This window comes from Apodemus sylvaticus, chromosome 1 (genome assembly GCF_947179515.1).
Source record: "Apodemus sylvaticus chromosome 1, mApoSyl1.1, whole genome shotgun sequence".
NCBI classification, from domain to species: domain Eukaryota; kingdom Metazoa; phylum Chordata; class Mammalia; order Rodentia; family Muridae; genus Apodemus; species Apodemus sylvaticus.
In genome coordinates, this window is record NC_067472.1 from 137,741,257 (window position 1) to 137,813,345 (window position 72,089).

Genomic DNA, 72,089 nt, shown 5'->3' on the forward strand with positions numbered 1-72,089 from the left:
CAGCCCCAGGAAAGATGGTTGCACACATGCATATATGTTTGCATAGTCTATGTAATAAATGATATGTGTATAGAATGTGAACATTGCATATAAATCATACAGTTTACACAGACCTCCCAATAGCATATGGCCTTAGGTAAATATTAATGAGGGCATTAGGAGATCTAGCCTACACTAGGAACAATAATAAGTATTCTTCAGATTTCCTTGGACTTCGGTTGTTGTTTGGTATTTTCGTGTCTGTTTTTGGTTTTGTTCTTGATACTCAGAGAACCTGTGAGGGATGTTCAACCTTTAGTCCTGAAATCCTCCTCTTGAAATCCCATCAGGACTGACAGAGATTAGACCGTATTTAATACTGTTACGGTGTTGGTTTTGTTCCAATCACAGCATGGACCAGCTTGAGCATCGTGCTTGATTATCACAGTTGCTAGTCAAGTTTCTGATTAACCCATGCAGGGCCTCGGTGGGCAAGCACTAGCTTCTTTACCTGCAAGTGAGCTGGGTGATCTGTCATTACCTTGAGTTCTGAAGAAAAGTGAAGCATTAGAGAGAGGCTCCTCTCACTGCTACCTATACGCTGTTGGAGGAAGGGCCAAGGGACAGCTACAAGACTGAGTACCAACAAGAAGTGTGTTTTGGAGTTCTCAAGCTTTTACTCACATTTACACATGGGGACCACATGTTCTTGTGCTTATGGGGTCCAGAGGACAAGCTCAATTGTCATTTCCCAGGCGTCATCCACCTCCTTTGTTTTAAACAGGGTCTCTGATTGAACCTCGAGCTTCCTGAGTAGGCTGTGTCCCACAATTCTCTGGGATCCTCTGTAGTGCTGAGATTACAGGCACATACCACGCTTACCTTTCTCTCTCATGAATTTTTCAAATGGAACTCAGGTTTCTGTGCTCATACTTGACTAGCTGGGATATGAGCAACTTGGTTGATAAGAAACTGAGAACAGGAACGCAATGCTGGGAGATAAGCACTTGTCAGATGAGGGAGGAGAGGTCTAGAAAAAGTGATATTTGGGAGCTGGGCAGTGGGGGTGCATGCCATTAATCCCAGGACTCGGGAGGCAGAGGCAGGCAGATTTCTGAGTTCGAGGCCAGAAAGTGAGTTCCAGAACAGCCAGGGCAACATAGAGAAACCCTGTCTCTTGAAAAACCGATATTTGACCTCTTTACATGTTCTAAGTGGTCAGGAGGAGTTTTCCAAGGAGAGGAAAGAGATGACACTGAGAGTTAAGAAAAGGGGATCAGTAAATTTCAGCAGCAGAGAACATGCCAGGTGTTAAAGAAACTACAAGATGCCTTTGTACCTAGAAGTTTACCTCTATTATTTCTCCAGGCAGTAGTACATGAACTGAGATCCACTGTGGTTGGCATTATCTGTCACACACACACACACACACACACACACACACACACACCTAGCCATAATTTGTCATTTGAACTGCTACTATGGTCAAGATTGCTTCTCTTCTGAACTCATGGTAAGAGTTAACCAAGGAGCTAGTGCTTGCCCACTGAGGCCCTGCATGGGTTAATCAGAAACTTGACCAGCAAGTAAGAGAAAAACAAAAATACACAAAGTAGATTGAAAAAGACAAAGGTAATAAGTGAACCTATGTGATCATGGTCCAAGCTCCAGCACTTAGCTGCCAATCATTAATTTCTGTTACTGTAAACCCGGTGCCATCCTGAAACTCCCATTGAGGCAGTGTTTGGTTCTTTTTAATGGGAGAGGACACCGAGAAAGCACATAATTTAGATATCTGGCTGTCTATCCAGCTCACAGTTCTTTATTCATTGGGAATATTTTCTATGGAAATTTCTATTTCATTTGAAGTTACAAACTTGCTAATGTGTGCTGAAAACATGCTGTCCTCTAAGCCTTGTTAAGAGCTGAACATAATGTCAACCTGACACAAATTCGAATCACCAAAATATGTAGCCTCACCTGAAGAATGATCTTGATAGTGGTGTTTGAGGTTGAGAAGACATTTGGCAAGCGTGGGTGGATTTTCTGGTATAGTCCAGATAAAATGGACGTGTCGTGAGGGAGGCCCTCTTCGTTTACTTACTTGGCCTTTCTTCTTGCTGCTGAGTGAACTTGCTGTTGTTCTTATTGCGGCTGTTGCTGTTGCTGTTCTCTCTGTTGTTGCTATTGATGATGATGCCAATGATGCCGATGATGATGATGATGGCGCTGATGATGATGATGAGGAGGACGGTGCCAATGATGATGATGATGATGGTGATAGTGATGATGATGATTCCTTGACTGATAGCACACCCACCCTTTTAAAGATTTTATTGTATTCTAGTGACCAGTGGCTCTCCAGGAAATATCGTGGCTTTTACAACCTATTGGGACTACTGTAGCACTTACCCTTGAGACTGAACAACTATCGGGTTCTCAGTTTTCCTGTGTGATTCTGCTCTTCTAGTTTAAAGCTGACTTGATAAATTTCACATGCATGTGTGCGTGTGCGTGTGTGTGTGTGTGTGTGCGCGCGCGTGTGCATGTGCATGCGTGTGCGTGTGCGTGTGCGTGCGTGCGTGCGTGCGTGTGTGTGTGTGTGTGTGTGTGTGCATATTTTCCCTCTCTGGCCAGTGATTCTGTTCCTCTAGAAAAGAATACAAAGATACTTAAACCCAGTACTACATATAAGGATATTTAAACCCAGTACTGCACTAAGGAACTTTGCTGAATAAGTCTATAGGCCAGAGGTCAGCTAAGTATTAAGGCTGACAAGGAGGCTCAGGGAAGTTGTGGGAAGGTATTTGTATGGATTGTCTGACTGGAAATGTCTCTGGAAAGTTAGATATTGAGTCCTGAGTTTAAGAGGTTTCAGTCCAAACTCAGCATCATCAAATGACTGCTGTGTAGGAACTGGCAGTTATACCAGATACTTTGAGGTTTTAAGGAAGTGGTAAATCTATACCTTATGAAAGATTTTTAACTATTTCCTGCTGGCTCAGCTTGTTATCCTTTCTTCTTAGCTGTGTCCTGGCCACAATGATCTACAGCTGTCCATCACTTCCATTTGATTCTGTTAGGTTAGTGTTGAATGGAACCAGGAAGCTTATCAAGTCAAGAAAAATGTATTTATTCCTCATCAATGGGCCCATGAAGAAGGCCAACCAGTGGCCATGTGTGATTTATTACCTTAGCCATGACTGGCAGCGCAGTCACATTCTTTTCTCTCTTTTATGGTGGGGGATTTTAATTTATTTTACTTTATTTTAGTCTGAAGTCTTGTGTTAATTAAAAGAACACAAATGTGAGTAACCTTTATATCAAGAAACAAAGCTCAACATTCTTTTCTACATGGACTTCTTCACTTTAGAAGAAAGCTCTGGTATATCTCAAGAGGAAAGACACAGAACCAAATGTTCTTTGAGATCCTAGGATTCACATTTCCACCCTGTCTAAAGCCATATGAGTCAGTCCCTCCAGCACAGACTCAACATCTTTCCAATGAATCGCCTTTTTTTTTTTTTTTTTTTTTTTTTTGGCTAAGTTGCTCAAGTTATTTTCTACTGCCTGCATATCAAAGAACACCAATGTAGTTCATTTTATTTTTATATTTTATTATTCTGAATTACTATAAATCTTCTTGGTGATTTTTCTCCTTGATAGATAATGACAGTTTCCCAAGGGAAGTGTTCTATTTATTTACAGAGTAATAGTACAAGAGACTAGCAACTGTCAGTTCAAAAGTTTGGTCTTAAATTCCCCAAGAAAGAATCACATCTTGTATGGTTTGGGAGTACTGCCCTTGTATAGTCCTCAGAATAGTAACTAACTTAAAGAGCTATTTCCATCATCCAAAGAGCTGTGTGTGTGTGTGTGTGTGTGTGTGTGTGTGTGTGTGTCCTCATGTGAGCATGGCTGTGTGCATGTGTGCATGTGTGTGCTTCTTCTTTCTTTATTATGTTGGTCTTTAGTCTCTATTACTTTAGGTGAACCAGCCTGAGCCCACAGGAACATGAGAGGTCTGGCTCTTCCTCTTTCCTCTCTGGTTCTACCTATGATACCAACTTGTGTCTCAGTTTCAGGAAAGATTGCTTCTCAGCTTCTAGAATTTCCCTGTGATTGTCTTTTGCGCAGCTTCCATAATCCAGGATAGCCTTGTTAGCAATAGTGGGATAGTAGGATTCAAAAAAAAGAGGAAGTCCTCAGTGTCTCCAACTTCTTGAACTATGCTCATATCAACAGAAGACACCCACAGCCTTTACAACAAGACACTCTGCCACCCTTCTAAAGGTAAGGCCTGACAATATCTCACATGTGTCTTCCAGTATCAGTCATGGGGTATTTGGCTTCTTTTCTGGCACTGAAAAGTCACCAGCATCATAATCTGACCATAAACATCAGATGTAGCTGGAGATGAGCTCCAAACATTTAATCAATCAGGCCTCAACTAAAGTTTTAATGATAGACACCAAGTACCTTGGGGTGATCAGGGATCAGTATGTTATATCCAATCTCACACTTAGGGTTGAGCCATCTGCTGTATTGGTGAGCATCAAAGTGTCCACACATAGGCACCAGAAATTCCTCACTGAGACTGTCACCCACATTGGATACTCTTCATACCCGTTGAACCTGCTTTGCATTGTTATATAGGCGCTAGTACTCAGGAAGCCAAATGTTAGGCAGTATAAGATGACATGCAGTGTTCTGGGTGATGTTTATATGTGAATCTGTACTCCACTGTCACACCTGTGTTCTCACAGTGGCCTGGCCCTTCCTTAGGAGTTGCTAGGCTAAGTTGTGCAATGCTTTCTGGGTCAGGTCCATATAATTAAAATGACCAAGTTAAGTTAGATTCTTTTTGTTTGTTTGTTGCTTGCTTTCTTGTTTGCTTACTTAAGAGTCTATTACTTAGTAAACTATCATAAGAAAAATCCTAATAAGAACATCTTTTATAATTAGAGATGTTGGCCTGAAGACGTGGTTCAAAGATTTAAAACATTTTTTTTAAAAAGGAAGGAAAAAAAGAAGGGAGGAAAGAAAAGAAAAATGAGGTAGGGAAGGGAAAAGAGGAAGAAAAGAAATAAAGGAAAACAGAGCTGCGGAGAGGGATAAAAAATTCCTAGCAGCTATTCCAACCATTACCAATGTCTCTACAAATTAGTCTTACTATTAAAGCCAAAGTGTGTATTGAGAATAGCACAGTACTGGAGCTCTCAGAGTTTCAGATGATATGGTTTGCCTGTCACCATGCTTCTACAGCTCTCCAGCCTTCCCCCTTTCTGCGCCACAGTCAGATCTTATAACAAAATTTCCCCATCAAGCAATAGGTGTCACTAACTGACAGCATCCATATGGTAAGCTGTTTTTCTATGGAGATACCAACCCCAAATCCAGGTACCCACAGACAGTCATACATTCAGCAGAGATGGAGAAATGGTGCTGGAGCTAGGAATGCTGATGTTCCAGCCATACACGTGGACCCATGCCCTAACCTCTGTTTTCCAAGGAGGTCCTGTCCTATGAAGTAGAGTGCTATGAATACCTTGTTGGTGACCAGGAGCCTGAGAAACAAGCTCTGGGAAGCTTTTTTCTCTCACAGGCAGATGTAAAGGCCTGCAAGTTAAATTGTAAGCTTTGACTCTATGCTCTTGTAAGGGAATGACGTATTCCCGTATTAACAGAAAATCTTATCATCTCATCCTTGAAATGAAAATGAAAGGGTTTTGGTTCTGCAACCACTTCCCCAATCAGGCTGAGCATGTGGCATGTTGAAAAGGCGATGGTTAAAGCCGCAACTGTAGAATTTCATCTAGCCATCTGAGTCCCTCAGACAGCCCCAAGCACTGTCCTTGTTGGAGTATTATAATAAAACAAATTATTCTGGTGTCACAGACCTTGAATACCTTCTAACCTTGATAAGCACTTCCATCTAAACAAAAGGAGAATCAATTTGCATTTTCCTTTCTACTGGCTAACATAATGCTTCATTTTACAGTCACCATTAAGGGTTACTGCTGGGTGCAGGTAGCACATTAGGCAGTTTGTGTCCATTGTTCGGGAATAGCTCCTTCAGGATGTGTCAGGTCGAAGGCATTTTCTCAGTGACTCTGCTTTTGTCTTTCTTACCCACATGCTATTATCTCGAATGTGTTTGTCCCAACAGGTCCTTTCAAGTCCTAACCCACATTCTGTGTGAAAACATGTCAGTCATCCTTGTCACTCCAACTGAAGGGAACAATGCTCAGGGTCTCGGGAGCTGTGTGCACACACCTTCACACACACACTCATGTGCAACACTCACCTGGGTGGCCAGGTAAGTAAAGTTACAAGGCTTCTCGAATTGTCCTTAATGGATTGCAAGCTGCATAAACTGAAGAAAAAACATCCTCTAGATGCTAAGCTGACAGTTGGTTCAAGCCATGCCACGTCGCTATGCCTGGTCTTCCTCTAAAATGATTTTGTTCTGCTCTGATCTACGGCCTCTGAATTTTCAAGCAGAGGAAATAAACCACAGACATTTCTGAAGCAAACATCTTTCCCTGGGCAGAACTAGAAAGCATGTTCCTTCCCACAGGAAAGCACAAATGTAGGAGTTAGGATCACTGAGCCAAGCCTCATGGCAGGTAGGGTAACATGATTGTTGTAGACATGACCTCTGAGATAGGAAAATCAGAATGCCTTAATCTAGACAGATACATGCACTCAAAAGAAGGACTTGAATTCAAGACTAAGAGTATCAAAGATGCCAAATGTTACTCCAACAACTGAAAAATAGCTTGGTCAGAGGACAAACATTAAAATGCAAACTATTGATATTTTAAAATGAGGTTTTCCGAATTAAAAAATTTAAAGAAAAAAACAGAAAAGAAGTGTTTTGTTTCCGTATATTTGGCAATCCCATTTATAGCTATTCCTCATTCTTTATCAGTCCTGTGTGACTTGTGTCTTGATTCCACTCTAAAACAATTGAGAATGTGTCTTGAATGGCTTTTCATGTTGTAAAAAGACAGAATTTTGAAGGCCAAATGCTTAATGTCCTCATCCTTGATCAATCACATTGTTTCTGGGAAGCATGCTGTCTGAGATCTTAAGGGAGTGTCTTTAAATTTTGTATAGGGTCTTGTATGATGTAGGCAAGGCGAGCAGAGAGGCTGGTAAATAAAAAGAACATAGCCGCTGGCAGAATTGCTCATCTTCACAATACTCCAAAGACTTCAACCAGTGGTTCTCAACCTGTGGGTCATGACCTTTTTGAGAATGGGATGGTCCTTTCCAGGGGTTGCCTAAGACTGTCAGAAAACACAGATATTTCAAAATTCATAAGAGTAGTTAGTTATAGGTATGAAGTAGCAACAAAAACAATTTTATGATTAGGGGTCACCACAACATTGTATTAAAGGGTCACTGCCATTAGGGAAGTTGAGAACCTTTGAGGGACACTGAGGCATAGCCTAGTAAAGGATAAAACTCATGCTTAGAGACAACATTTGGAGTCTTATCCAGAGGCTGGATATCCTCTTATGCAGAGGAAGGGTAAACATGATCTAAAGAAGTTAATCACACAGAATGGAATTGACAGAAAGCAATGAAAATCCATGCTAAACTGGCCCAGCCCCTTACCTGGGCAAAGCAGGAGATCTGGAGGGCTGACAAACTCAGCCACCACTCAGGACAGATCCAGGGCTCTGAGTTTGCCAACCTCAATATCTAAGCTATCTCTGAACTGCTGGAGCCAGTGAAAGGGTCAGTCTTGTAGATCCAAAGCTGCAGGATCTCCACGGCACAGGACAGTCACAGGACATCTGAGAGGAGTTCCAGACAGGATCCACTATTGATGGTATACAAAAAAAACCAGAGGCTTTGAACCAGAGCAATGACTCACAGCAATGAATATTTGCAAGTAGAGATGCATGGACAGAGAGGCATCCTGTGAGACGCACTGTGACACACAGCATCTTCCATGGTGAAATGTCTTGTTGTTTGTTTGGTTTGGTTTTTTCTTTCTTTCTTTTGTTTTCTTTTAGGAGAAGGTTGCAAGGGTAGAGTGTAGTTATGGAGGGGCAGGGAGGTGAGTGGGATTGGGGTCCAAGAAGTGAAATTTTCAAATAATTAGTAAAACATTTAAATATAAATATAAATATATATGTGTGTGTGTGTGTGTGTGTGTGTGTGTGTGCTACAGTAAGTGCTCCCTTTCCCACACAACATCAAAGAACATCTCAACATTAGCCGTCTTCCAGATCCTCATGGCTTTTCTATGAACTGGTGTTATTTATATACTTAACTCCTCACCAGGACATTCAGGGACACTGGAAAATTACAGAGGAGTGAGGCGGGAGGTCTTAGCATGGTAACCCATTCCCGTATTCCTAGCTTTCAGACACCAGAGAGAGAGAGAGAGAGCTGTGATTTTTCCACAACAATTCCACAGGAGAACAGAACCTGCAAGCTTTCTAATTTATTCCCCAGGACATGCAAGCATGCTTCACTTAACCATAATTGTGCTTCACCCACAAGCTCCAAGGAAGGCCTGTGATGTTCATGAACCACTCAGAGGAGGATGGGATTCCATGGAAAACTACACAAGAAACCTGAAGACCAAGTCTGACATTCGGAATCCCTGATTCACATCACTACCCTCTTCCAGTGCCGAGAAAAATCCAATCAGTAGTGACTGAGACATCCTTTTCCTTCAGAAATAAAAGTTCTCTGTGATAACTGGTAGCATTACTGTGATTACATAATAGTAACCCTAAGAACTTTATAGTGAAATTAAAGGCAAATAAAAGAATGTTTCAGGGTGAGTATTTGTGTTAACCAAAGACTTTTCCTTTTTACGATAAAGTTCCCTATAGAATTCTTCTAAACGGTAAGGTCCCCTGGTGCTTTTAAACTGTTGTTTACAGATCATTAACTACTCACAAAAAGGCTAGCGTAGAAAACCTGCCAAAGTATGGGAATCTTTCATTGATTAACCAAATTTAAAAGGATGTTGAAGAGAGAGAATTCAGTTTAGTAGAAATAAATTATTCAGAGTCAATTTTGGAAGAAAATTTGTATGTATCTCACCCCAACATAAGATTTATTTCTTGTGGGCAGAAAGAGCCTAAGTCATAATAGTAACACTGAAATATTATGGTATTGCATGATGCTATTGAAATTTGACACTATATTATCCAAGTATTACTATGGTTTCCAGGTTTCATAATACTCCAGCACATAGCATGTAGTCAACACTGCTGTATGACGTGTAAGAACAATTGTAAAAGAATTGCCAGATTAAATGCACCTGAGTTTTTGGATACACAAACTCTTCAGAAAAGTTGATTCCAACACACATTCATTTTATTACAAAGCTCCCATAGCAGCTATTCACTAATGTAGCCATAAATAGTAACATATAATTCCTAAAGCTTTAACTGAAAAAACAGTGTTAGTTATATTAAAATAACTTGCATGCGCACATTATTTTGATAATTCGGTCTTTCTCCCTATACACCAGGCACCTTGCCTGCCTATTATTGGTCTTGATCCTTCTTGAATTTCCCAGGATTTGAAGACAACTTAGGAAAGACATCCCTGAGTAAAGGTGAGAAAGCTTTCTTTCCCTTTTCTTTTCCCGGGTGTTGATATTTTAATTTTGCTTATGGAATGTTAACAATGCTGAGTTTATTATGGTTCATCAGTTTGGGCTTGCAAAATCTGTTCCCCAGAAATTGAACCAAAAAAAAAAATCCATTTATGTTTTCTCCTCTGACTTTCTGTAGTTTGAGTAAGGACCTCAAACGAGTCCAGCAAATGAAGCCACTTTCACAAACTCCAGATTTATTTTGCAGAGTTCTGGGAAGCCGTGAAATGTTTGCAAGTTCTTAATCCCCAGAAGTGATTAAAATGGAAGTTGAGTGATATTTATGATTATAGCAGACAGGATCTCATACGATAAAAACAACAACAACAATCTGGGATATCTTGACCGAGCGAAGCAAAACAAAATGGGCCTTTAATGGCTTTGAACAACACACAAGTTAATATGCCTCAGCCAAATGGAAAATAGCTAAGTTTGAAGCTGTGCTCTGAACAAACTTTACGATGAACTTTTGCCCTTTTGTATTTGTTGCTTTTGTTTTTGTTTTTCTCGAAAACCTCCTGGAAGTAACATGTAATAAGAAGATAATGTGTCCCAGAGATGAACTAAATCTTCTGAATTCTTTGCAGTTATGATCTTGGGAAAAAAATTCTCCCCCAGAGCCCCTGGCCCCAAACCTATCTCACTGCCCAGTTTAATATGGCTGAGACAGACTTCCCAGATCCCTAGCGCCTAAATGAATCATTTTCAGTATTGAGTTCTGATCATTATATACAAGGTCACTTTTTAATTAGAACAATATAGTAAAACATATGCTGGGAAGATGAATGAGGTACAGAGCTAGCTGTGCTACACTGAACCCTTTTATTGGAAAGCCCTTAAAAATAATAAGCACCATGTATAGTCCAGGGGCCTTAGCAACATATTTCAGTGCAGCAAAGTGCCTGCCATGGAGAAATGTACGCCCTGTTACGGTGAGCAATCATTTGGCTGCATAGGTTATTTTAATGGACACATCACTTTAAACGAAGCCTTCGCCATCTGTTCTGCCCTCTAATTACAGATGCAAAAGGAACATAATTCACAATTGCATCATAAAAAAGTAAGATATAAGTGATTTAAATGCATGTGTATCTTCTTTATTCAACCCAGCACGCAGCTGTTATGTTGTTTTCATGTTTCAAACACAAATGAGCATAGAAATCGCTCTCATATCCTATGGAGTGAAATCTCTGTAACAGGACGTTTTGGGGTGTGAATGAATGCAAAAGTGTGGTGTCCTCTGACAGAGATGCCCCCATGGCTGATGGAGGATATGTTTGTCCCAAATCCTAATTTTCAGTGGGTTGCTGAGCAGGCTCTGGCATTGCAGTGACTACACAGGTAACTCCTGTTTTTCTCATAACCAGACAGTGTAGCTAAATCTTCCTTCAGTATAAGGTTAATACACCAATTATCCCTGGGTCTTGGCTTGAGCCTGCATATGTTTAAATGATCTTTTTATCATGAGACTCAGGCTAGTAGGGACCTTTCTTCTGTCTCCCTTTTGTCTCAAAACTGCACTTCACAATTCTTTGGTATATTTAACATGAACAATTATTAATTTAGGGGAAGGATGTCTTGCTAGGAGAGCTTCAAGGTGAACTTACCTCCTCAGGGATGCTCTGGAAGTCAGTCCCTTTTACTCAGTCCAGACACAGCCACAGCGTCTCTGGAACACACAGCTACTTCTTAAAGGAAAGTTTATCAGATTCACTGCGCATGTGCTCAATCTGCTTTCCAACGAGGAAGTTGTATAGCTTAACAATATTTTAATAGAATAAAAGACTGACTTCTTAGCGTTCATCGTTGGGTGCTTAAAATTGGTGCTTAAAATGAATTAGCTAGTGAGAGGTGTAAATACATAGTTTTAAAAGCCAGGCCGAATGTTTAAAAGTCCAGGCTGTAACCCTGTCGGTAATAAGAATATAATATCCAACGGAAGGGTTTCCTCACGCTAAGTTTTGTTAAGAAGGGTGTGTGCTTTGCGTAGTTGGAAATGAATGGGTACTTTGAAAGTGTAGGTTAAGTAATCTACAACGGCAGCCTTTCTGCCAGCCTAATTGGTGTTAGCAACTATGTTCTTTTCACAGAATAACTGGAAATAACAGTTGATAAAGTCTTAATACCAAAATTAGAGTTATTGCATCCAAAGGTGCATAATTTATAAGATTGTATGCTACATGTCCATATGTTATGATTACCATAAATTGTATGCATACAACATATACAGAACTATGTGTACATGGATGAGACAGGATATTCAGTAGAATGTAATCATACATATGTTTATAGGTGAAAGTGTTTCCAATTGATTAATGCCGCTATGGGCAGTGTTCAGTCTTTTTCATATTGCCTCTACATACCATTTACAGAGTACAGCATGAGGGTAGCCAGAATTGCTTTGATTAATTACATCACACACAAACAGTCTTTGCATGCTCGTCCCAAATTGCAACATTTTGTAATGAATACTAGTTATTTTATCATTGTTTTAAATTTTCCTTTGTTTTGTTGTTATTGCTGTTGTTGTTCTCCCATACAACATATCCCAGTCACAGTTTTCCTTCCTCCCACTCCTCTCAGTCTCTCCACATCCATCCCACTCCTGGCAACCTCTCCTCCTCCTGCAGATCTACAGTTCTCCCTTTTCCCTTTAGAAAAGAGTAGGCCTTGCAGGGTTTTCAACTTAAGAAGGCATAACAAGGTATAACAAGAGGGTCAAACCCTCATATCAAGGCTGAATGAGGCAACCAAATAGGAGGGAAAGTATCCCGAAGGGAGGAAAAGAGGCACCCCGCTCACACTGTTAGCAGTCCCACAAGAATACCAACCTAACTCACATAACATACTAGCAGAGGACAAGCACAGACTCACGAGGGTCTGTGACTGCCACTTGAGTCTCTGGGAGCCCCTCTGAGTCCTGCTTAGTTGATTCTGTGGGCCATGTTCCTCTGGTTTTCTCACCCCCTCTGGTTCCTTCATCCCTATCTTCCACAGAGTTCCTTGAGCTCTGAGGGAAAGGACCCAATGAAGATCTCCAATTTGGGCTCTCTGCGCCTAATGTTTGGCTTTGCATATGATACCACCAGCTTCCAGATCTATGAGTATAACAGAATATTGTTGGAAATTGTTTAATTGGTTTTTTTCTATCCTAGTTCTCTGGGCTGTGTAGCCTCTGTTTCTGGTCATCGAAGTAGTATTGAATATGCTCTTCCTTTTGTGGTATAGATATCACATTACTCCCGTCATTGGTTAGCCATTTCTGCAAGGTCTGTGCCTCCGTTGCTCCCATACAACTTCCAGTCAAGATAGATTAAAGATTGAAGGTGTTGTGGCTGGGTTGGTGTCCCATCCATGCCTGTTTACAGAAAATGGTCAATTTAGGTTTCATATCCAACATTACTAGGGGTCCTCACTAGAGTCACCTTTGAAGAATCTTGAGTTTCTACTGCACTAGGTTTTAACCTCATCCCCAAAATTCCTGACATCACTCCCAGTTCTCCCCGATCACACACCTGATCTCTCCCGTTCCTATTCTACCCACCCCCAATCTACCCATGAAATCTATTCTATTTCCCTTTCCTAGGGAGATCCTTGTGTAAACCCTCCTTGTGACTTAGCCTTTATAGGTCTATGGGTTGTATCATGATCATGACTTACTTAACAGCTAATATCTACTTATACGTGTGTATACACTATGTGTGTCTCTCTGGATCTGAGTTCCATCACTCAGGATGATCTTTTCTAATTTCATCCATTTGCCTGTGAATTTTACGGTGTCATTGTTTTTAACAGCTAAGTAAAACTCCATTGTGAAAATGTATCATACTTTCTTTATCTATTCTTTGTTGGGGGACACCTAGGTTGTTATGAAGATAGTTGAAAAAGTATCCTCTTGATAGGTATATTCCCAGGAGTGGTATAGCTGGGTCTTGAGGTAGATCTTTTTCTAGTATTCTTCAGAACTGCCATATCGATTTCTATAGTGGTTGTAAACATTTGCACTCCCACCAGCAATGGAGAAGTGTTCCTCTTGTTGCACATCCTTACCAGAGTGAACTGACACTTGTGTTATTGCTCTTAGCCATTCTGCTGGTTATTCTTTTAAATGAAGCAAATATTGTACACAAAAAGAAATCAGAAACAAATTTGAGTGTTACTTTAATCTCTTTGCTTTTTCATTATTAACTATTTTATTTATTTACATTTCAAATGCTGTCTCCTTCCCTATCTCCCCTCCACAACCTCCCCACCACATCCCCTTTTCCCTTTGCCTTTAAAAGGGTGCTTTCCCACCCACCTACTCTTGCTTCATCCCTCTAGCATTCCCCTTCACTGGCCAAACAAGCCTTCAAAGAACCAAGCGCCTCCCCTCCCATTGATGCCAGACAAGGCAGTTCTTTGCTACTTATGTAGCAGGAGCCATGGACTAACTCATGTATACTCTTTGGTTGTTGGTTTAGTCACTAGGATCTGGGGATGGGAGGGGGGATCAGGTTAGTTGATATTGTTGTTCTTCCTATGGAGTTACAGTTTCAGCCCCTTCAGTCCTTCCCCGAATTCTTCCACTGAAGTCCCTGAGATCAGGACAATTTGTATCTTCATCTGTTTTGGGTGTTGGCAGAGCCTCTCAGAGAACAGTATACCAGGCTTCTGTCTGCAAGCACTTCTTGGTACCAGCAGTGGTGTTGGGGTATGATGTCTGCAGGTGGGATAGATTCCAAGGTGGGGCAGTCTCTGGATGGCCTTTCCTTCTGTCTCTGCTACATTTTTTGTCCCTGGGCTTCCTTTAGAACAATTCTGGGTTAAAGATTGAGATGGGAGCATGGCCCCTTCCTTGAACTGTGAACCATGTCTATCTCCTGGAAGTGGTCTCTATGGGAAGTATCTCCCCACTGTTGGGTTAATTTGGCTAATGGCATCCTCATTGAGTCCTGGACACCTTTAATATCACTGGCATCCAGGACTTTCTAGTGGTTCCCCTCCCATACCCCTACACATTTCTATTCATTCTCCTGACCCACTGGACTCCCCCCCCACCCCCACCCCATCTCTTTCCGTACCTGATCCGGGGCCCCTCTTTCCCTCCCCCTCCTTTCCCCTACTCAGGTCCCTCCATCCATCTGCCTTCCATGATTATTTTGTTACCCCCTTTAAGTGCAATTGAAGCATCCACACGTTGGTTTTCCTTCTTCTTGAGCTTCTTGTGGTCTGTTAATTTGATCTTGGGTATCTGAGCTTTTGAGCTAATATACACTTATCAGTGAGTACATACCATGTATGTTCTTTTGAATCTAGTTTACCTCACTCAGGATGATATTTTCTAGTTGCATCCATTTGCCTGTAAAATTTGTAAAGTTGTCGTCTTTTAATAGCTGAGTAGTATTCCATTGTGTAAATGTACCACGTGTTCCATTCCTCTATTGAGGGACATCTGAGATGTTCCCAGCTCCTGGTTATTATAAATAAAGCTGCTATGAACATTAATGGAGCATGTATCCTTGTTATTATATGTTAGAACATCTTTTGGGTATATGCTCCATAGTAGTATAGCTGAGTCTTCAGGTAAAACTATATCCAAATTTCTAAGGAACCACCAGATTGATTTCAAAAGTGGCTGTACCATCTTGTAATCCTACCAGCAATGGAGGAGTGTTCCTTTTTCTCCACATCATCACCAGCATCTGCTGTCACCTGAATTTTTGATCTTAGCCATTCTGATTGGTATAAAGGGTAATCTCAGGGTCGTTTTGATTTGCATTTCCCTGATGACTGAGGATAGTGAACATTTCTTTAGGTGCTTCTTGACCATTTGAGAATCCTCAGTTGAGGACACTATGTTTAGCTCTGTACCCTGTTTTTTAATAACTGCATTATTTGTTACTCTGGAGTCCAATTTCTTGAGTTCTTTGTATATTTTGGATATTAGCTCTTTATCAGATGTAAGGTTGGTAAAGATTTTTTGTCAATCTGTAGGTTGCTGTTTTATCCTATTGACAAAATGGTATCCTTTGTCTTACAGAAGATTTTCAGTTTCATAAGGTCCCATTTATCAATTTATCTTAGAGCCCGAGTCATTGGCGTTCTATATAGGAAATTTTCCCCTGTACCAATGTGTTCAAGGCTCTTTTCTAGTTTGTCCTCTATTAGATTCAGAGTATCTAGTTTTCTGTGGAGGTCTTTGATCCATTTGGACTTGAGTTTTGTACAAGGAAATAAAAATGAATCAATTTGCATTCTTCTACAGGTAGACCTCCAGATAGACCAGCACCATTTGTTGAAAATGCTTTCTTTTTTCCACCAAATGATTTTGTCTTCTTTGTCAATAATCAAGTGACTGTAGGTGTGTGGGCTTACTCCTAGTTCTTCAGTTCTATTCCATTGACCTACCTGTCTGACTCTGTATCAATCCCATGCTCCATAGTATAGCTTGAGGTCAGGGCTGGTAATTCTTTCAGAAGTTCTTTCATTATTGAGAATGTTTTCACTATCCTGGGATTTTTGTTATTTCAGATGATGTTGAAAATTGATCTTTCTTTGTATGTGAAGAATTGAGTTGGAATTTTGATGGGGATTACATTGAATCTGTAGACTGCTTTTGGTAAGATGGCCATTTTTACTGTTAATTCTGCAGATCCATGAGAATAGGAGATCTTTCCATCTTCTGAGATCTTCTTCAATTTCTTTCTTCAGAGACTTGAAGTTCTTGTCATACAGATCTTTCACAACAGTCATAAATATTATAAAATATCTTGGTGTAACTCTAATCTCTTCAAATGTGCTGCTGATTTGTATCATTGTGAGATTCTGAAACTCTACTTTCAAAGACATTTCTGTGGTTTCCCTTGACCACACATTGATTGAAATAAAACATAACCAGTCAATCTATGCACATCACTTAAATGATAAAATACCTTAGTAGTAACTATTTTTTACTAAAATAAGAAATTTTCATCAAAAGCATTTGGCTATTCTTTGATGTCACAGAAACTAGAGTCTCAGAAATTCCTAAAGAGATGCTACATAGGACAGAGACTTTCAAGCTTTACCTGGTTGCAGCATGAGGAAAGGAAGGGTGTATGTTTAAAATGTAATAGGTAACTGATTATTAGAAACTATTCTGAAATTATAATGTTTCTATTCATTTATGAATTAAAATAAAATTATAATAAACTGTAGGCTAGGAAAACTCATTTCTTCCCCCACACTGATTTCTGTTTTACACCTTTGAAGTATCTTTAGTCTCATTAATACTGGAGCTTGACACTGGGATATGTAAGATCTCTGAAAGGCAAAATGGAAGTTGTACTAAATTCTTTTTACTTTTTATTTTCTCTCCTATTATGGGAGATCCAACCTAGGGCTTCCTGCAGGGCAGGCAAGCTCAATACTACTGACCTATGTCATGCCCACACAAGGAATTTTACCTTTGCTTTAAAAACTGCAATTACCATTAGTGTAAGTCTATTACTTGCATGCTTATTATAACACAGTATACCCAGAGTAACTCCATGGCAGGTAAATCATTAAGGTTTAACCAATGTAAAATTGAAAACTCAATAGTGATCAACACAGAAAAGTATTTTAGGAAAAGTATCTTTTTTGTTGTTCTTGTCATTATAGACAATAACCTTATATATAAAAAGGGAGTGTAAGTTAAAGAAAAATGGAACTTCAGACCATAAGTTCTCTCAGCCGGTAAAATAATAACCTTAGCTTGATCCCTGGAACCCATAGCGAAAGGACAAAATTGACTCCACAAAGTTGTCCTCTGACCTCCAGACCTACACACACACACACACACACACACACACACACAGTCCAGTAGGTAAAATGATTTTCATTTAAAATGAAAAGTACAACTTTAAAGACTGCTTTGGCTTAATTTAATCCAATGAATTATTAATAGTAACTTATTTTGAAGAGCAGAAGGATTTGTAGAAATGTTTCTGATCTCAACAAGTTAAACATTAGCACAAACATGTCAGGGTTCCATTGGTACTTTCTTTACCCTGAAAGTGAAAGTAATAATTACTGAGCAGCATGTGGGTGGTAGCCACTTTTGGTTAAAGTGTGCTGAATAGAAGACATGGGATGGGAAGAGAGGCTTATCTGGGAGTCATGCGTACTTCTTCGAAGAGAAAAACTCAGCTATCCCATTAATGTAGAGTGCATCCTATGGTCTATGAGAAGCAAGGACACCCAGTTGTGTATTCATGAAGCACATTAGCTTTCGTCTGGAAGATTAGCTGGATCTGCTGTTATAAATCCTCTAGTAATCCTACACAACTAACTGTAGTAATGTTAGTATGAAAAGCCAGAGCCATGGGGCTAGAGATAGGGTTGAGCAGTTACAAAGGTTTATTGTGCAACCACGAGGGCAAGATTTGGGACACAAGTCCCGGCAAAACAACCTGGAATTTCCAACTTCATGTGACTCCAGGTCTAAGGAATCCATCACTCTTTTCTGGCCTCTGCACATGTGCATTGCTGTGCACTTGCACAAACAAATGTATCACCACACACACAATCTTCCCTAAGAATAGGGTCATCCTTTCAGTCACTAATTGTCAATGGTGTTTAGAGGCATATGATGGTCATGAGTGAGGATGGTGGAAAGAAGATGGTTGGAATAGAGATGACTGTAGTAGGTGGGAGTATATTCAACATGTCTACAATATGTCAATGTGTTAGACTTTTAAGCTGTTGCTTTATGTTGTTGAATTGTATGTAACATTTCCCAATAACCCTGCAAGAAAGTAAATGACAAAATATCAAAGCCATACTACCAGAATGAATACCTAGATAACAGCCACATGGTGTACCCAAGTTTTGGGAAGTTATATCAGCTTACCTCCTACTTTGATTGCAAATCAAACCCTGATTAACAAACAATTGTGATTAGGATAAATGTGCAAAAAATTAAGCACAGACTTATTTTGTACTGAGTTAAAACAAGGAGCTATTATGAACGTGCTTCTGTTGGTTATACATGCTGCATACTCTTAGCCTTGGCACCCACAGCCACAAAAGGCAATTCTTAAAACAGCAAACATTCCATATATGAAGGGATGACAGCAATACATATGGATGGACAACAAATGCATGTCCATCCTCAGAGATCTTGGTAGCATGTTAGAAACAGAACAATGGACTCACACAGAAAGTTATTGTGAAACAAAAAGTGTGGCTTCCCTAATAGACCACAGGGAAAATGGTGAGGTCACTCTTCCTTCTTCTCTTCCTTGCCCTTCTCTCATCCTCCTCCTCCTTGTCCTTTTTTTTCTTTCTTTTGGGAGGGGTTGTTTGGTTTGTTTGGTTTTTTTGTTTTATTTTTGTTTCTGCTTTTGTTTTGAGACAGGGTCTCTCTGTGTAACCCTGGCTCTTCTAGAACTCACTCCATAGAGCAGGCTGGCCTTGTACTCACAGAGATCTACTTGCCTCTGCTCCCTATGTTCTGTGATTAAAGGCATGTGCCACCAATGCCCTTCTACTCTTCCTTTACGAGCCTTTAAAACACTGTCCTCCATTGGACAGCAGTCATCTCTGTTGTGGGAGCTTCATAATGTTTTGGGGAGGGTCTAGGTAAAAGATGCATCTTATTGTACTAACTCTGTCTATATTTCAGTTAAATGCAAGCTGAGAGGTAACCTCTGAGAGAGACAGTTACAAATTGTATGGACAATACTAATATTTCAGAAAAGTTTCTAGGATATGACTAACTCTCAAAGGTAATTACAATAATTATGATGAATATTATAATTCTAAAAGCACACTACCAGACAATATTAAATGTTTTATGCCTTCTCCAATCAGAAAACTATAGTACATGGTAACAGACAATGTTAGAGATAGTACCAAAAGAGTATTTGTGGGGTATCGACAGGTCATGGTGGTGATGCTTAGGGAGGTGAGTTGGGATGTGCAAAGGAATGAGGGGACTGGTTCTTGGGTGGAAAACTCAAGACTGAAGCATGAAGCACTGAAGTCCAAGTCAAAGAGTGTTGAGTCTGAGAATTATATTACACTTGTACAAAAAAAAGTGTATGCATGCATGCATGCATGTGTTCACAAAGTTGGCAGTTATTGCAATAGTTCAGGAATCAGAATCTGAGAGTTGCCAGTAAACAGGACACCAGAAATAGAAAGTACAGAATCAGGTCATAGAAAGAAGAAATGCCACAGGTTTCAACCACTGTTACATTGAGAAAGCTAGTGGAAAATAGAAGAAGCGTGTGCAGGCAGAGCTGAGGATAATACTTTGTGCTCAGACCACAAAGACAATGGTAATATTACCAAATGGGATAACATGGAGAGCAACTGTTTTTCTGAGCATTTTTCTAAGCAGAGGTGGTAACTGGTTTTGAAAAAAGACATTTGCTATTTGCAGGGCGCCATACCATAAAACGTTGACTGATTCCATTATCATGGACAGTAGAGTCATAGAGCAATGCGAAGTGAGGGATTAGAAACAGGAAACTTCCTTCATCAGCTGAGCCTCGCCCTGCGAAGCTGGAGTGAAAGAGCTTGAGTCACAGGAGTCTCTCCACATCAGGGTTAGTGAGAAGACACAGCCAATCCCACCCATGGTTTTCCTGTTATAGGCATTGGTTCCACTTGGTTTCTTTGCACAGAAGGAATACTTTGGTCTTAGCATCTGAAAATAGCATCTTTTCCTTTTATCTGTGACAATAGTCTTGTTCTAGAAACAGAGTAAGAGGCAAAGCATTGCATTACCAGCTCAGCACCATTCCCAACAACAGACCAAAGACACCATGTGCACCCGCGTACAAGGGGGTGACCTGAAACATCCATTGGACCTAAAAATAAAAGTTTTATATTCTGCACAGAGAAGTAGGGTTTTGTCAAAAAAAAATAAGATCTTCAGCAAGCTAGAACACAAATGTTTATTTAAAACAATTTTTAAACTGATTCAGCCAATGGCTGAATCCCATGGGGACATCCACATGCTGAAGTCCTTGCCTGGAAAAAAAAAAAGATTTTTAATGGTGTGGTTTTAAAACTATGTGTCCTCAAGTAGTGCTAAGAAAACTAAAGGATGTGTCCATTCCAATTCAATGACACGGTCCTAAATATAATGTAAAGGGAATGCTTAGGCATTTAGGTACATTAAGTTTACTACCTTTTCTAAATGCAGTACTGGAATATCTACCTGAGATTGCATCTTTAAATGGCCTATTTTCTTAAATCCTGTCTAATTTTTCATAGTTACCTGTGGTATAGTTCACTACTGGAACTCAGAGAACAAGAAAAAAAGAGACATTGTTTATAGCTGTCTACTTTGCCCATTTTGCAGATTTATCCAAAAAAGTGAGGTTGGTAGATTGGTTATCTAAATTCAATAAAAAGAGCATACATTCTTCAGGGCCAGAGCCTGGATTTTCCCTCTCTGGTTGAAGGACATCAGAAGAGAACACTGAGAGACCCTCTCAGTCTTTAGGTTTGTAGAACAACCCAATGTAGGAGGTTTATCTTGGGATTTGAGTCCCAAGAGAATGGGAAATATAGACTGTGAAGTATAGTAAGAAGTGAAGCAAGTCTATCATCTGTCTGTGTATAGAGGGGTACCTGGGGCATATTCCCCATCTCCTTTTCTTCTCTCTCCATTCCCTTTCCCTCTTTCCATCTCTGTCTCATGGGTATTCTTGGTTCTGCAAGCCTGTGGAGCTATGTGCCCTCTGGAAGTGTTTGGACTCCTAGTAACATACATTCATACACAAACACACCTAGCACAACAAACTTTCTAATTACTCATATCTCATCACATAGAAATGCCTTCCACCTAATCCTTATATTTCCCCCCACAGTAAGGTTGCTATTTGCTTATCTTCAGCTACTTACAGACACACACACACACACACACACACACACCACCCCCTTTAGCACCCGTGTCCGAGAGCTGTTAATGATGACCTTTGGCAAAGAAGTCAGAGGATGGTTCAGTTTAAGGCACAGTCACTCTGGGAAAAGGAAAAGGCTATGGACCAGGCATAGGGGCATCATCAGGCTCATGGCTACTGTTTCCATAGAAACTAGACATAGGGTATAAAAATGGTAGCCAGAATTCTGCCTTGTAGGTTTCTGGAACAATTGAGTTGTTCTTAACCATAAATGAGCAAAAGCAGAGCCTACGAACAACAAATGCAGAGGTTCTAAAGGTCCAAAGAAATTACTGAAGCCCACATTTTCAAAACATGATGCATTTACCAAACCATTCAGAAGCTAACAACAGTAAGTTCAAAACGAATGCTTTAAGCTCACCAGGAGACACACCTGCATCCATTTTCTCTTACATGGAAGGAAAGCTAGTCAGTCCCTTCTCCATGTCCAAAATACATCTCTCAGCTTTCAGCTATTTTATTTTGGGGGCCAAATATATTTATTTAAAAGATTCCTAGAAAGGGGTTCAATCTTTCAGATATTTTCAGTTGAAAGACTAATGCTCTCTCCTAGAGGCTGTGACACAGGTGTCTAGAGAGAGATTTCTAAAACACCTCAAATGTATACATGACTAATGAATAAATCTTCTAAAATTCATGTTCAAGTGATATCACAAACTGTATGATTACTTTGGGTAAGTAATAGAAATTAGAAATGAAAACTCAGCCAAATCTTATAGTAGTTAATATATGGTTGACCTGGGTACCAGTAATGGTGCTAATTTTTTTTTTTTTTTGGCATGTATAACATAGCATGCATAGCTCAATTCTGACCTTTTCTTTTTGCAGGTTAGTAGCCATCAAAGCTTACAAATGTCTTTCTTTCTGCAACCATGATACTTTTGGGTAGATTTTTAGAATCTGGATAGTCCAAGGTTGGGAAATGAATACTGGCTAGAGACAAGATGAGTGCTTATTCTACGGGTGGCTCAAACCTGATCGTCCACATGGAAATTTAGGCAACTAGAAGCTGGTGATGATGGAGGAGAAATGTGACAGACTATGCAATGATACACAAGGCCATCGGCACACAATGGGCTTGAACTCTCCTCTCCTCAAAAGTCTGAAAGCCCCATTAGCAAAATGTTCTCAGGGCATCATTGTACTTCTGGCCTTCTGATAATCGGCCTGATACCATGGTGGGTTTTTCAGGGGGGGGAAATCTTTTAAATCATGTAATTGTACACAATTTTTTTTAGTCTTGCTTCCTGCATTCATTATTTTCCCCCTCTAGGGCCATTTCCAGGGATCTCAAGAAAATGAAAGAAACCACTGTGACTAAGCTGGAATGCATGAAAACCATTCCACCTCCTCCTAGAGGACAAGGCATAGATCTCATGGCTCTTGTGTTTATCCCTCATCCATACCCTCCAGCTACTTGTTCACCCTGTACCCTTAGAGGCATCCCAGGCCAGCTTCGCCCTGGCTCCCTAGCCAAAAGGATGATGGTTGTATCTCCTGGGGCCATGATGTGAGGCCTTGGAGGAAATGTTGTTGTTTGGGAAACAGCAAAACTGTGTGACTACATTAAAGTCAACACTATTTATCTTCATCTCTTGTCCTATGAGCTGAAAAAGGAGCACCACTGTTAGGCCCGACCCCCATGCACAGCTGCAATAGAAAGTAGGCAGGAACTGGTACTTTCAAGTGTCAGACCTTTTGTTCTGACTACTAGTTTATGGGGCTGATGTGAAGCATTGCAGTCAATGAAGCCTTTGTCCTAGGTGTACAGGGTAGGACAGTGGAAAAACTGCTTTCTCTTATATCCCAGGCCCATCCATCTTCCCCTCACCCTGTTTCTCAACTTTTCTGTCTCTCAAGCAGACAGAGAGAGGATCCCTCCTGGGTTAATGTACTGGAAAATTGCTCTGCATGTTTATGAGGGGGTGCCTTCCAAATGAAAGAGAAAAGAAAAGGGGAAAAAGACTGCAAGGAAGAGTCATTTTCCCAACTGAACTTATTGGCCTTAAGCTTGTGGGTCTGACCCTGACTAAGGAGATCTCCATGTCCTGCTAGGAGGGGCATTGTGAAGTTTGGCAGAACTCACTTCCGATTGAATTTCTCTTTTTATTATTTATAATCACAGAGTCACTTTAGATAGCTCCCATCACCCAATGCACCACCAATACCCAGACTCCAAAGGCACATACACTCATACACACAGGCACCCCAGCCTCACCCTGGAAAACAGCCCTTCTGCCCACATCAGTTCACCTTGAAATAATTTATTCTCCTCAGAGGAGGCTCCCCCGAGGCAAATCCCCTATAAATAGCAAACATGCTTTCATTCGGTCACATGGAACACTAGACCATGTGACCTTTGCCCATGGATGGCTGTGGAACCCAGAGGACGCTGTGATACGTGATGTCACTCACTTACTTATTTGAGCTTTTATTTGCTAGCTAAAAATAATATTCTTTAACTCTGATCTCCTTTGCCCCGTTCCTGTTTGTTTCCCTGTGGGAGATTTGGGGCCAAATGTCATGGTTAAGACATCAACTATATATGCTCATGGCATGCAGGCCTATGATGGCACTAAGAGATTAAATAAAACAGACCTGACTTCTTAGAGGTTCCATTCAGACGTCATGGCCAGCAGGACCACAGAAGTCTGGTAATTAACACCGAAGTTAAGTGTGCACTACAGAGGACCACCAAATACTTTCTTTCAGATGGTAAAGGTAAAATTAGCAGCTTGGCACATTTTCTTCTTCCTTCAACTAGTTTTAGAGAAATTAGTTGATGCTTTGGTCTCCTACCAATTATATCAGAGAAGTAGGAGGAAACGGCCATTTTCATACAAAAGGTTCATTTCTCTGGAGATCTGAAAGATACCTAGCATCTTTGAAAGGGAAATTAGAATTCAAAAGTTAAAAACAACTCAAACACACCTAGTAAAGGAGAGCACTATCCAGTCATTAGGGCCCCTGGACTATGGGTTCTGTCTTCCTTTGGAGTTTAGATTTCCAAGTCTACAAGCACAATTTTCTCGTGAAGTGATGGTTAGTTACCTGACAGATACATGAAGACATCTTTCCCGTGAGGGTGCTTATCACAGACTGTGATAACCAACTCCATCACAATCATTCTCTCTCTCTCTTACTTATAATACCAAAAGCTGAGTGATTCCTGAGAACGGAATTCTTTTTTTAGTCCATGAAGAATTTTATGACCACCCTGTCCCATGGTTTCCTTCCCATCTGTACTTTTTTGGCAAACTTTTTCACAATCGAAATCTGACTTTCTATTCTGGAGTTTAAACTCTGCCCTATTGCCAGGCAAGGGACTCCTTTAAATATGTAGCAAGATTATAAAAAGAAATGGGGTGAACCTGGCAGAAAATGCCCAGGAGAGGAGGGAGCAGCCTTCACGTCAAAAGCACACAAGTTAATAGCCACCCCCTCCCATCTCTTAGCATGTCCCCTTTGGAGGAAAAAGGTCAGAAGCATTAGGACCTGGGGCCTGCTCCCTGAAGACCCTTAATAAGCAGACGTTACAGTAACGTGCTCTGGGAATCAAGCATAAATATGACCCCTGACCCTGCTTGTCAGCTGAGCCACTGAGTCTCTTAGAAATATACTCCTCACTCTTCTAAACACCCACTCTTCCCCACCAGCCCCCTCCACTCCACTGGGTCTCTGTGCCTGTGGCTTCTGCTCCAGAGCTCACACACTTGCTGTCGCTGTGACCTTTCTCTTCACAGAGGTCAAAGGTCGAAGACCTCAGGCTGGCCTCTTTTCTTGCTGGGGCCAGCTGATGAATCATTCCCAACTTGAAGGGAACAGAGGAGAGGGGAGGCTCTGAAGGCCTTTTCAGAGAAACAACTGTGGCCTATACATCAGCATTTACACAGGTCTGACACTTTCAAAACTCAGCCTCCTCTCTGGGAACTACAGAAAGAAGGGGACAGGGGGTGTGCTGAGGCGGTCTCACAGCTCTGATGGAAGTGATAGAATCATTCATGGTTGGGTGATGGACAGTGCCCAGAAGAGAGCCAGGGATATGGAGTTATAGAGAAATGCAGACTCCGTTCAACACGTTTCAGATTTTCTCCTGCATTCTCTGAAATCAGTGTGGCTCTTCTGAAAGAGCTTTTCTCCCTATTCACTGAATGTCTGATCAAGAGGACTTTGATGAACTATTCAGAACTCCGTTGCTTCTCATTTAGGAAAATATGTGATTATGTTTTTGGTTTTTTTTTTTTTAAGAAATTCTGACGTGTGTCCTAGAAGACAGACCACATGGGTAGGATGAGTTGGGAGAGGTAGAACTGGGTGCATGGCAGCTGCCGACACTATACATACACTATACAGAACATTTTTAATTTGATGTAACTCTGCTCTTTCTACACTATTCTAGTTTTGACTTTTAATCTGTAACTAGTACACATTTAACCAGACATCATTTCTGAGTGTCTTCTGTGGTCTTACAGGAAAGATTTCCAAATACCACTGACAAGCATTGTAATGCTGTTGCTGTTGGCACCCTATGTTCAGATACCCCAAAAGAAAAGGAAAAAAAGTTTTAAAAACTAGGGGGGGGCGAGTGTTGCTTATTTTGCTTTTGTTTTTCTCTATAGTATTTATTTGTTTACTTGCTGATTTAAATCTACTTTTACAGTTTTCCCTCTCTCTTTCCTCCCATTCTCATCCACACCTCTCCTACATCTCCACCCCCAACCATTCCTCCTGTTTCTCTTGAGAAAAGGGCAGCCCTCCACTGGATGTCAACCACCATGGCATATGGAGTTGCAGTAAGACTAGGCACTTCCTGTCCTATTAAGGCAACCCACTAGGAGGAAAGGGTCCCAAAAGCAGGCAACAGAGAGAAACCCTGGTGCCTCTGCTAGGAGTTCCACAAGAAGACCAAGCTACACAACTATAACATACGTGCAAAGGGCCTAGGTCAGTCTCAGGAAGGCTCCCTGGTTGGCGGTTCAGTCTCTGTGAGCCCCAATAGGCCCAGGTTAGTTGGTTCTTTATTTACAATTTTAAGAAATAGCCTCATAATTATTTTGGCTTATTTCCTACTTCTTTTATTAAATCTTTTTTTTTTAAGGTAAAAAGTTGGAATGTTATTTATTTTGATGTTTTCAAAGAAAATATGTCAATGTTCACAAATGCTTGTTGGTGGTAATGGTCTCTTTTCTTCTTATTTCTATTTGGTTATCTTTTGGGGGGTTGTGGGGAGAGGGAAATGTAGTTTAGAGGGCAATGACAAGGTATTTAGGATATCGTTTCTTTTTTCAGTCCTCTGAGAACATTTTCCTGTGTACATACCCATCCCAGCTCCTGTTTCCACCACTATCTGTGACCTCCTGAACATTCTCTCCTCAAAATCTACTGTCTGTTGTTGTTGTTGTTTTGATTTGGTTTGGTTTTGGTTTTTTAAATCCCTTCCTAAATTCAGTTAATTCTACCCAAACACACACAGGCATGGGGCTACCCACTGGAGCATGAAGAATCTACCAGAGGCCAATCTCTCATAAATTATGCCTCCCCCTCTATTGACAGCCATCAACTGCTAATAGATAGTAAGTGAAGGGCACTGAAGAGCGCCTCTCCAGTATTGTATGATGACCTTTTGGTTGGCTTAAACTTATGCTGGACTCATGACAAAAGTGCGAATGAGTACAACATCCATTTTTTGTAGCCAGTATCTGCACTCCAAGTTAAGGATTGTGTTGTCTTAAGTTTCAAAATGCTGAATGTTCTGGTCCTTCATGGAAGCCAAATACTAACTATTGGAATTATTGCCACTGCTGCTCCTCACTAGCAGGAAGTGGAGACTTTATCACAGTTGCCTGTGAAATTGTTTCTGGATCAGCTCACACGTTCTTTATGCGGAGTGAACTTCTCAGCTCACTTGGATTAATTTTCTTGATTTGGAGGGAGCATTAAAAGAACATGGTACCTTGCTTTTGTGCTGTGTTAGTTTCTTTTAAAGTTATAACAGAGTTCAACAAGTGAAGGGGACATAGCTATTTATCTTCGCCCTGACCAAGGCTCCTTGGAAAAGGACTTGCCCTTTGGCCAGTCCTGCTTTCTACAGCCTCACTCTCAGGCTGAGGTACAGGCAGTCTGGTATGCACTTCAAAGTAAGATGCTCTTTGAAAGAAAACACCAGGGAGAAGATATTTGTTCATGAAAATAATTTCCAGAGTGTGGTCACCTAACCTGTCAGCAAGGCTGTTGCTAATCAGGGGTCTTCAGGGAGGTAGAATAACAAATTTTGAACCTCTCTGAAAAAAACTAGCCTCAGGCAAATGGCCCTAACCAATGGAAAGGAACTGGCTAGCCTGCCATATCAGAGACAGTAACAGGAATGTGCTCAATCACCCTTATTGTATTTGATAGCCATTAGTAATCGGTCCCATCTTCCCAGCAGATACCTACACATGGGTATTTATTTAATCCAGTTAAATCTGACTTCTTTATATATTCCACTTGAGATGTATAACTTGAAAATTATGGGATGTGGGATTAAACTCAGGTTAGTCTGACCCTCAGTATTCCCTGTATAGTTGAATTTCCTAATTAGAGAGTCAGCAATGGTAGCCTCAAGTTCTTGGTTCTTTGGCAAAGTCCAGGAACATATACCTGGGAGGTAGATGAAGGGCAGAAAAGGGGAAGTGGTACAGCTGGAGGTGTGCAAAGAACTTACACAGTGAGGCAAGACCAAGAACAGAGACCTCAGCTTTTGTCAGGCATGACTGTTGAAACCTGAAAGCCCAGCATTTAGAGACTGAGACAGGAGTATTATGCACAGATGGTCAGGCTAGGCAAAGCTGTGAAACGCATCTCATATAAACAAACAAAAAAGAATTTAAGTTTTAGTATTTTTTTTAATTATGGATTCTGGAAGGGTTCTCTGATTGTGCCTAGGGAAATGAGAGTATCCCAGAAGTAATCTTGGAAGCTATATGGAGAATGGCTTTTTTAAAAAGTTTAAGGTTTCAGTCAATGGAAACATTAGTCTGAGTGGGAGAGAAATCCTGTAGATATGATCCTGAGCCCTCTGGGTGGGAAGGAAATTATTAGGACAAACACACACTTTAGCAAGTGCACTGATAGGAATCAAGGACAAAGTAAACACTGAAGGTGAGAGATAGGTAGGGACCCAGAAGCTTGTCTGAGAGGGAACACTCATAAGTCTAAAACAGGAGTGAAAACACCAAAAGATAAGACCAGGGGGTGCGGGTGGAGGGGTCAATATTCTATTTTGTATTACAATCACTCACTTTGAAAAATTATACAGAAGACTTAATCTTCCAAAAATCACCAAGTTGTAAAAACCCACTTATATAATTTTGGTCACATGTTAGAATGATGTTGATTCAAAGGGGGAAAAATTGACACCAGTCCTTGGAAGAAAGTCTGATTGTGGATAAGAATAGCCTTTGGCTCATGATAGGACTCTGTGTACTTAGAAGTTAGATATAGCTTCATGGGAAATGACAAATACTTGGGAAAACACACAAAAAAGAAAGCCCTTTGGGATGCAAATAGGATGAATGGAATTCCTCAGTTCAACATTTCCTTTAACCCTAAGAGGAAAGGCAATAGGCAGATGTTTCTTTAAAGAATAAGGTAAAGTGTTTCATGTTAGGAAAGAAAAAAATTAACCGGCAGTTAATTTACCTTCAATAAATCTATAAATAGAACCATGTCTGCCATTTAGGAAAACATAATTGTCAACAAACATGTTAGCATGTACATTTTTCTTCTTGATGATGGTCTTAATGCAAAGAACATACCAGTCATTTCGATGGCTTTCCTAAGTGATTTCCTCAAAGAATAAAAGCAAACTAACTGGATCATTAGCTAAGTTCTCTAGTCAAAAGGAAGTGTCATCACTCAAGAGTTCTGTGTGCTTACATTTCTTTCTTAAGCAAGATTGCAGAAATACATAAAACCTTGCAGTCATTCAAGGTGAGCATTGAAGAAATTGCCTTGTACACATGCTTCTGACAAACAACATCAAAATTTATGGCACTGTCTCTCTTCCATAGGCGTTAACTCATGAAATTGGTGTTTATAATTAAAAAACAAAACAAACAAACAAAAATCATCTTTCCCCTGTTTATCAAGGCCCCATAGTCCAACTCAGTAACAAACACATAACATAGTCAAAACTTGAAAACAAATAAACATGGTCTACAGAAGAGCTGCACATACTTCAGAAATGGTGGCAGGCTCCATTTCTCTATTCTAGATTCCTATAGGGCTATGACATCATGTGCCATGCTTATGGTTGGATATTGTAATTTGAAGGCTTCTTTTGCAACTCGATAACAACCCAGTGCCCTCTTGGGAGATTTTTCAATATTTAGAAACTCCAGTTTATGCAAGTTCACTAACTCAATGAAAATGCTAACTCCCCAAGCCTTTCCTGGGGGGCACATTATCTCTAGCAGATCTCTGAGATGACTTACTGGGTTGTTTGATCAAACTCACGAGAGATTCACAAAGATGGCTAAACTAATTCTATGTGTAGATATAGCAAGGGGATCAATATCAGAAAAGACCTAGATATTTAATGTCAGCAAACATAATGATCAGATAGCTTAACACAAATGATCAAACAACTTTAAGATTGTTCATCATCTTTTAGACAAGTGCTGGATGTGTTAATTAAACCCTCTGCAAATAAATAAATAAATAAATAAATAAATAAATAAATAAATAAATAAATAAATAAGACATCTGCTCTCATCCACATCATCGGTGAATCTTTTTTCCTATATATTATTTTTTATTATTATTTTCTAAATTCTTTGTTTACATTCCCAATGCTTTCCCCTTTCCCAGTTTCCCCCTCCCCATATGCCCCATAAACCTTCTCTCCACCCATTCTCCAATCACGTCCCTCCTTTTTCTCTATCCTGGTACTCCCCGAAAATGCTGGATCAGGCCTTTCCAGGATCAGGGCCCTCTCCTTACTTCTTCATGGGAGTCATTTGATATGCTACTTATGTCTTGGGTATTCAGAGCTTCTGGGGTAATTCATATCCACTTATCAGTGACTGCATTCCATGTGTATTCATTTGTGATTGGGTTACCTCACTTAGGATGAGATTTTCCAGTTCCAACCATTTGCCTAAAAATTTCATGAATTCATTGTTTTTAATTGCTGAGTAGTATTCCATTATGTAAATATACCACATTTTCTGTATCCATTCCTTCATTGAGGGACATCTGGGTTCTTTCCAGCTTCTGACTATTATAAATAAGGCTGCTATGAACATAGTGGAGCATGTGACCTTATTGCAAACTGGTGAATCCTCTGGGTATATGGCCAGGAGTGGTATAGCAGGGTCCTCCGGAAGTGTCATGTTCAGTTTTCTGAGGAACCGCCAGACTGATTTCCAAAGTGGTTGTACCGTCTTGAATCCCCACCAGCAGTGGAGGAGTGTTCCTCTTTCTCCACATCCTCACCAACACCTGATGTCTCCTGAGTTTTTAACCTTAGCCATTCTGACTGGTGTGAGGTGAAATCTCAGGGTTGTTTTGATTTGCATTTCCCTAATGACTAATAATGTTCAGCATTTCTTAAGGTGCTTCTCCGCCATCTGAATTTCTTCAGGTGAAAATTCTTTGTTTAGATCTGTACCCCATTTTTAATAGGGTTATTTGGTTCCCTGAGGTCTAACTTCTTGAGTTTTTTGTATATATTGGATATTAGCCATCTATCGATGTAGGGTTGGTGAAGACCTTTTCCCAATTTGTTGGTTGCCGTTTTGTTATTTTGACAGTGTCCTTTGCCTTACAGAAACTTTGTAATTTTATGAGGTCCCATTTGTCAATTCTTGATCTTAAAGCATAAGCTACTGGTATTCTGTTCAGGAACTTTTCCCCTGTGCCCATGTCCTCAAGGGTTTTCCCCAGTTTCCTTTATATTAGTTTCACTGTGTCTGGATTTACGTGAAGATCCTTGATCCACTTGGAGTTGAGCTTAGTACAAGAGGTTAAGAATGGATCAATTCGCATTCTTCTTTTTTTTTTAATTTTTTTATTCCATATAATTTATTTACATTTCAAATGATTTCCCCTTTTCTAGCCCCCCCCACTCCCTGAAAGTCCCGTAAGCCCCCTTCTCTTCCCCTGTCCTCCCTCCCACCCCTTCCCAGTTCCCTGTTCTGGTTTTGCCAAATACTGTTTCACTGAGTCTTTCCAGAACCAGGGGCCACTCCTCCTTTCTTCTTGTATCTCATTTGATGTGTGGATTATGTTTTGGGTATTCCAGTTTTCTAGGTTAATAACCACTTATTAGTGAGTGCATACCATGATTCACCTTTTAAGTCTGGGTTACCTCACTTAGTATGATGTTCTCTAGCTCCATCCATTTGCCTAAGAATTTCATGAATTCATTGTTTCTAATGGCTGAATAGTACTCCATTGTGTAGATATACCACATTTTTTGCATCCACTCTTCTGTTGAGGGATACCTGGGTTCTTTCCAGCATCTGTCAATTATAAATAGGGCTGCTATGAACATAGTAGAGCATGTATCCTTATTACATGGTGGGGAATCCTCTGGGTATATGCCCAGGAGTGGTATAGCAGGATCTTCTGGAAGTGAGGTGCCCAGTTTTCGGAGGAACCGCCAGACTGCTTTCCAGAGTGGTTGTACCAATTTGCACCCCCACCAGCAGTGGAGGAGTGTTCCTCTTTCTCCACAACCTCTCCAACACCTGCTGTCTCCTGAATTTTTAATCTTAGCCATTCTGACTGGTGTAAGATGAAATCTTAGGGTTGTTTTGATTTGCATTTCCCTAATGACTAAAGAAGTTGAGCATTTTTTAAGATGCTTCTCCGCCATCCGAAGTTCTTCAGGTGTGAATTCTTTGTTTAACTCTGTACCCCATTTTTTAATAGGGTTGTTCGGTTTTCTGGAGTCTAACTTCTTGAGTTCTTTATATATATTGGATATTAGCCCTCTATCTGATGTAGGATTGGTGAAGATCTTTTCCCAATTTGTTGGTTGCCGATCTGTCCTCTTGATGGTGTCCTTTGCCTTACAGAAACTCTGTAACCTTATGAGGTCCCATTTGTCATTTCTTGCTCTTAGAGCATACGCTATTGGTGTTATGTTCAGAAACTTTCTCCCTGTACCGATGTCCTCAAGGGTCTTCCCCAGTTTCTTTTCTATTAGCTTCAGAGTGTCTGGCTTTATGTGGAGGTCCTTGATCCATTTGGATTTGAGCTTAGTACAAGGAGATAAGGATGAATCAATTCGCATTCTTCTGCATGCTGACCTCCAGTTGAACCAGCACCATTTGTTGAAAAGGCTATCTTTTTTTCCATTGGATGTTTTCAGCCTCTTTGTCGAGGATCAAGTGGCCATAGGTGTGTGGGTTCATTTCTGGATCTTCAATCCTGTTCCATTGATCCTCCTGCCTGTCACTGTACCAATACCATGCAGTTTTTAACACTATTGCTCTGTAGTATTGCTTGAGGTCAGGGATACTGATTCCCCCAGATTTTCTTTTGTTGCTGAGAATAGTTTTAGCTATCCTGGGTTTTTTGTTGTTCCAGATGAATTTGATAATTGCTCTTTCTAACTCTGTGAAGAATTGAGTTGGGATTTTGATGGGTATTGCATTGAATCTGTACATTGCTTTTGGCAAAATGGCCATTTTAACTATATTGATTCTACCGATCCATGAGCATGGGAGGTTTTCCCATTTTTTGAGGTCTTCTTCCATTTCCTTCTTCAGAGTCTTGAAGTTCTTGTCATACAGATCTTTCACATGTTTGGTAAGAGTCACCCCAAGATACTTTATACTGTTTGTGGCTATTGTGAAGGGGGTCATTTCCCTAATTTCTTTCTCAGCCTGCTTATCCTTTGAGTATAGGAAGGCCACTGATTTGCTTGAGTTGATTTTATAACCTGCCACTTTGCTGAAGTTGTTTATCAGCTCTAGGAGCTCTCTAGTGGAGTTTTTTGGGTCACTTAGGTAGACTATCATGTCGCCTGCAAATAATGATAGTTTGACTTCCTCCTTTCCAATTTGTATCCCTTTGACCTCCTTATGTTGTCGAATTGCCCGAGCTAGTACCTCAAGTACAATATTGAAAAGATAAGGAGAAAGGGGGCAGCCTTGTCTGGTCCCTGATTTCAGTGGGATTGCTTCAAGTTTCTCTCCATTTAGTTTGATGCTGGCTACCGGTTTGCTGTATATTGCTTTTACTATGTTTAGGTATGAGCCTTGAATTCCTGTTCTCTCCAAGACTTTAAGCATGAAGGGATGCTGAATTTTGTCAAATGCTTTTTCATCATCCAATGAAATGACCATGTGGTTTTGTTCTTTGAGTTTGTTTATGTAGTGGATTGTATTGATGGATTTCCGTATATTGAACCAACCCTGCATTCCCGGGATAAAGCCTACTTGATCATGGTGGATGATCGTTTTGATGTGTTCTTGGATTCGGTTGGCAAGAATTTTATTGAGTATTTTTGCATCGATGTTCATAAGGGAAATTGGTCTGAAGTTCTCTTTCTTTGTTGGATCTTTGTGTGGCTTTGGTATCAGCGTAATTGTGGCTTCGTAGAAGGAATTGGGTAGTGTTCCTTCTGTTTCTATTTTGTGGAATAGTTTGAAGAGTATTGGAGTTAACTCTTCTTTGAAGGTCTGGTAGAATTCTGCACTGAAGCCATCTGGTCCTATGCTTTTTTTGGTTGGAAGACTTTCTATGACTCCTTCTATTTCTTTAGGCATTATGGGACTGTTTAGATGGTCTAGTTTGTCCTGATTTAATTTTGGTATTTGGTATCTGTCAAGGAAATTGTCCATTTCCTCCAGATTCTCCTGTTGTGTTGAGTACAGGCTCTTGTAGTAGGATCTGATGATTTTTTGGATTTCCTCAGTTTCCGTTGTTATATCTCCCTTTTCATTTCTAAGTTTGTTAATTTGGATACTTTCTCTGTGCCCTTTGGTCAGTCTGGCTAAGGGTTTATCTATCTTGTTGATTTTTTCAAAGAACCAGCTCCTGGTTTTGTTGATTTTTTGTATGGTTCTCTTTGTTTCTACTTGATTGATTTCGGCCCTGAGTTTGATGATTTCCTGCCTTCTACTCCTCCTGGGTGAAATAGCTTCTTTTTGTTCTAGGGCTTTCAGGTGTGTCATTAAGCTGGTAATATATGCTCTCTCCATTTTCTTTTTGGAGGCACTCAGGGCTATGAGTTTTCCTCTTAGCACTGCTTTCATTGTGTCCCATAGATTTGGGTATGTTGTGTTTTCGTTTTCATTGTGTTCTAAAAAGTCTTTAATTTATTTCTTCCTTGACCAAGGTATCATTGAGTAGAGTATTGTTCAATTTCCACGTGTATGTGGGTTTTCTATTGTTTCTGTTGCTATCGAAGATCACTTTTACTCCATAGTGATCAGATAGGAGGCATGGGATTAGTTCTATCTTCTTATATTTGTTGAGGTCTGTCTTGTGACCAATTATATGGTCGATTTTGGAGAAGGTACCATGAGGTGCTGAAAAAAAGGTATATTCTTTTGTTTTAGGATAGAATGTTCTATATATATCTGTTAAATCTAATTGGTCCAAAGCTTCAATTAGTTTCATTGTGTCCCTGTTTAGTTTCTGTTTTCCTGATCGGTCCATTGAGGAAAGTGCAGTGTTGAAGTCACCCACAATTATTGTGTAAGGTGCAATGTGTGCTTTGAGTTTTAATAAAGTTTCTTTTATGAAAGAGGGTGCCCTTGCATTTGGAGCATAGATGTTCAGGATTGAGAGTTCTTCTTGTTGTATTTTTCCTTTGACCAGCAAGAAGTGTCCCTCATGGTCTCTTTTGATGACTTTGGGTTGAAAGTCAATTTTATCTGATATTAAAATGGCTACTCCACCTTGTTTCCTGAGACCATTTGCTTGTAAAATTGTCTTCCAGCCTTTTACTCTAAGGTACTGTTTGTCTTTGACCCTGAGGTGTGTTTCCTGTAAGCAGCAAAATGTAGGGTCCTGTTTATGTATCCAGTCAGTTAGTCTGTGTCTTTTTATTGGGGCATTAAGTCCATTGATGTTAAGAGATATTAAGGAATAGTGATTGTTACTTCCTATCATTTTTGACGTTATTTTTTAAATTTGATTGCTTAACTTCTTTTGGGTTTGATGAAAGGTTACTATCTTGCTTTGTCCAGGGTGAAGTTTCCCTCCTTGTATTGGTGTTGTCCTCCTATTATCCTTTTTAGGGCTGGGTTTGTGGATAGACATTGGGTAAACTTGGTTTTGTCATGAAATATCTTAGTTTTTCCATCTATGGTGATTGAGAGTTTTGCTGGATATAGTAGTTTTGGTTGACATTTGTGTTCTCTTAGAGTCTGCATGAGATCTGCCCAGGACCTTCTAGCCTTCATAGTCTCAGGTGAAAAGTCTGCTGTGATTCTGATAGGTCTTCCTTTATATGTTACTTGGCCTTTTTCTCTTACTGCCTTTAATATTCTTTCTTTGTTTAGAACATTTGGTGTTTTGATTATTATGTGACGGGAAGTATTTCTGTTCTGGTCCAGTCTGTTTGGAGTTCTGTAGGCTTCTTGTATATTCATGGGCATCTCTCTCTTTAGGTTAGGGAAGTTTTCTTCCATAATTTTATTGAAGATATTTGCTGGCCCTTTAAGTTGTAAATCTTCACTCTCATCTATGCCTATAATCCTTAGGTTTGGTCTTCTCATTGTGTCCTGGATTTCCTGGATATTTTGGGTTACAAGCTTTTTGCATTTTGCATTTTCTTTAACTGTTGAGTCCATGGTTTCTATGGAATCTTCGGCATCTGAGATTCTTTCTTCTATTTCTTGTATTCTGTTTGCCATCTAGTTCTCACTGGTGTTACTTGGTCTTGTCAGTCCTGGACTCACCAGTGCAAGCTGCCCCTTCCCCGTTGGCCTCTGGTGCACAGCTTACACCCTGCAGTGCCTGTAGACAGGGTGCTGCTGTCCAGGCTGTTTAGATCCCGAAGCAGGCACCTGAAGGCTCCCGCTGGGGCCCGCAGGATTTACCGGAGCACACCAACTTCTCCCAGCTGGCCGCCCGGAAGCCCCCGCTAGCCTCTTGAGGGACCTGGAGATGTGGTGCGGCTGCCCAGGCTGATCTGAAGCGGAGAGAGTTGAGCTGAGGGCTTCCGCCTGAATCCTTGCCCCAGATTGTGTCTGTGGACCAGATGGAGCCCGTGTGCACCCCCAGGGAGCGCTGACAGTGTATGCTGCTGTGACCTCCCCTGTGTTCTGCTCACTCTGCTGGGCAGCCGATTCCCCAACCGGGCTGGTGCACACAAGGTTAGCCTGGTCGCCCAGGCCCTGAGTCCAGGCAAAAGCCTGGGAGGCCAAGGTCCAAGCAAAGTTCCCCTAGAGCTATGACTGTTAATTGGGTCCGCCAGGTGACCCGGATGGCCGGCGTGCGCGTCTGTGCTCCCCGAAAGCACCGGGAGAGTCTGTTGTGCTAACAACCTCCTGGGCGGGTTGACACACAGATGGCCCACCAAGCCGCCCAGTTCTTGGGGTCAGTCCTGTGCCTTTTGGGGCTTAGACCCCCGTTTTGGTAGCCTCAGGCTACGCTTGTTAGCCGTCTCTGCCCTCCCGAGCACTCTGGGTCCTGTAGGCAAAATGGCGGCACGTGCACCGGCCAGGGCAAAAAAACCTCCTGGCTGGGTTGGCACCCCGATGGCCACCCGAACAGCCCAGGGCCTGGGTGCAGGCCAACGCCCGTCGGGCTCAAACCCCTGCGGTGTTGGCCTCGGATTATGTTTGTGTACCTCAGTCTGTCCGATCTCTAGAGTCCGAAATCAAGATGGAGGTGAGTCTCTCCTGACTGGCAGGAAGCCGAGTTCTGAAGTGGCTTCCGTGCAGCGAAAGGCTCCGCAGAATGCAGCTGCTTGCAGCCCGGCTGGTCAGCGAAGGTCAGTGGTCGTGGGCACAGGGCCTAACTGGACCCTGTGTCGCCTTGGTTCCACCGCTGATGGCCCTTCAGCTGGACCAGCCACTGCTGCCGCCGCCGCCGCTGCCCAATTCGTATTCTTCTGAAGGTTGACCTCCAGTTGAGCTAGCACCATTTGTTGAAAGGGCTATCTTTTTTCCATAGGATGTTTTCTGCTCCTTTGTCAAAGATCAAGTGACCATAGGTGTGTGGATTCATTTCTGAGTCTTCAATTCTATTCCATTGGTCCACTTGCCTGTTGCTGTGCCAATACCATGCAGTTTTTAACCCTATTGCTCTGTAGTATTGCTTGATGTCTGGGATACTGATTCCCCCAGAAGTTCTTTTACTGTTGAGAATAGTTTTAGCTATCCTGGGTTTTTTGATATTCTACATAAATTTGAGAATTGCCTTTTCTAACTCTATGAAGAACTGAGGTGGGATTTTGATGGGGGTTGTGTTGAATTTGTATATTGCTTTTGGCAATATGGCCATTTTAAGTATATTAATCCTGACAATCCAAGAGCATGGAAGATTTCCCCATATTCTGAGGTCTTCTTCTATTTCCTTCTTCAGAGACCTGAAGTTCTTCTGGTACAGATCTTTTATTTGTTTGGTTAGAGGCACACCAAGATACTTTGTATTGTTTGTAGCAATTGTGAAATGTGTCATTTCCCTAACTTCTTTCTCAGCCTGTTTATCCTTTGAGTATAGGAAGACTACTGATTTGCTTGAGTTGATTTTATAACCAGCCACTTTGCTGAAGTTGTTTATCAGCTGTAGGAGTTCTCTGGTGGAGTTTTTTGGGTCACTTAGGTAGACGATCATATCATCTGCAAATAGTGACAATTTGATTTCTTCCTTTCCAATTTGTATCCCTTTGACCTCCTTATGTTGTCTAATTGCTCTAGCTAGAACTTCAGGTACTATATTGAAAAGGTATGGAGAGAGAGGGCAGTCTTGTCTAGTCCCTGATTTTAGTGGGATTGCTTCAAGTTTCTCTCCATTTAGTTTGATGTTGGCTACCGGTGTGCTGTATATTGCTTTAACTATGTTTAGGTATGGGCCTTGAATTCCTGTTCTTTCCAAGACTTTTAGCATGAAAGGATGCTGAATTTTGTCAAATGCTTTTTCAGCATCTAATGAAATGATCATGTAGTATTTTTTTTAGTTTGTTTATGTAGTGGATTGCATTGATGGATTTCCTTATATTGAACCATCCCCGCATCCCTGGGATGAAGCCTACTTGATCATGGTGAATGATTGTTTTGATGTGTTCTTGGATTCAGTTGGCAAGAATTTTATTTAGTATTTTTACATCAATATTCATAAGGGAAATTGCCCCGAAGTTCCCTTTCTTTGTTGGATCTTTGTGTGGTTTTGCTATCAGCATAATTGTGGCTTCGTATAATGAGTTGGGTAGTGTTTTTTCTGTTTCTATTTTGTGGAATAGTTTGAAGAGTATTGGTGTTAGTTTATCTTTGAAGGTCTGATAGAATTCTACACTAACATGCACCCAGCCCCTGGACTGGTCGGGGGGCCATCGGGGTGCCAACCCAGCCAGGAGGTTTTTTGCCCAGGCCTGCGCGCGTGCCGCCATTTTGCCTGCAGGACGACAGAGAGCTCTGGCGGGCAGACCTGTAACAGGCATAGCCTGAGGCTAACATAGCGGGGATCTAGGCCCCAAAAGGCACAGGACTGACCCCAAGAACTGGGCGGCTTGGTGGGCCATCTGTGAGTCAACTGCCCAGGAGGTTGTTAGCACAGCAGACTCTCCTGGCGCTTTCAGGGAGCGCAGGCGCGCACACCCACCATCCTAGTCACCTGGCGGACCCAATTAATAGTCATAGCCCTAGGGGAACTTTGCTCGGACCTTGGCCTCCCAGGCTTTTGCCTGGACTCAGGGACTGGGCGGCCAGGCTAACCTTGTGTGCGCCAGTCTGGTTGGCGGATCGGCTGCCCAGCGGAGTGAGCGGAACACAGGGGAGGTCAAAGCAGCATACACCATCGGCACTCCCTGGGGGTGCACATGGGCTCCATCTGGTTCACAGACACAATCTGGGGCAAGGTCTCAGGTGGAAGCCCTCAGCTCTACTCTCTCCGCTTCCAGATCCAGATCAGCCTGGGCGGCAGCACCACATCTCCAAGTCCTGCAAGAGGCTAGCTGGGCTTCCGGGCGGCCAGCTGGGAGAAGTTGGTGTGCTCCAGTGAATCCAGCGGGCCCCAGCGGGAGCCTTCGGGTACCTGCTTTGGGATCTGAACAGCCTGGGCAGCAGCACCCTGTCTACAAGCAGTGCAGGAGGTAAGCTGTGCACCAGAGGCCAACTGGAAGGGGCAGCTTGCACTGGTGAGTCCAGCACTGACAAGACAAACTAACACCAGTGAGAACTAGATGGCAAAAGGCAAACGCAGGAACGTCACTAACAGAAATCAAGGCAATATGGCAACATCTGAACCCAATTCTCCTCTACCAACATGTCCTGGATACCCCATCACACCAGTAAAACAAGATTTGGATTTAAAATCACTGGTCATGATGCTGGTACAGGAACACATGAAGGACATACTTAAAGAAATTCAGGAGAAAATGGATCAAAAGTTAGAAGCCCTTGCAAGGGAAACGCAAAAATCATTGAAAGAAATCCAAGAGAATACAAAAGCCAACAAGGAGGAAATGCAAAAAACACTTAAAGAAATACAGGAGAACTTTGGTCAACAGGCTGAGGTCATGAAAGACGAAACACAAAAATCTCTTAAAGAAATACAAGAGAACTTTGGTCAACAGGCTGAGGTCATGAAAAAGGAAACACAAAAAATCTCTTAAAGAATTACAGGAAAGCACAAACAAGCAAGTGAAGGAGCTAAGCAAAACCATCCAGGATCTAAAATCAGAAGTAGAAACAACTAAGAAAACTCAAAGGGAGACAACTTTGGAGATAGAAAGCCTTGGGAAGAAATCAGGGGACAGAGATGAAAATATCAACAACAGAATACAAGAGATAGAAGAAAGAATCTCAGATGCTGAAGATTCCATAGAAACCATGGACTCAACAGTTAAAGAAAATGCAAAATGCAAAACGCTTGTAACCCAAAATATCCAGGAAATCCAGGACACAATGAGAAGACCAAACCTAAGGATTATAGGCATAGATGAGAGTGAAGATTTACAACTTAAAGGGCCAGCAAATATCTTCAATAAAATTATGGAAGAAAACTTCCCTAACCTAAAGAGAGAGATGCCCATGAATATACAAGAAGCCTACAGAACTCCAAACAGACTGGACCAGAACAGAAATACTTCCCGTCACATAATAATCAAAACACCAAATGTACTAAACAAAGAAAGAATACTAAAGGCAGTAAGAGAAAAAGGCCAAGTAACATATAAAGGAAGACCTATCAGAATCACAGCAGACTTTTCACCTGAGACTATGAAGGCTAGAAGGTCCTGGGCAGATCTCATGCAGACTCTAAGAGAACACAAATGTCAACCAAAACTACTATATCCAGCAAAACTCTCAATCACCATAGGTGGAAAAACTAAGATATTTCATGACAAAACCAAGTTTACCCAATACCTATCCACAAACCCAGCCCTAAAAAGGATAATAGGAGGACAACACCAATACAAGGAGGGAAACTTCACCCTGGACAAAGCAAGATAGTAACCTTTCATCAAACCCAAAAGAAGTTAAGCAATCAAATTTAAAAAATAACGTCAAAAATGATAGGAAGTAACAATCACTGTTCCTTAATATCTCTTAACATCAATGGACTTAATGCCCCAATAAAAAGACACAGACTAACTGAATGGATACATAAACAGGACCCTACATTTTGCTGCTTACAGGAAACACACCTCAGGGTCAAAGACAGACACTACCTTAGAGTAAAAGGCTGGAACACAATTTTACAAGCAAATGGTCTCAGGAAACAAGCTGGAGTAGCTATTTTAATATCAGATAAAATTGACTTTCAACCCAAAGTCATCAAAAGAGACCCTGAGGGACACTTCTTGCTGGTCAAAGGAAAAATACAAAAAGAAGAACTGTCAATCCTGAACATCTATGCCCCAAATGCAAGGGCACCCTCTTTCGTAAAAGAAACTTTATTAAAACTAAAAGCACACATTGCACCTAACACAATAATTGTGGGTGACTTCAACACTGCACTTTCCTCAATGGACCGATCAGGAAAGCAGAAACTAAACAGGGACACAATGAAACTAATTGAAGCTTTGGACCAATTAGATTAACAGATATATATATTCTATCCTAAAACAAAAGAATATACCTTTTTCTCAGCACCTCATGGTACCTTCTCCAAAATCGACCATATAATTGGTCACAAGACAGACCTCAACAAATATAAGAAGATAGAACTAATCCCATGCCTCCTATCTGATCACTATGGAGTAAAAGTGGTCTTCAGTAGCAACAGAAACAACAGAAAACCCACATACACGTGGAAACTGAACAATATTCTACTCAATGATACCTTGGTCAAGGAAGAAATAAAGAAAGAAATTAAAGACTTTTTAGAACACAATGAAAATGAAAACACAACATACCCAAATCTATGGGACACAATGAAAGCAGTGCTAAGAGGAAAACTCATAGCCCTGAGTGCCTCCAAAAAGAAAATGGAGAGAGCATACATTACCAGCTTAATGACACACCTGAAAGCCCTAGAACAAAAAGAAGCTATTTCGCCCAGGAGGAGTAGAAGGCAGGAAATCATCAAACTCAGGGCCAAAATCAATCAAGTAGAAACAAAGAGAACCATACAAAAAATCAACAAAACCAGGAGCTGGTTCTTTGAAAAAATCAACAAGATAGATAAACCCTTAGCCAGACTGACCAAAGGGCACAGAGAAAGTATCCAAATTAGCAAACTTAGAAATGAAAAGGGAGATATAACAACGGAAACTGAGGAAATCCAAAAAATCATCAGATCCTACTACAAGAGCCTGTACTCAACACAACAGGAGAATCTGGAGGAAATGGACAATTTCCTTGACAGATACCAAATACCAAAATTAAATCAGGACAAAGTAGACCATCTAAACAGTCCCATAATGCCTAAAGAAATAGAAGGAGTCATAGAAAGTCTTCCAACCAAAAAAAGCACAGGACCAGATGGCTTCAGTGCAGAATTCTACCAGACCTTCAAAGAAGAGTTAACACCAATACTCTTCAAACTATTCCACAAAATAGAAACAGAAGGAACACTACCCAATTCCTTCTACGAAGCCACAATTACGCTGATTACCAAAGCCACACAAAGATCCAACAAAGAAAAGAGAACTTCAGACCAATTTCCCTTATGAACATCGATGCAAAAATACTCAATAAAATTCTTGCCAACCGAATCCAAGAACACATCAAAACGATCATCCACCATGATCAAGTAGGCTTTATCCCGGGAATGCAGGGTTGGTTCAATATACGGAAATCCATCAATACAATCCACTACATAAACAAACTCAAAGAACAAAACCACATGGTCATTTCATTGGATGATGAAAAAGCATTTGACAAAATTCAGCATCCTTTCATGCTTAAAGTCTTGGAGAGAACAGGAATTCAAGGCCCATACCTAAACATAGTAAAAGCAATATACAGCAAACCGGTAGCCAGCATCAAACTAAATGGAGAGAAACTTGAAGCAATCCCACTGAAATCAGGGACCAGACAAGGCTGCCCCCTTTCTCCTTATCTTTTCAATATTGTACTTGAGGTACTAGCTCGGGCAATTCGACAACATAAGGAGGTCAAAGGGATACAAATTGGAAAGGAAGAAGTCAAACTATCATTATTTGCAGATGACATGATAGTCTACCTAAGTGACCCAAAGAACTCCACTAGAGAGCTCCTACAGCTGATAAACAACTTCAGCAAATGGCAGGTTATAAAATCAACTCAAGCAAATCAGTGGCCTTCCTATACTCAAAGGATAAGCAGGCTGAGAAAGAAATTAGGGAAATGACCCCCTTCACAATAGCCACAAACAGTATAAAGTATCTTGGGGTGACTCTTACCAAACATGTGAAAGATCTGTATGACAAGAACTTCAAGACTCTGAAGAAGGAAATAGAAGAAGACCTCAAAAAATGGGAAAACCTCCCATGCTCATGGATCGGTAGAATCAATATAGTTAAAATGGCCATTTTGCCAAAAGCAATGTACAGATTCAATGCAATACCCATCAAAATCCCAACTCAATTCTTCACAGAGTTAGAAAGAGCAATTATCAAATTCATCTGGAACAACAAAAAACCCAGGATAGCTAAAACTATTCTCAGCAACAAAAGAAAATCTGGGGGAATCAGTATCCCTGACCTCAAGCAATACTACAGAGCAATAGTGTTAAAAACTGCATGGTATTGGTACAGTGACAGGCAGGAGGATCAATGGAACAGGATTGAAGATCCAGAAATGAACCCACACACCTATGGCCACTTGATCCTCGACAAAGAGGCTGAAAACATCCAATGGAAAAAAAGATAGCCTTTTCAACAAATGGTGCTGGTTCAACTGGAGGTCAGCATGCAGAAGAATGCGAATTGATCCATCCTTGTCTCCTTGTACTAAGCTCAAATCCAAATGGATCAAGGACCTCCACATAAAGCCAGACACTCTGAAGCTAATAGAAAAGAAACTGGGGAAGACCCTTGAGGACATCGGTACAGCGAGAAAGTTTCTGAACAGAACACCAATAGCGTATGCTCTAAGAGCAAGAATTGACAAATGGGACCTCATAAAATTACAAAGTTTCTGTAAGGCAAAGGACACCATCAAGAGGACAAATCCGCAACCAACAAATTGGGAAAAGATCTTCACCAATCATACATCAGATAAAGGGCAAATAACCTATATATAAAGAACTCAAGAAGTTAGACTCCAGAAAACCAAACAACCCTATTAAAAAATGGGGTACAGAGTTAAACAAAGAATTCTCACCTGAAGAACTTCGGGTGGCAGAGAAGCATCTTAAAAAAATGCTCAACTTCATTAGTCATTAGGGAAATGCAAATCAAAACAACCCTAAGATTTCATCTTACACCAGTCAGAATGGCTAAGATTAAAAATTCAGGAGACAGCAGGTGTTGGAGAGGGTGTGGAGAAAGAGGAACACTCCTCCACTGCTGGTGGGGTTGCAAATTGGTACAACCACTCTGGAAAGCAGTCTGGCGGTTCCTCCAAAAACTGGGCACCTCACTTCCAGAAGATCCTGCTATACCACTCCTGGGCATATACCCAGAAGACTCCCCACCATGTAATAAGGATACATGTTCTACTATGTTCATAGCAGCCCTATTTATAATTTCCAGATGCTGGAAAGAACCCAGGTATCCCTCAACAGAAGAGTGGATGCAAAAAATGTGGTATATCTACACAATGGAGTACTATTCAGCCATTAGAAACAATGAACTCATGAAATTCTTAGGCAAATGGATGGAGCTAGAGAATATCATACTAAGTGAGGTAACCCAGACTCAAAAGGTGAATCATGGTATGCACTCACTAATAAGTGGATATTAACCTAGAAAACTGGAATACCCAAAACATAATCCACACATCAAATGAGGTACAAGAAGAAAGGAGGAGTGGCCCCTGGTTCTGGAAAGACTCAGTGAAACAGTATTTGGCAAAACCAGAACGGGGAAGTGGGAAGGGGTGGGTGGGAGGACAGGGGAAGAGAAGGGGGCTTACGGGACTTTCGGGGAGTGGGGGAGCTAGAAAAGGGAAATCATTTGAAATGTAAATAAATTATATCGAATAAAAAAAAAAAGAATTCTGCACTAAACCCGTCTGGTCCCGTGATTTTTTTGGTTGGGAGACTTTCTATGATCCCTTTTATTTCTTTAGGGGTTATGGGACTGTTTAGATGATCTATTTGATCCTGATTTAATTTTGGTGTTTGATATCTGTCTAGGAAACTGTCCATTTCCTCCAGATTCTCCAGTTGTGTTGTGTATAGGCTTTTGTAGTAGGATCTGATGATTTTTTGAATTTTCTCAGTTTCTGTTGTTATATCTCCCTTTTCATTTCTAATTTTGTGAATCTGGATACTGTCTCTGTGCCCTTTGGTTAGTCTAGCTAAGGGTTTATCTATCTTGTTGATTTTCTCAATGAGCCAGCTCCTGGTTTTGTTGATTCTTTGTATGGTTCTTTTTGTTTCTACTTGATGGATTTCAGCCCTGAGTTTGGTCATTTCCTGTCTTCTACTCCTCCTGGGTGAATTAGCTTCTTTTTGTTCCAGGGCTTTCAGGTGTGTTGCTAAGCTGCTAGTGTGTGCTGTCTCCATTTTCTTTTTGGAGGCACTCAGGGCTATGAGTTTTCCTCTTAGCACTGCTTTCATTGTGTCCCATAGATTTGGGTATGCTGTGTCTTCATTTTCATTAAATTCTAAAAAGTCTTCGATTTCTTTCTATATTTCATGCTTAACCAAGGTGTAATTGAGTAGACTATTGTTCAATTTCCACATGTATGTGGGTTTTCTGTTGTTTTGTTGCTATTGAAGACCACTTTTACTCCACATGATAGGAGGCATGGGATTATTTTGATCTTCTTATATTTGTTGAGGTCTGTCTTGTGACCAATTATATGATTGATTTTGGAGACGGTACCATGAGGTGCTGAGAAAAAGGTATAGTCTTTTGCTTTAGCATGAAATGTTCTATATATATATCTGTTAACTCTAATAGGTCCAAAGCTTCAATTAGTTTCACTGTGTCCCTGTTTAGTTTCTGTTCTCCTGATTGGTCCATTGATGAGAGTAGAGTGTTGAAGTCACCCAGAATTATGGTATTAGGTGAAATGTGTACTTTGAGCTTTAGTAAAGTTTCTTTGACATATGAGGGTGCCCTTGCATTTAGAGCATAGATGTTCAGGATTGATAGTTCTTCTTGGTGTATTTTTCCTTTGACCAGCAAGTGTCTCTCAGCGTCTCTTTTGATGACTTTGGGTTGAAAGTCAATTTTATCTGATATTAGAATGGCTATTCCAGCTTGATTCCTAAGACCATTTACTTGTAAAATTGTCTTCTAACCTTTTACTCTAAGGTAGTGTTTGTCTTTGACACTAAGGAGTGTTTCCTGTATGCAGCAAAATGTAGGGTCGTGTTTCCTTAACCAGTCTGTTATTCTATCTCTTTTTATTGGGGAATTGAGTCCATTGATGTTAAGAGATATTAAGGAATAGTGATTATTACTTCCTGTCATTTTTGATGTTATTTTTTATATTTGATTGGTTATCTTCTTTTCTGTTTGATGAAAGAAGGTTACTATCTTGCTTTTTCCAGGGTGAAGTTTCTCTCCTTGTACTGGTGTTTTCCTCCTATTATCCTTTGTAGGGCTGGGTTTGTGGATAGATATTGGGTAAACTTGATTTTGTCATGGAAAATCTTGGTTTCTCCATCTATGGTGATTGAGAGTTTTGCTGGGTATAGTAGTTTTGGCTGGCATTTGTGTTCTCTTAGAGTCTGCATGAAATCTGCCCAGGATCTTCTAGCTTTCATAGTCTCTTGGTGAGAAGTCTGGTGTGATTCTGATAGGTCTTCCTTTATATGTTACTTGGCCTTTTCCTCTTACCGCCTTTAATATTCTTTCTTTGTTTAGTACATTTGGTGTTTTGATTATTTTGTGACGGGAAGTATTTCTGTTCTGGTCCAGTCTGTTTGGAGTTCTGTAGGCTTCTTGTATATTCATGGGCATCTCTCTCTTTAGGTTAGGGATGTTTTCTTCCATAATTTTATTGAAGATATGCTGTCCCTTTACGTTGTAAATCTTCACTCTCGTCTATGCCTATAATCCTTAGGTTTGGCCTTCTCATTCTGTCCTGGATTTCCTGGATATTTTGGGTTACAGCTTTTTGCATTTTGCATTTTCTTTGACAGTTGAGTCCATGGTTTCTATGGTATCTTTGGCATCTGAGATTCTTTCTTCTATCTCTTATATTCTGTTGTTGATATTTCCATCTATGGCCCCTGATTTCTTCCCAAGGTTTTCTATCTCCAAAATTGTCTCCCTTTGTGATTTCTTATTTGTTTCTACTTCTGTTTTTAGATCCTGGATGGTTTTTGCTTAGCTCCTTCACTTGCTTGTTTGTGTTTTCCTGTAATTCTTTAAGAGATTTTTGTGTTTCCTCTTTCATGACCTCAGCTTGTTGACCAAAGTTCTCCTGTATTTAAGTGATTTTTGTGTTTCCTTCTTATTGGCTTCTATCTTTTGTCCCATATTCTCCTGAATTTCTTTTAATGATTTTTGTGTTTTCCTTGTAAGGGCTTCTAACTTTTGATCCATTTTCTCCTGAATTTCTTTAAGAAATTTATTTATGTCCTTCATGTGTTCCTGTACCAGCATCATGACCAGTGATTTTAAATCCAAATCTTGTTTTTCTGGTGTATTGGGGTATCCAGGACTTGCTCTTAATGGAGAATTGGGTTCAGATGCTGCCATATTGCCTTGATTTCTGTTAGTAACGTTCCTACATTTGCCTTTTGCCATCTAGTTCTCACTGGTGTTAGTTAGCCTTGTTGTCACTGGCTGGGGCTTCAACCTCCTTTGAGCCTGTAAGGCTATTTCCACAACACTGGATGACTGGGTTTCCCCTGGCACAGATTGCTGATGTGCTGCCCTCCTCCTGGGTACTGTTGGAGCCCTGGTGTGACCTGCCTCAAGTAATGTTATACTTGGGTTGTCTCTGTAGACTGAACCTGGTACTGCCTGTCTGCTCTGTCAGGGAGCAAAGATGGCAGCAGGAATCCCACAGGGCACCGGCCCCTCACTGACTGGCACACAGTCGAACCACTGCTCTCCTAGGTGCTGGGCACAGGCGGAGGCCTGCAGCTCAGTGGTCTGCATCCCCAGAGGTTTTAGACTCGGGATAACTGAGTACCTGGGGTCACCTGTCCCATCTGACTGGGGACAAAGATAGCTGCTGCCGACCTCTCCACAGCAGAGTACCCATTGGTGACTCTTAATGATAGGTCCTACAACCAATTGCAAATCATACTTGCAGGATCTTGTCTTATATTGACAGAGAATTTGTGTGTGTGTGTGTGTGTGTGTGTGTGTGTGTGTGTGTTATGCATGTTATGGGTCCAGCTATGTTTCCAATTCCTCAGCTTACTTTCAGGGTGTCCAGATGCCACAGGACATTGGGATGGAAGGATGAAGCCACGTCTGGAACTGGTGGAGTCCTACAGAATCCATTTCAGGCTGGTAGAGATTGCTGCCAGAACAGGGAAGTAGAGGGAGTGAGGTCCTTGTCTGAAGATCTGAGTGTTACAGCTCTTTTAGATGAAGGTCTTCTCTATCTTCAAGGAAGCAGCTCTTTTTAGGGTATCTAAGCTTGTGCAGAGTACATTATCTGAATATACTTTATTGGGAGTGAACATGAGATATACACAGACCTTAGAGAGCAGGAAGGAGTTTTCAAGGCAAATGAAAATCATTGGCTAGAGTTTAATGTTCTGTGAATGCCTCATCTGTATGGAGAGGCATAGGAATCCCAGGTACTCGCTGAGTAGGTTCTTATCCTAGAAAAGAGAAAGTCTGTTGGTGTGCCAAGGACCAACCTTCCCCAGGAAAAGATTATAGGGAGTCAAATTCCCCAGGCAAGGTAAGAGAATGGGGAAGCCCTGCTGGTAAAGGGAGTCTTCCATTTTTGTGCTGAGCTCAGATGAGCTATCAGGCCATGGTAGACTTTGACCTTAATTAGTAGGGTTTCCAAACATGTATGCATGTGTATGTATGTATGTATGTATGTATGTATGTATATATACACACACATACACTGGTGACATATCTCCGTAGGTCAAGGGCTTGCCACACAATCCTGGTGATTGGAGTTCTATCCCATGACATCATATAAAGGTGGAAAGATACAACCAACTTCACAGAGTTGTTTTCTCATCTCACATGCATGCTCTAGTACACATACACACATGGACATACATGTGCACACACAGAGAGAGAAAATAATAGTTTTTAAAATATGCAAAACCATTTATTAAGCTCTTTAAGTAATATTAAAATCACTATCAGATTCAGACTGCCATTATTTTGAGTCTTTTCTGTTTCTTGTTATTTTCATCCAGTTATTGAGATACAGTTGAGCACATGCCATGTTCAAGGAATGACTGAAGACCGGACAAAGGAAGAAGAAGTGACACTTAGACAGACATGTAATCAGTCTAGCTTCAAGCTACAATGGAGCTTTATAGGTGGCACTGTGGTAACAGGAGGTTGACACACAAGGCCACCCCTGAGTTCATACTTCCCTGTCCCTTTCAGGATGAAGCCTGGAAGAAAACAGAGAATATCTTTAGGAGTGAATGGAGAGTAGGAGGCAAAAAAGAAGAGAGGCCAATTTTAGGTATTTCACAGGACTGATGTCTAGAGCATAGAATTAAACTCCAAATCCTGACTTCAGGAGTAGAGTGATTGCCATGAAACTGCAACCAACCCAAATTGTGCTGATGACCTGGTGGCCACCATTTAATCAGAGTTTCAGTCATTTAATCAGTGCCTTTCTCAAATGTTCTATGAAGGAAAAGACCTTGACTTTCTATTCTTATGCTCAGAACTTTTCAGAGAGCCAGTTATATACTAGAAATGTCTTGGACTGAGACAATAAATGAATGATTTACTTTCTGATTAATATGGCTACAAAGTATCATACTTTGTATGTATGGTAAATAGACATAGATAGAGGTTGTTGGATGACATAAAAATATAGACATATATATGTTAGGAATGTATGTAAGGAAACCAGAGTGTAAGGTTATAAGTAGTCTCAGCATTTGAGGGTACTGAAAGAGGATGAACTCAAGTTCAAGATTAAGTTGGGATGCATAGCAAGTCTCATTAGAAAAAAGGAAAGAAAGAAAGAAAGAAAGAAAGAAAGAAAGAAAGAAAGAAAGAAAGAAAGAAAGAAAGAAAGAAAGAAAAAAGGAAGGAAAAAAGGAAGGAAGGGAGGAAGGAAGGAAGGAAGGAAGGAAGGAAGGAAGGAAGGAAGGAAAGAAGGAAGGAAATTGATCCATTCTTATCTCCCTGTACAAAGTTCAAGTCTAAGTGGATCAAGGACCTCCACATAAACCCAGATACACTGAATCTAATAGAAGAAAAAGTGGGGAAATGTCTCAAGCACATAGGCACATGGGAAAAGTTCCTGAACAGAACACCAATAGCTTATGTTCTAAGATTAAGAATTGACAAATGGGACCTCATAAAGTTACAAAGCTTCTGTAAGGCAAAGGACACTGCCAATAGGATAAAACAGCAACCAAAAAAAAAAAATGGGAAAAATCTTTACCAATCCTACATCCAACAGAGGGCTAATATCCAATATATTCAAAGAACTCAAGAAGTTAGACTCCAGAGAACCAAATAACCCTATTAAAAATGGGGAACATAGCTAAACTCAGAATTCCCAACTGAGGAAACTCAAAGGACTAAGAAAGACCTAAAGAAATATTCAACATACTTAATCATCAGTGAAATACAAATCAAAATAACCCTGAGATTTTGCCTCATGCTTGTCAGAATGGCTAAGAGCAAAAACTCATGTGATAGCAGATGCTGGCAAGAATGTGGGAAAAGAGGAACACTCCTTCATTGCTGGTAGGATTTCAAGCTGGATCAACCACTCTGGAAATCAGTCTGGCAGTTCCTCAGAAAATTGGAAATACCTCTACCTAAACACCCAGATATACTACTCCTGGGCCTATACCCAGAAAATGCTCCAACATGTAATAAGGACACATGCTCCACTATGTTCATAGAAACCATATTTATAATAGACAGATGCTGCAAACAGCTCAGATGTCCCTCAACAGAGGAATGGATACAGAAAATGTGGTACATTTACACAACAGAATACTACTCAGCTATTAAAAAACTTCATGAAATTCACAGGCAAATGGATGGAACTTGATAATATCATCCTGAGTGAGGTGATTCAGTCACAAAGGAACAAACATGGTATGTACTCACTGATAAGTGCATATTAGCCCAAAAGCTGGGAATACCCAAGATTCAATTCACAGACCATATGAAGTCTAAGAAGAAGAAAGATGAAAATGTGGATGCTTCAGTGCTTTTTAGAAGGGTGAAAAGTATTTTGTGGAGGAAAATACTCACAGGAGGAAAGATGGAGACAAAGTATGGAGCAAGAGACATTAGGAAAGGCCATCCAGAGATTACCCCACTCAGGGATCCATCCCATATACAGCCACCAAATCAGGATGTTATTGTGGATGCCTGGAAGTGTTTGCTGATGGAAACCTGATATGACTGTCTCCTGAGAGACTCTACCAGAGCCTTACAGATACAGAGCTGGAGCTTGCAACTAATCATTGGACTGAGCTCAGGGTTTCTGATGGAGGAGTTGGAGAAGGAACTGAAGGAGCTGAGGAGGTTTGCAGTCCCATAGAAGGAGCAACAGTGTCAACAGGCGAGACCCCATGGAGCTCCTGGACACTGAACCAATAACCAAAGAACACACATGGAGCCACCCATGGCCCTGGCCACACATGAGACAGAGAATGTCATTGTTGCACATTAGTGGGAGGAGAGGCCCTTGGGCCTGAGGGTGTTTGATGCCCCAGTGTAGGGGAATATCAGGGTGGGAGGACAGGAGTGGGTGGGTAGAGGAACACCCTCATAGAGTCAGGGTGAGTGGGGATGGGATAGGGGTTTCCCAAGGGGAGACTAGGAAAGGGGGAAACATTTGAAATCTATGAATGTATCCAACTTGAAATTTGATAAAGAAAATATCCAATAAGAAAGAAAGAAAGAAAGAAAGAAAGAAAGAAAGAAAGAAAGAAAGAAAGAAAGAAAGAAAGAAAGAAAGAAAGAAAAAAAGAAAGAAAGAAAGAAAGAAAGGAAGGAAGGAAGGAAGGAAGGAAGGAAGGAAGGAAGGAAGGAAGGAAGGAAGGAAGGAAGGAAGGAAGGAAGGAAGGAAGAAAGAAAGAAAGAAAGAAAGAAAGAAAGAAAGAAAGAAAGAAAGAAAGAAAGAAAGAAAGAAAGAAAGAAAGAAAGAGAGAAGAGGAAGTGTGAGTGTGTAATGTTCAATTTTTCAGATAATTCCAGAAATTCACCTCTGAAGCCACCCCTAGACCTGCTAGAGGAGTTATGATATTTGCTTTTATTACTTCCATTTAAGATTATGATACACCGGTGGATTCTAAACCTTATTACCAATCCCCATTGCCCAACTAAAAAGTTAGGAGCGCCTCTTTTCATCACAGTATTGAATTGTAGAAACTTAGAACTAACAGAAAAAAGGCCACATGTTTGAAAAGTACAGAAGCGTGGCTGCGTGTACCATTTGTAGGTGGCGGTGACCGAAGGTGACTGGCCCACATTTTGCACTTTTAAACATAGTTTGAAAGAGTCAAAACACCCAGGTCTGGCCTCCTTTACCGTCACTGTGAAGGAGTCACAGATGCCATCAACAATTCCGTTCAGAATGTTTGAAGGGATACAGCAACAGTTTCAAACTAACCACCACAAAACAAGGAGAACATTGGTGGACGCCTTGAATCTTCCTATTTCATAGTATCACAGGTTGAAATTTATAATCACTAAAATAATTCCAATTCTTAGGGTTGGAGTAACTGGAACTACATCCTTCTTCAATCAAACCTTGGCTTACTGTGTGAACATTTTTGCTTGGATGATAATTAAGAAAAACCAAAATAAAGCAAAACAGCCATAAAAAAAAATACTTGTGGTGCTCCCTCTGTACCCTGTCTCACTATGGGTGGCATGCTTTCTTTTCTTGATTGGAGAGATATACTCTACTTTTGTAATATTCCCACAGACCAGTGGTATTTTTCTCTTCCCTTGCTCCTGTGAGGAACAATGTTAAATCTCCCTGGAAGGATGTATTCACCAAACTGAAGAGAATTTCACAGTCTCAACACCCTGGCAGTGAACTTAATGTTTTTCAGATTTCCATACCCCAGTACTGTAATTCTGAGCAAATCACTATGGTTCAAGACCCAGCCACAGTGACCTGTTAGGTGAAAGGTTGAGTCATCATTTATTTATTTATTTATTTATATATTTATTTATTTATAAAACCATTTACTTAGGTTATACTTCAGGTTCATGGTTTAAGGTTTGGGACCTCTGGTGGCCATCCAGCAAACATAGTTTATTTTGCTTTCTCCCCACCCCCACCTCATTGCTACTAAGGTGTTACATTTTTAGCTTCTGGGGATTTGAGCTTTATTAGGTCTCCTCCTTCTATTTACTTATTAGTTTGGCGGAGCCATTGTTTCAGAGCCAGACAAGATTTCAGATTTTATAAATCAGCTTGCCTTAGGGAAGGACATAGTTGAGCTTATACCCTAAATCTGTTCTCATATTTATAACCAAATTACTTCTATAAACATGATTCTTAAAACACATATTGAATCATTCAAGTTAAAACAGATGTTACCTCCCTATACATAAAAAAAAGGAAAGAAAGAAAAATGGATTCTTTTTGTGTGTGTGGCCATCAACTCAGAGAAACCAAACAACCAAACATGGATCAGTCAACCCACAGGCAGTATCAAGAGTTTTACCATCATGCTTAGAATTGTCGTCTTCCTCTCTTCCTTGTAGATTTGACAAAGAGATCAAATAAAATATTTGCTGAATCTGTTTCTAATGGTAAGATAGTCTGCCCAAGATTTGAATAAAAGCAATTAGCTGAAATTTTATAAGAGTTGCTTAGTAAATAGAGAAGTAAAGTCTTGATATATTCTTGGAGAAAGCGGGGAAAAGATGGAATACTGTTGCCAATAAATCCATTCATGGGTCTATTCAGTGAATAAGGGGAGAGTGAAAACTCAAATATCTAAGGCACAGACCAGCTACAATGACCATAAGAATTTAAGAAAGAAGATTTGAGAGATGAGAGATACAAGACTATGTATGCCAATTAACTGACTGCATATAGACACTCAAGCTAAGGGGATGATATTTTTATACTATGAAAAATATTATTTTTATATGTAATATAAAAATACTAAACTAGCAAAATATCACCGTGGTTAAAAGTCCTTGTTGCCTATTATAACCGGAGACCTGAATTCAGTCCCTGGGACTCAGATGATAGAAGGAGAAAATCAAATCCTGAAAGTTGTGCTCAGGCCTCTATCTTCCACATATGCAGGCATCCATGTTCACACACACACCACATACACACACACACACACACAGAGAGAGAGAGAGAGAGAGAGAGAGAGAGAGAGAGAGAGAGAGAGAGAGAGAGAAAGAGAGGGAGAGAGAGAGAAACAGACAGACAGACAGAGACAGACATAGACAGACAGAGACAGAGAGAGACAGAGAGTGAGAGAATAAAAAGTAATTTAATTATGTTTGAAAGTACTATTAGAATATCACAGAAGTTTAAAAAGATGTAGAATGGGATAACCTAGATAAAACTCGCTTGGCTATAACATACTGTTTACTATCCCCAAAATGTTTTCTGGCTATGCCCATGTCTACATGTGATTAGAGCAACCAGTAGCTCTCCTCCACCCAACAACTCCCCACAGAGGCATGGCTGCTGGGGATTTGAACTCATGTCCTCATTCAGCAGCAAGTACCCTTACCCCCTGAGCCATGTCATCAGTCTTAGAAGAACATTCTTCAAATAGCCATACCTAGAATCATGTAACAGGGAGGAAGGGCAGGGTGTCTGTTCTTAGCAGCACCTCTTCAGAGTACACAGACCTGAAGCAACCGTCAGCAGCTGCTCTCTAAGAATCCCATTCCGTGCTTTAAATCTCCACTGCTGGGCGGGAAGGGGCAGCTATCATTAAATTTACAAGCAGCCCTTGTGTTTCTCGTGAATTACTTTCCTCGGGAAGCCTTTGTAATTCCAGATGATGTGAGGAGAATCTGATTTTCCCATTGAAGCCACATTAGAGCCAGGGACTTTGTGTCCGCCCCAGGGTCTGTTGCCTGATGAATCACAGGAATAGCAGCCAACACCGTTCTGCACAGCATGCCGGAGTGCTGTAAGGTGTCAAACTCTCCAAGGTGTGTGGAAAGCATTTCAGCTGAGAGGAGAAGGGCAAGCTCTTCAACTCAGACCAAAGCATTTGTCTTTAAGAAAACGCCTTCTAGGAAAATGTGGAACTTAACAGTCCACATTGACACTGGGAGAGACAATGTGTAAAACACACAGAGAGGAAGTTGTGTCTTGAGGGAAGGACACCTTGCAATCCCACCAGGCACAGCTCCTATTGCCAGAGCTGTGTGAAAGGGCATGGAGGTGGCTGAACTCAGAGGTTGCAAGTGGGTCATGGTCTCAAGCAAAGGTAACAGAAATGCAGACATGGGGCTACTAAGGAGAACTGGGGGCACATTAAGTACAAACAGCACATGCTACGTAAGTGTGATGGCCTGCATTCAAAAGCCAGATAAAGCCAGAGCAGGATCACATGAGTGTACTACCAGTGCTCTTAGGACAAGATGGGAAAGAGACAGGAGAATAAGCTCACAGGCCAGCCAGCCTGTGTATATATATGAATATGTATACATGCATATGCATATATAGACACACACACACACACACACACACACTCACGCACACAGAGAGAAGCAAAACAAAAAGGAGATCCTGCCTCAGATAAGGCAGAAGATAAGGCTCGACAAGAGGAGTTGTTATCTGACGTCCACAAGGGTACCATGGGTGTGGCACGCGTGCCCCTGCATAAACACACAAACACATGGATATACATATATGCACCAAAGCTTACTCACCTTCCGCTTAATAAGCCAGGTCAGACAGTATTTATCCTTCTATGCTCAGTTTCATTCACTTGCATAACACTTTTTCATTGTATCCTTAGTACTAAGGTAACTAAAGTAGAACTTGTACAATGATGCCATTCTCAGAAATATGTGCTGTGTACCTCAGGCCTTCTCTGACTGCCAGACTTCCAGGAGACTTGAGGTCTCTGAGGAATGCCTGCCTCAGTGTCATAGCTGTGACAGGACACACTGTCTAATGTCTGATACCTGTCACCTAGGCACCACATGAAGGTAAATGTCTTTAAGACCTCTTTCAATACTCCAGCCATGGAAACAGGTAAGCCCAACTTGTCCTCTCTTGCTACCAAATGAAGTTCCCAATCCTGGACTTGGGTTGCCTCTAATTGAGCTGTTGGTCAAAGTGGTCCTGTGAAAGTCCCCAAACAACTCAGACTGCTGCCAAGGCTATAGGTCACTCTACAAACTGATAGCAAGACCCCATTGCTGAATAAGTCACTGAACATAGAGAAGCCAAGCTGTGGTCTTCCTAGTACATTTAGCCCCTACTGGCTAGTGTTCTTGGTACTAGAAGGTGCTCTGCATGCTACAGATAGAGCACACATACAGATTTTGTATGTATTAACTTATATGTTGATATGAGCTGTTAAGTCAATGATAACCAAGTTATAAGCCTTAGAATTACAGGAGTTGGGTGGATATTAGCTGTAAACATCAAGCCAGCTACAAAATGCTCTATCTAACAGTGGTAATCTGCCTGCAAGATGTACCAGTACAATGGTGGCACAAACTTGTGGCAGTGACCAATCCATGTCTGATTTAATTAAAGGAACCTCTTTGGGATGGAACCCATACCTGACACTGCCTTAGTAACTAAGAACCTCCCACTAGCCCATCCAGCTATTTATGGGAAAACATAGACTTCTGTTCTACTCAAGAATGTAGCAATAAAGTGACTCCTAATGACATTCTGCCGTACTTACAGATCAATGCCTTGTTCAGCCCAAGTCAGAAAAGCTTCCTCCTGCCGCAGATGGGAACAAATATAGAGACGTTATGTGGAAAGTGAGATACTTCAAAACAGCCTCTTCTTGGGCCTCAAGAACTCTGTGGATGAACAAGGAGGGAGAAAGTGTAAAAGCAAGGCAAGATGGAAGACACCAAGAACACAAGCCCCTCTAAATCAACATGATCAGTATTCATATGAACTCACAGAGAATGAAGCAGCATGCACAGAACATGCCAACAACATGTCCTCTGTGTATACAGTATGCCTTCTGTTTTCGTATTTTCCTGGGATTTCTGAGTGTGTGAGTGACTGAGCAGGTCTGCTTTTTGTGTCTTCTCTTAGGTACTTTTCCTTCTGTTCATTTTATCCAATTCCAATGTGCTCTTTTTTTTGTTTATCGTATTTTATTTTCTATTATATTTTATTCCCTTCCTTTAGAAGTCTGTTTTCTAATGAGAGACAGAAAGGAAATAGATCTAGAGAGGAGGAAGGTGGAGAGGAGCTGAGAGGAATAGAGGGATGGGAAACTGTAATCAGGAAAGCTTATGTGAGGGGAAAAATTCATTTTCAATAAAAGGAAAAAACTCACTGAATCAGATCCCTTTGGACATCATTTGCAGTCCTCCAGCATCTATATGATATCATGCCAAAAAATGAGATGAAAATGTGACAGGTGTACACAGCAGATCTCTTGGAGGCAGGATTTGCAGATTCCCATCTACACTGTGTACTCAGAATCTGCCATATGCAGTGAGGTCTGGAAGTCAATTGACAGGTAATATAGCAAGAAAGCTCTCTCCCCTGAGGTATCTTTGCAATTCCGCAATATTGACTTCCTCTCAACCCTTTTCTGTGTTTTCTTTCAGTCCTTGAGAAGTTGCAACCCCATTTGTGAACTACAGAGTTCTCCATCATTCCACTGGAAAGTCTGTTTTACCATTGGGTTTCCAGTATCATTTTAAAGTCTGTAACTTTAGCAAGAGATACAGCTCAAGGGTAGAGTACATGTCTGGAATCTTCAAGGCTCTGGATTCTGCTTATAAGGTACACATCCACACATATGCTTGGACATGAGTGTACACACACACACACACACACACATACACACACACTTGCCTGTAATTTCCTGATAAGTATGGGTTCCCAAGTTTGTTTCTCTTAAACAGAGGTAAAATTAGGATGCTTATTAATGTCACTGACAACTCATATCTGTCATGTGGACTGTGGACAAAAGAGGACAGACTCCTGACCCCCTCCCCCACAAAAATTAAAATACAACTCTTCTCAAAAAAAAAATCAGAGAGAGAGAAAAAAACTTGAGGTCCAAATTGTTTGTGTTTATCCCTTGAAGTCCCAAGACAGCTGACTGCCAGTTCCTTATACAATCTGGTCTATTATATAAGTCCTCAGAATGTTCCCTGTTGTTGGTCATAGCTACTATGGGAGTGTTGGGTCATCTCTGTTGCCATCTCCTACATACACCTAGAAATTTAGGGGACTGCATATATTTTACACATTGCAACATAAGAAGTAACTCTAATGGCTTTTTTATTGCAATGACTAGGAAGGTATAGTTTAAGGGACCCGTAATAGGTGAAATTAATCAAGAGTAGTGAGAATTCTCACAAAGGATCTTCATCCTCACTTTCACACTGCCTTGGAAGCCACAGACTAGAGGCGCTGGGGACACTCTGTAGGACTGGTCATGGCTGTAGGAGAGGACTGAAAAATGGTATGAGTTGTCCTCAGAGAGCATCAGAAAAAAGAGGATGGGACTCCACAACATCCAATAGGCAAGGATTGTTCTAAATTTAGTAATCCAGGAGAGAAGTGAACACATGAGAGACGTGGGGTTCCTGTTTCAGTCATAGGTGATGACACTTCATGTCCAGGTCTTGTGCCACCATGTTAAGAGAGGAAAGTACTGGAACACCTACTGTTCCTCCACACCATTAACTGACTAAAGCACTCAAGTGTATTGAACACTTATTGAATGCTGCACATTACACTGACCACTGGATTGAATATCCATCAGACTGTGTTTACTGACAACCTCCTGTGAGTGATGTATCTAAGAGAGAAATGCTGAAAGGGAATACCATCAAGATGTGTGTTAAGGTCAGGCTGGGCCCTGCCCACAAGCCCCTCTACATTATGTGAACCTATATTTTTCAGGTTGTGCCCTGACAACAAAGACCCAATTTTACAAGGAGATTTGGACTGTATTTTGAGATTGAAGGATGTCTCTGTACCTTGCTGAAACAACACCCTCTGCCTGGGACCACTCACAAGTCACAAATTTATGTGTGATCTATTCTTAAAAACAAGAATGGTATCCTAGAAACTTAACAAAGGAAAACCATACGAGCAATGAGCACATTAAAATCACAATAGAAAAAAGCAGGTCTGAAAATTTATCTAACACACTGGACTGAGGAAAGAATGTAATTCCCTTACATGACTCCATAAGGAGGAGCCCTGACATTGTTACATCACCTCACATACAGGTGTCAAGGGATCAACAGACAGAGAACTCTCTAATGCCCCGGAATTTCAGCTCAGCTTAGCCTCTGACACAGCCTCCTGGAACATTGCGAGAATGTCTATATACATACACATATTCATCTGGAACAGGTCCTGCCCTTGGTCTCTATAATTTCCATAGTCTTGTGACTCACTTCTGCAGCTCAACTCAACCCTAAGACTCCACTAAAACAAGTGACTCTGCAGTTTGATTCTTTCCAGCAGACGTCCAACGTGGATTTCCTTTCCAGAAGATTTCCAACGAGAGTTCATTTTCTGACCCCAACAGTTCTAAGTAGACTATTAATGCTATTAGCCTTTGTAACATCTGGAAGTCGAATTGAGTAATACACACACACACACACACACACACACACACACACACACACACACGAGGGATTCACTCTAACATGGTGTGTTAGAGTGGTAGTGGTTAGCAGAAAATGGTTGCAAAGCGCTGGATGGACAGGTTGGCCAGTATATACCCTTCCAAACTAAGGCCCTTAGAAAGCACAGGTAACATGGAATAGCTATGGAAAGTTTGAACACACTGGAAGTCCAGTATCTCTCACAGGATGTAGAACATTCCATATGTTCACCTACAAACAACAAGATTGAGTTAGCAATTGCATATTTTTGCGATTCCCATCTTTCCATAGACAAATGTACCTTTTAAGGTCCTTCAATGAATAATACACAGACTTGCACAAATGTGGACATGGACACACACACACATTCTTGTAGCATATTGTCATGACCCCTCATGGAAACCTTTACTTTATGTGAGCCCACAACTGTTTCCTTTCACTTAAAGGATCATGGGAGCTGGGAGGTGACTAAGATTTCCCACGTGGCTATGTCCATACTTAGCACTTAGCTGCATGTTAACAAGACACATGGCATGGATTTGGGAGAATTTCAAATGGTTTGTTGTATGAAAATTAATCTTACCTTGAAGAATAATTCGTACCATTTCCCTGTAAGACAATACCAACGCATAGTGTAGCTCAAGGAACACATACACATCATCTTGCATAAGATTTGCACACGGCATGGGTCAGGCAGTTGATGAAGCACTAGCCTCCACTGCAGCTAAATGCTCAGACATTCCTTTACTTAGCTTCAGTCTTACTTACTAGAGAGCTGAAAAGTGGATTGCTGGAAGCCACTCTTAGAAGACACATTTATAGCTGGCTCTTTGTAAATAAACATATAACCTTTGCAAAGGTAATTTAATGCGTCACCTTCAAGAAGATACTGAGAATTCAGGGAAGAGGAAAAAGGTTGGTTTTTTGTTGTTGTTGTTGTTGTTGTTGTTTTAAAAAGTGTCTCATGAATAAAGTTGAAGGCTGCAGACTAAGGTGGTTATTAAGTTCCAAGCTGTTTTTCCTTCGCTTCTCCTCGCCACGGAAATAAAAACAATTATTGCCAAGATGTACTAAAATTAGAGCACATTTGTCGTTTTTAAAGGCAGCTACAAGCACATGTGAGCTCAGCAGTAAATGCAGAGGCAAAGAAAACAGTGGTGCCCTGTGGCTGCCCTCTCTGAGAGTGACATCAGAGAGGGAACAGAAAAAAACAGTGACACTTAGTGCAGAAACTTCCTTGGTGGGAGAGACTTTGTCAAAACATTCAGAGAAGAACTGGAAGGTGTCCCAGAGCATCAGTGGTGCAAAGTGCATGTAAGGGACTTTCTGGGTCCTCCAGGAAGAACCATTTTGTCTCTGGGGGTGGAGAACCTTCTGGAAGTCCGGAATGTGTTCTCTAGATCCAGAGACTGTCAATCAAGTGTATTCCTGCCCCTTTCTACAGCTGAGCCTTCACAGGCTTGCCTAAATGATTACTTATTGGTAGCCCAAGGCCTCTGCCGCCAATCCTCAGCCTCACCTTGGCTGAGAGTTGGGAAAAGTCAAAATTTGGACATTGATTAGACTTTCAGAGCAGACTGGCCAAAGGAAGCCTTTATATCAAATGGATTTTTTTTCCTTCTTGTGGCCCACATTTTTCTCAACTTAGACATTTAAGGTGGGAGAAATTTGAACAGTCTTCTTAATTATGATAATTGTGTTAGTTCTCATTCCCGTTGCTAATGTAGCTTTGGCTTTAAATTTTATGCCTTATCCATTTGACTGATGTAATTGGAAACTCAGAAGCAACAAACCAGGTCACGACCCAAGAGTTCTAATCATTTTAAATAATGTTGAGAAAAACTAGAAGCAAGGTATGAATGTGCACACACACACATATGTGTGTATAATATAAAATATAAAAACATAATACAAATTATATAACATTTATATATAATCAATCATATACTTGAAGTAAAAATAGAATTCTAAGGGAGAAATATTTTCACACATTTCCCAACACAAGCTCTAGGCTTGCTCAAATAAGGAAATTAGTTTCCTGTCACGTAAATATTAGACTCCACTTCAAATAATTCAAAATTCCAATGTGAATGTGTCTTACTTTCTCTCTACTCACCCCTAAAATTCTTATGCAGAGGGATGTGGGCCCTGAGAATTGAGATGTCTTGAAAGTTTTATACAGCCCTGTGTTTTGCATCTATGAAGTGTAAATTCCAGCCAGGGGTGCTGAGAGACTGGAAGTTTTCGAAGTAACCATCCTTTGCAGGAAGTCCAACCACTTGCTTTTGGTGTGGCCCCTGTGGCAAAGCTGGCCTTCCTTTTAACATTATTATAAAATGTCTAAAGATGCTTAGCTATAGGGCACTATAAATTTTTAAGATATTGTTGCTCAAAGAACACAGGAAGACCATTCATGGAAAAGGCTGACCCAAGTGTGGAGTCCAATCCATGAGGGTTTCAGTGTCAACAGTGTTTGTAGTACACGGCTGTGAGTCACAACAAATGGGCACTACTCTTCTGTGTTGCTTCAGACTAGGAAAGTTGAAGTTCAAGCTGAGAAGCATCAATGAATCCATCATCCAAAGAATGATTAAAGACAACAGAATGAATTTATTACCTAAGCAACAGAACACTGTGTTTCTAAACCTTACGGGTCATTGTCTGCAACTGTGCTTCAATCCTTAGAAATGCTCTCTGGGGGGAAGGCAAATGTGCCAGTGGCCATGTCTTTAAGGACATCTATAGGATGTGTCTACACAGGGAAAACAAACCACATCCATTTTTTTCCTAACTCAGAGTGAAAACTCCAAGGAAATGGAAATTCATGTTTGAATATTCAGCATCTTTCCATTTCTACATTAAATACATTAAATACTCAGGAACATCATCTGTCTGAGGCCAAGGATTGTCTTCCAGTCTTCCACCAAGCAAACATGGTGCCTGCCTGCAAGAAGTCTGCAATCAAATCATCACCCAGAAAAGCACAAATTTTAATTAAGCTACTTTGAGTACCTAGTACAAAGACTTGGGGACAGGAAGATTCCTTGAACAATAGTAATGCATTGTCTAAGAGAGGGTGGCAGGGAGTAAATGGGAGCAAGGTACACAACATATATTTCTGATAATAACATCATTTTACAATTTATTAAACATTTTTAGAAGAATAGTCATTGTATACAATGATTTGTTCCAAGCTCTAATGTGTAATTTTCTTTGCTTTGGTCATATGAGACAGATACAATCGGTTATTTTTTTCATTTATCAGAAGAGAAGGGTGAGGCAGAGAAACAAAAAGACCCTTAAGATAAAGTCGAGATTTGAATGATTTAAACCAAGATCAGCTTCCCTAAACCCTGCCGTGCTTCCAAATGTCCCAGAACATGAAAGTATATTGACCAGACAGGAGCAACATGTGGCTATTCCAGAACATTCTTCTGAGCAGCTGCTGTCTCTGTGTTGCCTAAGCATCCCATGATATTTTACCTGTACCAAAATCTCAGCATCACATGGAGTTTACTGGGTTGGGGGAAGGGCAGAAAATCGAATGCTGGTTCTAAAGCTCCTTTCCCTTTTCCATAAGACATTGCTTCCCTGGGGGAATCATTAATCAAAAGAAATCACATGGCCATGGATGATTCGTAAGTTGAATTCTTCACATGGTAATAGCAAGGGGAAAAGAACTTAACACATAGGCACCTATGATATCTGCTACTGCTGGTCAAATGGAGAGAAGAACAATCCAAACATGGGATTATATGAACTAACCCTGAAGATTTTGAAGCAAGGCAGAAAGTGAGGTTGGTATGATAGGAAGTGTCAGATGCTACAGAGTCCATTTTACTATGTTCACTACTTCTAATAAAGGTCTATGAATCTGCACTCTGTATCTGACCCCACTCTCTTTACTTTATTCATTGCAACATCTAATCCTTGTCAGAGTAACACTATATCTTGTTAATCTAAGACCTTATGAACTATAAGTAAAACTTTTGGCTTAACATAACATTTGTTAGAAAGAAAGAAAGAAAGAAAGAAAGAAAGAAAGAAAGAAAGAAAGAAAGAAAGAAAGAAAGAAAGAAAGAAAGAGAAAAAGGAAAGAATAAAAAAAGAAACAAAAGAAAAGAAAAATCTACTGCCAAAGAAACTAACTAAACCTTCCTGTAATACTTACATATCCTTATTGAAAGAATTCTTTCAAACCTGGGTATACCAGTTGCCCCAACGCTACACTTACGTGTGGGTATATGTCTATGCATGGACTCACAGTCATAGATGAAAATAAGATGTAATTATCTAATACTAATTTTTACATCCATAAAATTTGACTCAGTTACTTTTCCCCTCTAAATCAGTGATGTCAATTGCTTTCATTTCTAGTGTTGATCCAAAAGATGTTATTACATTCTCAAATAGCCAGAGTACTGCTCAGTCATAATCCCATGCCCTGCCTACAGAAGGCTCTGCTCAGAAGGGAAGAGAAGAACTACAAACCATCTTTCTGGACTCCTCAGTGTGTTCCAAAACATTGTGTAGAGTTGGCCTGCTACTGAGTCCAGTTCAGGAATCTGGCTCACCACATCCTCTGATATTTCATCTCTCTCCACTCCTTCCCACACCTGTTCTGTTCCTAATGATTAAAGCATGCGAATTTGCTCACTTTAGTTCTTGCTTTGTTTTGTTTTTTTTTAATCCCCTAAGGCATTAAGAACCTCCCTGCTCCTTTGGATGCTGCAGTTTCTGATGCATACCCATGTGCAGGGCCTGGCAGCTATCCTACTACTGCCACCTGGAAAACAGTGCTCATCCTGCACCTTCTGTTGCAGATGCAGACTGGTTTCAGGATGGTTACAATGGAAGATGCTTTGGGACTGCATCAATCCAGTGTTCTGGTTTGTAACCACCTATTCACTTGTTCGGTCTTTGTTACAAGTAAAGTAGATTCATCTCTCTCATTCTCTGCTTTGCAGAAGATAAAACTGTCCTTGAATATCATGAATCTTGATACAAACTTTTCAACTGAGCCCTCGCTGTCAAGCATTACAGTACACAGCTGAAGGTAGGAAGCAATTACAAGCAACACGCAGGAGAAAATTGAACCTCGAAGTTACTCAGCAATGTGCTTTCTCTAAATGGTCAGATTGCCAGACAACACTCCTCAACTCAGTCTGTTATACACATGACTTCAAACCTGTGTTTATGCAGAATTGCCACTTCATAGAGCAGGCATGGATTTTTGAATCTCACTGGTGGGACACTTAAACAGGCCAATTGTGGTTGACTTTCCTCTGTAGAAGATGGTGCTAGTATTGAAAATGGAGCACTAGACACTGAGTTCTTCTTTCTGAAAACACATGGCCTCAGTTGAAGCTCAAAGTCAGAATGCCGAAGAAGGCTCTGTACTCAGAGCTGCATAATCAGATTTTATTCAGGCATGGGCTCCCTTGGTTTCTCAGAGTCACCTCTGTTGCACCTTCTTAGCAAGCCATCCTTTGCCTAAGCAGACGAGCCCCTCTCACCAGGTCAAGTATAGAGATGTCACAGCAACTTTTTGGATATGAGGTTTTCTCCCACTGTATATTGACAGCTTCTGATACCCTACAATTCCAGCTCAACATTCTTCCTATGAAACAAATAATACTTACCTGGTAGTGAGTCTGTGTTTTTTCCTGGAGACCCTCATATGAAATTGCTCATTAAGCCCAGACAGGTAGAAAATAAAGCAGACACACTTTTGTCTCTTTCTCTTTGGAACTTCCACGTGAGCTTGAGAAGTTCAAATTGAAATTCAAACTAAAATTTTTTGGTTCAAATTTCATTTCCTTTCAAGTCAAATTTAACATCTTTTTGAAGATAAAGATAAAATAAAGGCTTAAAGATTATCCAGAAACATTGTATTGAATAATTTGGACAATAAGCATGTTTTTTAAAAACAAAACAAAACACAGAGGTCAATGAGTTAAGAGTGAATGAATTCTGGACAAATGCTTGACATTTTCCTTAATAAACATTTGGGCTTCAATACAAAGGGCAGGACACAATGAGGGAGGAAGAAGCTTTTGCTGGCCATACCATGACAAGAATACTAGGAAACAAAGTGGCCTCTGTACCACAAATCCAAAGTGTAGCCAAGAGTGCCCATCTTTGGTGACAAAATCACACAGTTGAAGAGAGTTAATGATAGAGTATGGGCAGAGTGTCTTGATTGAGGACATCAGAGGAACGAATTTCTAGAAGTCTTTTTCTTCCCAGAGATTTAACTTTTCATAAGCAATACAATTATTTCATTCTACTTAAAAAAAAATAGAGAACTTCTAACAAAATGTCCTGACTCGGTTTCCCATGGAATATTGAAAGCATACTATAGGCACAGACTTCAAGTTTGCAGGTTTAACCCCAGGGAGAGAAAATTATGTTCCCTCCATTTATCCATGAACTCTGCAGCTGGCAAAGGCTGCACTCTGTTAGTAATTACACCGAACAGATGAAGGACTTTTTAATTTTTTTTTTATTTTGACCTGCAGTTAAACAAAATTTGCTTGTTTTATTTTTGGTTAAAAATGATGAGGCAGCAGCGACCCCGGTTTCACCCCAGAGCTGTTGATTTTCCCCCCCTCCTTCATAATTTGTTTCAGACTACGAGTGCACGGGGTTTCATTTTAGTGGGAAACGTTCACTGCCAAGACCTTCAGGGGTTTTATCTGCAGTTTATTTTGTTAACTACAAGTTTAAGATTGTTGTGAACTCTCCTCCTCCTCTTCCTCTTCCTCCTCCTCCTCTTCTGTTTTCCTTTCAAATTTCCCAACCAGAAAAGTTTGCCTTCAGCATTGAGAAAACACATCGAAGGTAAGAGGGAAGGAAGGATGAGTTCCGGAGAAGCCAAAAAATCAACGAAGGACTGAAGCCAGCGGTGCCAAAGGGAGAGAAATAATAAAACGGTGCAACTGAATTCGCTGCCACAAAGGTTTAGTGTGCTGCCCACACTCCTCTCCCACCCTTCCCCCTTGTAATTCAGATTTAACACTAATAAAAGAGGGGAACTAAAGATAATTGGCTAGAGTCAAGCATTGAATATCAGGCATTTCACAGGATGACCCAGCTAGGCAACTGCAGCTGAGCGCACTTTAACTTACAAGTCCAGAACAAAAAACAATGGTTCACGAGGTGGAAAGAATGCGCTACAACACCCTGTTGCCCTCGCTGGTATTTATAAAGTTTTGGCAAAATTTCATAACAAATTTCAAAATAATGTGAAAGTGGCCTGTTTCCGGTTTCTGCCATGCACCATGCCTGTCATGGGGATGTTGCGGTCAGGGCAAGTGGCCAAGGATTTGCCTGGCAACAGAAATGGAACAGGCCGGCTGCTACTAATCCTCACGTTTGTACAGTGCTTTTTCTACTTTGTGTTTCAAAGAATTTATGCATAGACCCCAGCCTTCAATCTCTACAACAAGCCTGGTAGGCCAGGCTGATTTGATTTTGCAGATGATGAAGCCAAGATTGTAAGAGATGATGGATTTGATCAAGGGCACAGAGAGAACAAGAATGACCGTAGAAAATTAAACCCACTTTTCTGACTTAGACCAAAGAACCATCCGTTAGTATTCTATTGTGGGATAAGGATACTAAAGCCAATTCTTGGCTCTCCTTCCCTCCTCTTCCATTCTCTACAGGGCTTCTGCTGTCCGTCCCTATGATCACCCAGAAACCTGGGGGTCCTCTCCAAACAGACTGCAGAGGAGGGTGGAACTCCACAGCGTATAGCATGGGTAATTTGTCTAAGCCTACCACACCTTTCTGTAGATATTGCTGCCTCGCTCACTTCACTCAATATTTAAAAAACTTAAGCCAATGTGAAATACTCAGGGCGCAGTGGCATCTTTGCTGTCTCTGAAATATAAAGTAAGCCAGCCACTCTATAAGATTTAGCCCAATATTTATCTCCCCTCACGAGCACAAGTATTTTTGCTGGGTTGAAAATATTCTTTGTCCTGTGGGCACTGTGTCTGAAGGCTGCTCAGCATATTGTAAAGAGTAAAAAGAAATACCTCGACTGTCATTTTTAGAAGTGCTAATTAACACCACCAAATTTTGTGCATCTTTTTTATGGAATTATCCATTTAATCTTTAAGGGATCAGTGGAAGGATGAGATTGGCCCACACCAGTGTCTATAAAGAGTCAGTGCTGCTGTTCTGTTTTGACCCAATCATTTGAACTCTGGATGTAACTTGCATGGAGGCAAACAGTACAAAGTTGTATGATACTGTGATACAAGCTTCTATCACCAAAAGCATTGGGCCAGACCAGTCAATGTGACGGTATGTGATGGCTACAGCCTGCACCCAGAGCAAGCTCTCAAAGCAAGAACTACTAAATCCCTTCAATATACTATTTCATTTAATCCTCCCCATAACCAGGATTGGAGAATTAAGCAATTATATAATTACACAGCAAATAGATCAACTCAGATAGCCAAACTGAGTAATTAGGACTGAAAACATTATTAACTGAGTTTGTAAATGAATCCTTCAGGTATTTATCTTAACTCTCTGTGTCTCTTTGTTCACTGCAAATTATCAGCCTAGGATAATTTATTCGGTTAATTTAATTGGCACTAGGGCCCAACCAGATAATTCAAGCCTAAATTATTCGCATTGTCTTTCAAATGATCTCAATGTTAAAACAAGATTCACACTTCGCTTCAAATATATCTGTGGTGTTTCATCTAGCACAGGGCAATCTAAGACAGTACACCAGAAAATCCTGAGTGTGTTTTCTGCCTACCTTGTCCCATTAGGGTATAGAAGCAAGGTGAAAAAAAAGTCCTAGTTTTTGACAGATCAGTGGGCTTATTATAAAAAAATACAGTGTCTGATGTAGGCTGAGTATTCCCTACACAAAATTCTTGGAATGAGAATTATCTTGTAATTTGGACTTTTTAAAAAAAAATTGAAATATTTACATATGCATGAAGAGATACCCTGGCAATGAGATACAAGTCTAAACATGAAATTCATTTCTGCTTCCTGTGTACCATATCCACATGCTCTGAAAATAATCTTACACAGTATTTTTCTCAAGACTGTCTTTCACATAAGAAGGAACGGGAGGGGTAGAATTTTCCATTTATGTCGTCATGTTGATGCTCAAAATTTTTCAGATTTTTGAGCATTTCAGAGTCACATTTTTTTGTGAAACACATACTCAGCCTGCAGTTTAGGAATTTCAGTAGTTTTCGATCTAGGGTTGTTCCAGAATCCATAAAATTGGAAGGCTTTAGTGAGACTCAGAATGCAATTAAACTGAGAATTTAGTCTATCTGCAGGGCATACGTGACAATGAAAGGGGAACTCCTAAAACACAGACAGACTTCTGTTTTATATGAATTTTCAAAGTTCAGCCGACTTCCAAAACTAGCCACCACCATACAACAGAGAAAAAGATGGGGTGGAACTAACGTTACAATGAAAACATCCACCAGGTTTATGATTCTTTCCCTGCAATGAAAACCATTGACCTCAGTTAGGTAATGCGAACATGCTTTATCCTGGACTGAAAGCAGTGTTTCCCAGCATGTGCATCTATACCCCTTTGGGGTTGCATATCAGGCATTGACATTATGATTTAAGAAAGTAGCAAAATTACAGTTATAAAGTAGCAACAAAATCATTTATGGTTGGGGTCACCGCAACATGAGGAACTGTATTAAAGGGTCCCCATTAAGAAGTGAAGAACCACCAGTTTGATCCAAAATTAATTATCAAAGCTGCCATTATTGTTTCTGTACTAAATGAAAACATCCACCAGCACAGCAAAAGGTAGTGAGTGATGCACTTGAAAATAAGTTAAGAAGTGTGTATATATGTGTATGTGTAAGGTATACGTGTGCTTCTGTGTGTGTGTGTGTGTGTGTGTGTGTTATTCAAGAATCAAGTAGAAATGTAATTAAAGTGTATCAGATACAAAAACAAAAATTTTTATATCAAAAAATTTAAAACTACTATTTTTATTCAGTCTTGATTTTTAAGTTAGACCATATTTAGGGTTTCAGTGAAGGCTCTGCCATTCCAAGCTTGAGCTTCTGGGTATATCTGTTTCACACCTGTTCATGGATTAAGTTTAAGATTTCAGCATGAACATCCTTTTAACAGGGGAGAGAAGGCCACTTTGTTGAGCAAATAAGACTTCTCCAAACACACCACAAGATGGTAGAAAGTGTACCTAGAATGTTGAAATATAATGACAATTACTTCTCTTTCCCTAAATATTTCTCTTACATACCCTACACCACCAAAAGGTAGGCTTTCGGGAACTCCAGACCTGTCCGTTCTAACTTGTAAATTGGATCAGTTCAGCCAAATTTTCTTACAAGAAGAGATGGTATCATATTTTATCCAAAAGTGATTTTTTTCCCCTGGGCCTTACTGTAAAGGAAAAATGGGGCCAGAATGACAGCGTATTTTCGAAGCCCTGTGGCCTGCTACCATCTGGTTCCTTGATCTAATTTGTGGTTTCGTATATCTTCTTCCGTGTCTCCCGACAGACAAGATGAAAAAGTCCTACTTACTACAAATGGATCTTTTTTTTTCTATTTACACAATATATGAGTGTTTAAGTAGAAGGAAAAATAGTTTACCCACGTTTGTAAGCAGGGCTCCAATTGTTCCAGTAATCGACTCACTACTTTCAATGTTGGCACGTTTTCCTTTCCCTTCAAAATTAATTACAGAACATACTTGAATGTGTACACTCTGCATGTGTATACACAAAGTGGGAATGTGAAGAAATTGCTGGACCATTTTAAGCATAAAAATACTTTATTTAAAACATACAATTGATTAAGGGAAAGTAGAGAATTCTGTTTGAATTATTAAGAGAATTGTGGGCTGCTAATTTTATTTTTGTGTGAATAGAGCCATGGGCTAAATAATTGATGTCTCCTTATGACCAAGAATTTTTTTCCCTTTGTACTTTAGAGATGACAATAAAATCAGAACCTGCAATGGGGTACCATTAACATGGAAAGCTTTGTGGAAGTTTATAATGCAGCATTATTATTTTTCCCTTTTCAATAACATAGGTTCTCTCCCATCCTTCTAATTCAGACTGAGGGAAGCCCCTACCCACCACTCCCTTCCTCTTTCTGTCTAGGTATTGAGTGTTGTGCACATTCGTCTAGGTCTTTTTATCTCTGCCTCTCCCTTTTTTTTTTTTTTTTTTTTGAGACAGGGTTTCTCTGTGTAGCCCTGGCTGTCCTGGAACTCACTCTGTAGACCAGGCTGGCCTCGAACTCAGCAATCTGCTCTCTCTCCCTGTCTCTCTGTATTTCTGTCTCTGTCTGTCTCCCTGTCTCTGTATCTCTCTGTCTTTCTCTGTCTCTGTCTCTCTCTCTCTCTCTTGTCTCTCTCTCTCTTCCTCTCTCTCTCTCTCTCTGTGTGTGTGTGTGTGTGTGTGTGTGTATGTTTGTGTGTGTGTGCTCCAGACTTCATTTTCTTAGAAGGTATTGAAAGCTGTTATCATCAGAAAATTTCAACTCTGAGGGAGAAAGTAGAATGGAATCAAAGTGTCCATTTAGTCTGAATCTCTTTACAACTTGTGCTAATTGGCAATTGTAGGTGGTCTTGGTAGACCGATTAATAATTGAACAGAAAAGAAGTCACAATTCCCTAAGTGAACTTCCTGGTCCCTACAGTGTCACAGTAACAAGGTGTACTGGGTTGTTCCTGCAATCTCCTCTATCTTCCTGCTGCTGAGGTACAGAGGGAAAGTGAGCTTTGCCCTTGGGGTGCTGTCTGTCACTAATACTGAATTCAGTCAGGAGAGAAACTGAAGGAAACTATGCCGGGCCCATCTTGAAGTGTCTTTCTGATACACAGCCAATTCACACTGCTCCATGAAGGGTTTGCAATAAAAAGT